At 36.6% G+C, this 72,089-nt stretch overlaps 2 protein-coding genes across 7 annotated transcripts; one reads left to right on the forward strand and one right to left on the reverse strand.

Moving 5' to 3' along the window:
• Positions 1-15,446: 15,446 nt before the first annotated feature.
• LOC134844049 (fatty acyl-CoA reductase 1-like) lies at positions 15,447-47,371 on the reverse strand. Of its 4 annotated transcripts, none has more exons than XM_063860511.1 (11): positions 46,805-47,371; positions 38,229-38,394; positions 36,904-37,046; positions 25,524-25,696; positions 25,012-25,191; positions 24,155-24,383; positions 23,083-23,201; positions 20,088-20,345; positions 18,753-18,842; positions 17,931-18,221; positions 15,447-15,712 (listed from the first exon to the last, which is right to left on the reverse strand). In XM_063860511.1, the coding sequence occupies exons 2-11, from the start codon at positions 38,365-38,367 to the stop codon at positions 15,535-15,537; spliced, it is 1,800 nt and encodes a 599-aa protein (XP_063716581.1). In that variant the 5' UTR covers positions 38,368-38,394; positions 46,805-47,371; the 3' UTR covers positions 15,447-15,534. The 4 variants fall into 4 exon arrangements, with proteins under 4 accessions (XP_063716581.1, XP_063716580.1, XP_063716579.1 ...); XM_063860510.1 differs by having other exon boundaries at positions 38,229-38,421; XM_063860509.1 differs by lacking the exon at positions 46,805-47,371 and adding an exon at positions 38,879-39,206 and having other exon boundaries at positions 38,229-38,421.
• Positions 47,372-50,841: 3,470 nt separating this feature from the next.
• On the forward strand, positions 50,842-58,297 carry LOC134844679 (uncharacterized). Of its 3 annotated transcripts, none has more exons than XM_063861489.1 (4): positions 50,842-50,952; positions 51,578-51,830; positions 56,568-56,692; positions 57,726-58,297. In XM_063861489.1, the coding sequence occupies exons 2-4, from the start codon at positions 51,670-51,672 to the stop codon at positions 57,785-57,787; spliced, it is 348 nt and encodes a 115-aa protein (XP_063717559.1). In that variant the 5' UTR covers positions 50,842-50,952; positions 51,578-51,669; the 3' UTR covers positions 57,788-58,297. The 3 variants fall into 3 exon arrangements, with proteins under 3 accessions (XP_063717559.1, XP_063717558.1, XP_063717560.1); XM_063861488.1 differs by having other exon boundaries at positions 50,868-51,075; XM_063861490.1 differs by having other exon boundaries at positions 50,868-51,075; positions 56,631-56,692.
• The last annotated feature ends 13,792 nt before the right edge of the window (positions 58,298-72,089 follow it).

Below are 72,089 nucleotides of genomic sequence, written 5' to 3' on the forward strand. Positions count from 1 at the left end.
GAGAGGAAGACTGTCATACGTTTCCTTGTCCATGAAGGAGAAGCCATCTTTGATTTCAGGTCTATCTGCCTCCCTCTGTTCTTGTCTCTCGTAGAACTCCGTCTTCTTGCTCAAGCTGTCAGCATTTTGATGTTTGTCTCGTGTTCTGTGCTCAATTATCATATTGTATCCGTCCAGGCGAACTATCCACCTCCCAATGTAACTTTGGTCCACTGAGTACGTTTTCAGCTAGCTTAGTGCCCGGTTGTCGACTCGCAACTTGAATGGCTCGCTGCCTAGGTATGCCCTATACTTCTCGACAAAGGTAACCACCGCAAACATCTCTGCTGTCGGTGCTCCGTACTTCATTTCCGTGTCACTTAGGACTTTGCTCCCGTACGCTATCGGTCTGGAGACTGTCTTCCCGTTCCACTCTTGTTCTTGGTGGAGGATTCCAGATATCGCTACTACCGACGCGTCCGTATCCAGTACGTACATCCCCTTCTCTGTTGGCATCCCTAGTACTGGTGCCTCGCACAACTCATTCTTTATTCTCTGGAATGACTCTTCTGCTGCGTTATTCCACGTGAACTTCTTGCCCTTGTGCCTCATTAACTGTTGCATCGGATAAACCTTGTCTGCGTAGCCTTTGACAAATTCCCTATAGTAGTTTGCAAAACCCAGAAAGCTCATCAATTGGTGTTCCGTTTTCGGCGATTTCCAAGTTAGGACTGCCTCTACCGCGTCCGGATCTGGTCTGATGCCGTGTTTGTCCACCATCCTGCCCAAGTATTTTATCGAGTCCTTGAGTATCTCACACTTTGATGGTTTGCACTTCAGTCCCGACCTCCTCATACACGCAAAAACTTCGTCGAGTCTCTCAATGTGGTCCTCTAGTGTGGATGTCGCTATTACCACGTCATCCACATAGCACATTACCAGATTGCCGTACTTCTTCGTCACGCCTATCAGCGCGTGTGCCATCAACCGCTGAAACGTGGCTGTGGCATTGCAAAGTCCAAACGGCATCCGTTTCCATTGAAACAGACCCAACTCGCAGGCAAACCCTGTCTTGTCCCTGTCCTGCTTCCTCAGCGGTACCTGCCAAAAAGCCGAGCCTAAATCAAGAGTCGTAAAAAATTTTGCATCGCCTAACTTCGAGAGGCTCTCATCGATCCTAGGTATGGGTTAGGCATCCTTCACCGTGACGGAGTTCAGGTATCGAAAGTCACAACAAAACCTTAACTGGTCGCCTTTCTTTTTGGCCATCACTACTCCACACGCCCACGGTGATTTGGATAGTTCTATCATGTCATACTCTAGTAGCGTTTCAATCTCCTTTCTACACGCATCCGATTTGTGTGGGGTCATGCGCCTCGCCCCCCTCCCTGTGCGGTATTGCGTTTTCCTTAAGTTCTATTTCATGCTCAACAAAATTGCAGCACCCGATGTCTGCCTTATGTCTTGAAAAAACTTCTTCGTTCCGCTCTAGTACGTCCTTGATGGCTTTGAGCTGTTCGTCCGTGAACTTGCCCCTTAAGTGTTCAATATCCGGTAGGACCGGTTTATCACCCTGTATTTTGTCTAATGTGGGCCGTTCCGGGAAATTCGAACAGCTCGATAGTCCATCGTCCGTCTCTGACTTAAGTGACTTCACAAGACCTGACGAATCTTTTATTTTATTCAATCGTCTCAAGATACAAATCTTGTCCCTATGATTGGGACAATCAACAACTTCATTTTGTTTATGGTTTTCAGTCATTTCATATCGAGTTTTAACAGGTAAAGCGTATCCCAGATTCCTCCCCCTCTGTATCGTGATTGGAATGTCAAGGGTATTCAACAAGACACTCACGCAGAGGCCGCTCTTCGTAATCGAGAAGGATCTTCCTAAAACAGCAGCACTTTGACTATTTGGGTTTGGGACTACACATACCTGCTTGTTGTCACTTAGTTCATTGTAATTTTTCATTCGTAAGCTTACAATCGCCGCCTCGTTCGCCTTTAGTCTCACCCTCCTACTCAAGAATACCGGTGCTTTGGTTTCATTTGCCATTATTAAATTTACCGGTTTGATTGCGTACCTCCTATCCGGGTTCCGTATCCTGAACATTGCGTTGTTTAGATCAATTGCTACATCATAGTTCCTGATGAAGTCTCTGCCTAAAATAAATTGGTCAGACTCATCTAGGTTTTCTACCACAAGAAAGCTCATCCACAGGTTACTTTCCCCCAGATTGAGGGCTATTATCGGCGTTCTGCCCAACACCCGCAGGGCCCCTTTGTTTGCAGCTGACAACCGTATTCTCGAATCTATCAAATCATCTTTGTTGAAGCCCATTCGTTCCCAAGTTTCGATTGGTATGACACTCAAGACTGCTCCCGTATCGAGTAACCCACGTAACTGAGTCTTTTTGCCACTTATGTCTAACACGTGTCCTGTCACATCTGCCTCTGTCCCGATGTGCATCGCATCTTCTTCAAGCATGGCGCAGTATCCGATCGATCTCACTTTCAACTCTTCTCTTCCCACGTAGATTTGCCCAATTAGGTCTTCATCACCTGTTATCATTGTTTTGGTATAGATGTTGATTCCATCTATATTTAGCATCACTTCATGTGGACCATAAGCTTCTGTGTACCTGTTATCAACACGTACCGACTTGCTACCCCATCTCGTGAGTAGTGCTCTCAACGCTCTAGAAGTCGTTTGTGGGCTTATACAACTCAAGTAATATGCGTAAACATCAATGTGCATTATTGTCTGGTCACTTGGTTCGCTTAAGTTTCTCGTTACTTCGTGGCCGCCCACAGTGATTATTGACATTATTCTTGCCCCAATCTTTGTTATGCCAAATGGCTTTCCCGTAACCATTTTTACAGTGTTGCAGTTTCCATTTTTTGTCGACCCCTCAGCAGCTTCTGGTATTGTCTGTGAGCAACTTAATGCTTCGTTCATCTTCTGTCTTTGGATTTCTTGCTTCAGTCGTTGTTCTATTTCTTTCGCTGCTAGGTCTTGTTTTACTTTGTTGATGGCCTCCGCTGCCGCCTTCTCATAATCTATTTCTTGTGCGTTCTTCGCCGTGGCCTCTACTGCACTATTACATTGTGTTACAGCTTTCACTGTTTTCGTCGGTAGCTCCGCATTCGGTCTTTCTAGGTCTTTCGTCTCAAATTCACCTTGTCTGTTTCTTTGGTTTTGCACTGTTGCTAGCGCCAACTTGTGTTTTGGATGACTCTGGTTCTTGACCGCTTCCCAAAACAACAGACAGTCCATCCTGAAGTGCCCCTCTTGGTTACAGAAGAAGCATCTCGCGCCTATCTTGATGATTAAGCCACTATAGTACTCGTGTTCCTCCATCTGGCTCATGTCCTCCTCATCCGGTGCGTATCCTAGACTCTTCATGCCTTGTTTGTATGTTGTGCAGTCAGCCACATGGTGATCCGCCGACCCGCAGTTCGCGCATGATCTGCGCTTGTCCATGTCATCTCTAGGATTGTACCATGACGACCTCTGAGGTTGGCTTCCCCCTTGCGTGTTCCTGTTTTCTGAATATGAGTATTTCTTGGGCTTCATCAGCATGTATTCCCTTGATTTCTGTCTAATTTCTTCTGGGGTCAGTGCGCTGTCTTTCGACAATGTGTAGTATGTTGCTAACATTGTTCTTAAGTCATCACTCTTCACCCCATCAATGAACTTTGAGGCGATACTGAAGTTCCTTCGATTGGTAGATTCTTCCGGGTCACTCCTTCTTCTCAAGCTCTCAAGATCATCTAGGAACCTGTCAATCGATTCATCGTCCCTTTGTCTCCTCTTCTCAAATCGCATCATCGCTTGATGACCCTTCATGCCTGAGCCGAATCTATTTAACAATATTTCAAAGATTTTGTCCGCTGTGTCGCGTTCCTCTTCTTTCTTCGCAACCACGCATTTCAATGCCGTGCCTTCCAGATTGCTCAGTATCGGTGTGCATGCTGGCCTCTCATTGTTCAAGTTGTCTTGTTCTAAGTGCAACCTCATGACTTCTACCCAAGTGTCAATGCATCCATCTGAATCATCTTTGAACTCCTTCGGTTTCTTGAAGGTTTTCCTGGATTTGTTGCCTCCTCGGTCACTCGAGTCGGTGTTCCTCGTGGCGAAGGCTTTTAGCGTCCTGTTCATCATTTCCCAGGTGCTTGCCCAAGTCATGGCATCCGGTCCCACGTTGTTGTGAGTCGTGGAGTCCCCTGGACCACTAGTTGTGTTCACCCCACCGGTGCCGTAATAGCGGCCTCCCTGGTTGCTGGTAACGGTGTTGACTGTCGTTTGTTCCTTTGAAGCTCCACGAAGTCCACTCTATTACCTTGTGTCCTCTCTGCAGCTGGCCTGTCTTGTTCTGTTGAATTCCTAAGAATAGCGTCTAGCTTCGTCTGTATTGTACTTGAGCTCTCAGCCTGTTCCCTACTCATCGTATCCATTCTCGTTTCCAAACTCCCTAACTGGCCATTCACTGCGTCATATCGCTGCTTCATTTCCTGCATGTCCTTTCTGATGTTCTTCTCTCGCTCTTCATCAGTGGTTTCTACTTTGTCAGACATCTTCTGAAGCTTCTCCTCCGTCGCTCTCGCTAGGTGGAAATAGTTGTCCAAGTACTCATGTTTGTTGTGTCTCATTTCTTTCTTTATCACATTTCTATGCTCTTCGTTGTGCTTCAGTTTCTCATCTATCCGATCTAGTTTCGCCATCAAGTCGCTTAACTCAAGAGTTGTCGTTCCATGGTCCGTTGTTGTCCTGTAGTTGATCGCTGGTCCCGATTTTCTCTGACCCTCGTTCTGATCGGTCTCTGTCGTTCTCGTGGATACTGTTCCGAATGTTTTGCTGTTCTCAGCCTTCGTCTCCTCCACTGCTGCGTCCTTTGATCTCATTCCGACAATCATTGCTAATTTTTCAGTAAAAGACGTTCTCTTTTGAGACTCATCCTTCACTGTTTCTTGCGTGTTGCCTGTTGTGTCTTCCGCGTTGTCTATCGGTGAGAACTCTATGGGATTCGGGTTAGGTTCTTCCGCATTAGGCATTGGAGTTGACTCTGTCGTCTTCTTTCCTGCTTCATTCACACTTTGATCAGGTGTCTCTAGATCAATCTCGATGGTGGGTTCTACTCGTTCCCCTTCTATGCCCTCTTTTGCTTCGTTCTCCGTGGTACTCCTCGTGCTGACCATACTAACTGAAAAGTTCTTCTTTGTTATCTTCGGACCCATTGATGTTGTTTTACGTAGCGACGAGTTATACTTTGTCTTCGCTTCGGTAGATCTCTTCTCAGCTACCGGTACCCTGCTCCGCCTCATTATTTACAATTGTTACTATTTACAGTATTACTACCTACAAGATTCTACTCTAAAGTTAAAACCTCTATCACAAAAACTGTCTATGTCCGTTCCCCCCTACCAATCCGACCAGGGTACCTACCTTAACCTGATTCTAATTTTGGATATCAGCTTCCTGTAACCAACGCGTGTAAATATCTAATGTAACTAAGTCGACGATGCCGAGCAATTAGTTACTCTAATGTCCCCCCTTTTTACAATTTATAACCGCTAACCTCTAACTTAACCAGCCCCCGTCTAACCTCCCCCCTCTTTAGCCCCCTCTTAAGCCAAAAAATCTCTTAAGCGCCGAGTGCTAAACCTCTCGAGAGAAAACCGTAGACCTGTTTCCAGGCCTGCTTGTGCAAAAACTTCCTCAAAACAATGGGACTCCGCTTATCCAATTTTACACGTATCTCCTATAATGTAATGTGGATTCTAACAATACACGTTGCCTAACTTGAGAACACCCCTGTGCGTCCTATTGTGGTGATCCTGTGCTGGTTGTCTCTGTTCTGCACTTGACAGCAGCACACTTTCCCACTTGGCTGGTCGCCTCTTCCAGTCAAGTCTCCTAGTGGTCCGTTTCGATCCTTGTGAACCACTTTCCCACTCGACTGGTCACCCTTTCCAGTCAAGTCTCCCAGTGGTCCGGTTCGATCTTTGTGAACCACTTTCCCACTCGACTGGTCACCTCTTCCAGTCAAGTCTCCTAGTGGTCCGGCTAGGTTGCAATCTGTCTGAAAACCCTTAACAACGCCCCCACTCGGGCACCTTTTCAGAGTCACTGGTTTAAATTGCTAGATTGATCGAAACGATCGGTCTTATAAAACAGTATGGGTATACTATTTAATTAATATAAAGGTTTGATCCAAATGATCTGGTATCAAAGTCACTGTCTTTTCGTTTTATGGTTTTTGTTCCTTTTTCTATACTTTTTTTTCTTGTTTTTGTTTCCCTAGTTGCCCCCCTTTACTCGGTTAGCTAGGCCTCGTTTGGAGAGCGTACCAGGAAGTTTTCTTAAAAAGCTATCACGGTACAACCGGAAGGTTTACACGTTTCCGCTGAACCGTACCACCGGTACTCTAGAATGGGCATGCAGCCCGGAGCTGTGTCAAGTGGGTTCGACTCCGTAGTCATGATGTCGTGAAAACACCCAGGAGCGCCATAAAAACACTACGTAACAGTCGCCTACTGCAGTCACATATGAGGCTTAAGAAAAATAGGCCCTTTAACCATTGGCTCAAGAGTCAGGGACACTATCTCTTGTGTTTTTCTACCTCAAGAACGGTCGGAGCCAATTCGGTTCGCTTGCGACATGAGACTAGAACTCGCTACAGCTTGAAGGCTACTACCAAAATATCCCCCCACTCTAGAAAATAAGAACGTTCCCATACTTAGGTCTCAAAATACCCAAAATACATGAACGCCGTTAAAATTAGGGTCGGAACAATCCGTTAAATTACTTTTTATTGGACAGTGGAACTTTGAACCATTTCAGATGGATCAACCTAAAACTCACCTTATCTCAACATAACAATCATAAAACACACTCGAGAAATTTAAATTGGGAACTCACATGTTGATGTACTCGAGTACAGGGAGTAATTAAATTGGTAAGCACTTCAAGAACTAGGTAATATAACTAAATAAATTTGATACTGGTCAGTTTTGGTAACAGAAGTAAGTTCTGGCTCTAGAATTTGAGTCTTTGTATGAACCATTGGGACACTCAAGCTGTCCACCTTTCCATTGAAGGTTCACTCTAGTTTGTTCCGAATAGTTGTTCTCTCTTCTTTTTATTATCTCTCCTCCTATTTCGGGATAAGACAGCTCTACTCGTGTCCTAATTTATATCTGGAAATTGCGAATAGCCATTTCCCGCTGTTCTATTCAAGCACTTTCCCGCGATTGTAAATCTGTCGTTCTGATTTTTCACTTTTTATTTTCAGTTGATACGAGAAAACTGAGCATGACAGGCTCCATTCGAAATTTTGAAAATTAAAATTTCACTCCAAAATTACGTATTTTCGTGTCTCTCAAGGTCAACTTCCAGACATGACCGACTGGCACATTGTTTTGTTGTGAAAGGTTTCGCCTTCCAACGATTGAAGTTTCGGCTCTAGTTCAACATCATGGCACACTTCTTCCAGGAGTGTCGCAAAGGTATCGCGAATTTCATATTGGTTTAGGTGAGTGTATCTACCTTTGGGACAGTGTAGAGAGTAGTTCAGTGTGAACGGTTGTCCACATGGGCAGGTATGTGGGGTGTTTGGTGGTTTCCATCCATATCTCAGATGTAATCCATCTTCAAACTCTGATTTGTGGTGGGAAAAATTTAATTTTTGAAGATTTGCACGCTGAGCCAATTCGATGCTCCTTTCTGTGACGCTAGATTTATGTCAGTTTTTTTTCTGATGAGTAATTTTCCAAAATTTTTGCCTTTTTTGAGAGCGTGATGTTCTGTCTCTCAGTTATGATGGTTCTTTTTGTGAGAGTTTGTTCCGTTTCAGCTATTTCTGAATCACTGTTTTCTAACGGATCCAAAATTGCTTGACCCCACTCATAAATTCTGGAAAAGTCCGTGTTACTGAGGAAGTCTAATCCTCACATTTTTAACGGTAGTGCAAAAAGGTTGCGATCTTTGTCGGTTATGTGGTTTTTACCAGTAACACTAGGAAGTATTGCGAATTTCATATTTTGTGGTGATGTTTTAGCTAATTTGGAAAGATTTTCAGTTTAGCTGTCTTTTCAATTTCGCTTTCCATCTATTTATCGCATAATTATGGGGTTCCTATAACCGATCCAAAAACACTAAAACCGTCTACCATTGTAATATTTGTGCCTACGAATATTTTTATAGCGCTGTCACGACAGTTTTCTTTTTCTATGAGTTGACCCTTGCAAGGCTTCAAATTGTATCCGAAAGCCTTTCCAAGCCATCCAGGTTGTCCTTTATTGCGCGGATACTCTTAAAATCACCTGCAGCGCTTCCATCATCCGTTTTTGGGTGACATTTGGTTTTTGCAGGAGCTCAATCAGTGGGATTATCCCAATTCCGTACAAAGCCATTGCGAGAGGATCACTTTGCATTGTGCCTTCGGTAGATGTTAAAACAGTGTTATTGACATTTGGATTTAAGGGATGTTTGTCTGGTTTGGCCAGCGCATGATGTAGTGCCGGACAAAGGATTTCTATATTTTCTAGAGCAAGTTCTACATTTTCTACGTTTCTGCATCAATAAATAGTATGGCGTCCGTTTCCGGTTTTTCAAACTCGTACCTCAAGCTGTGGATAGCATATTCGATTCCACACTTCTGGCCTGAGCAGAGTTGGTAAATGTTTCCGAGATTTTTAATGCTGCCAATTATTTTTCTCAGAACTTCGCCTATACCAATGGGCCGTCCCCCTGGATTTTTGTCCAGAGGTATCAAGCGACACAAGTTCTACGCCGTTAAGTTTTCATGGGGGAGAACTTTACTTGCTATTGTATAGGATAGTTTAGCAATTGTTTTGCAAAGCTCAATGGATGTCTGGTTGAAGTGAGTTAATATCCTTCTCCGTTCGCAGGCATCTAGACCTGAGGGACCGTGGCTTCCGTGCGTTTTTAGGATTGATTTTCGAACTGTCTTGGCGTTTTTTTATTCGAATATAGAGGGTCGGTATGGCATTGTGTCTTCACTTACTTCAGTTATATAGTTAGTGTTCGCTGTTTTGGCTTGAGGGTGTTTTTGTTTCAGGATACCAAGGACTATGTTTCCTTCAAAGACTTCGTTTAGGAGAAGTACTCCTTTTGTTTTCCTGTCTGAAAGGCAGCCAATGGCTGCAGATTTTTTCCCGGTACTCATTAGTTTTTTTGAATTGCTTAATTTCCTCGTTTACTTTGGACTTCTTCTGTTTTGGATGTCTAATTTGGAGAGCTTTCGCATCAGTGAAAAGTTCGTCTAATAGGCCTTGCTTCCATAAAATTATGCGGCAGCCTAGTGTTTTAGAATTTGATCCGTTTGTTTCTGATATTGTTTTGGGGAGCAGCAGATGTGGGAAAATCATTGCTGCTTTCATTGCAACGATAGAATTTGGTTTTTCTTCTACTAATGACAACAGCTGCTGGTTCAGTCATTCTATGAATTGGAAACCGCGCTTGTTCTTGCTTAGAATAATGAAGCGCGGTTTCCAGTTAACGAAATTTTTATACATGTCCTTTATTTTAATGTCAAGTTCTTGGTCGATAAGTTTCCAGGGGTCGGAGGGGGCTATAGTGATTGCTGGGGCGATGGATAAGATTGTGTTGCGTTGAGCAGTACGTTTGTTTCAGTTGTTACCGGTGATGTTTCTTTTTGAGTTGTGATGGGGGCTGTGCTTGTTGCTCTGTTGGTGGAGTTGGGCTCTTTTGCAAAGTTCTCGGGGTTGCATTGTATGCAGGAGGACCCATCGTAATAAAATTTGCTGCTCTGTAGCCCGTTACATGAGACTTGGATGTAAGCTTTGCAAATGACACACCATATGCCTCCTTTTTGGAGGTGACGTTTGCAAATATGGCAGTGCATTTGATCGGCCATAGTTTGGGAGCAAAGAGGGTAAATTTATGGTGAATATATACAAGTTAGCTGAGCGAGCAATAAACTGAAAATTTTATTACCATAAAAGAAAAAAGAATATCATCTTTACAAAACATATTAGCACTAAAATTAACGTTTAGATTGAGGGAAATAATTCGGATTCTTGACAGGTAAAATGTATTAATAGGGCGAAACAAAGAGTTATTTAGAGCACCAAGTTTTCTGTTTATGAAGTGATTATTTGCAGAGAGGATGGTTTTGGGGATAATTACCATATTTGGGTCAAACTTAAAAACTATCAAGTTTATTGAAAATCTCCAATCATTAGCAAAGTCTGAAACCGTAGATGATTTATCATAAAATCCGGCTACTATAGTAACACAGTTCACTTTCTGTGTGGGGTAACGCAAGACAGTAGCGGCAAGGTCGGCTAGCTTTGCACCTCTGTACGAGTGAACCGTGGCTCCGACATCTTTGGAGCTGCAGTATTTGGTCCTTGAGGTTCCTATTACCAGTTTCCTGCTCCACTTGGGTAGCCACTTCGGCCTGTACTTCGGCACGGACATTCACTAAACAGGGTACAAAAGAGGCAAAACCAGAGAAGGAACAGATTGTAAAATGGATTGTAGGAAAATGGTTTTAAAAAACAAATAACAAAAAAGAAATGAAAGCGATTACAACCTGGTTTTTTACGAGTGGAGGTTCCGGCGGGGATGTCCGGGTAGAGGGGAGTATCTCGGCTTGACGAGCTTATCTCTAAAATCCCATACCGAGCCTTCTTCTTACAAGCGTACCATCATGAGCCTATACCAACGGCTCAAACTACAAAAAATCAGGTTGGTACTTTTATCTCTTGGTTTTGATACCATCCACAGCTCACTCTCCTGATCTTGTCGACATTAAGTGTTTTATCTGGAAAATCAATCTATTCCGATGCATCTTGAGTTTCAAAAAAGTGCTGTAAGTGACGATGACGTCTCTTGCCAGCTGGAAGTACTTTCTTTTTGTCAACTTTGGTTCTTCTCACTGTACGTTTAAAAAATCGTATAGTTTTATGTATCTGGCTATTTTAGTTAAATTTCCTTTCTCGCAAATCACCTTTTACGCTACCAGACCATTGAACTACAGTTCATTACTCCGCGTTTGACATATCCCAGCATTCAACGCATTACCAATTCAAGCATCTCTCACCATCCTCATCTTTTGAGCTATAGATACTTTTTTTCATTGCGCTCGGGACACATATTTTTACAATTGTGTAATTTTTACGTGTACTTCATTCTCGGTGTAAAAAGTATCAGTCAAAACTACTGAAAGTTTTTTGCATGAGGACGTACGATTTTCCTGAAAAGTGGGTGTTTATTTGTAACAAAAAGAAAAAATTGTCCAGTCTGTTTGAAAAAAAAATCAATCGCGTTAAAACTGCCAGATAAAAAATAGAAAAAACAGAAAAAAAATAGAAAAAATAAATTGACCATCAAAAATAAAGACGAGATCAGCTTTTTTACTTGGTAGCCCATTTGACCATTTGAAAACAAAACAATTGATTAGCTAAGAAATTCTTTGAGAAAACAAAAGTTGATGCAATGAGAGCATATTCTCTCATAACGTAAAAACTTTTAACACCAATGTCGCACTCAAAGAAGCTAGTGAAATGGCTATAAGTTTTAGTATGATCGAGCTAAATCTCCTGAATTTTCTCGCCAAGTATGTGAAAAATTAAAACTTTTGATTGTGAGTAAGATACAGTTAATATGCATTGGTTTGTAGAGTGGACAGAAAACGGTTTAGCAACGGGCGCTTCCCATGCAGTAACCAACGTAGAAGAAAATTGTTAAAATAAAACCTGCCCTGAATCTCAAAAAACGTAACAGAGCGAAGTTAGGGGATAAAAGGCGAACCTGTATGAATTTTTACCAAACATTTCTGAAACAATCTGGTGTTGCAGGTTAAGGATGAAACAAATTGAAACGGATCAAGGCCAGCCAAATGGTTGGTGAAGTTTTTCTAAATTATATGGCAAATATAGTTATAACGAGGAGGTAGCGATCCTGGGGTAGGCCTCGCGGCGGCTAAAAAAAATTGAATCAAAACTTGAATATTTAAGAAACGGAGGATAACAGTCATTTGGTGCTCATTTTAGTTGCTGCGTCTTTTTGCAGTAAGAACGACGAAACGTTATTGAGAAAATCGGAAACAAAGGACAGAAACTCAAAGTTCGAAAAAATGGTTGTATATGAAAGTATCTGAAATTTTAACAAAATCATTGAAAATAAGTAAAATTCAGTTTTTCCGCCATCAAACGAAAGAAACGAGAAAAGTTCAAAAGACTCAGCTCCCCTTGTAAAAAAGCATTTTAGGGCAGTCTATCGCGTGCACTAATTAAGAAAATCCCCTGCACAAATAGTTTTTTTTACTAGATTAAAAAAAAGAAGCTTGCCATCCCTCATAACTTTTTAGCACGTGAATTTAAGACCAGACTTGTTTAATTTTTATGTAGTTAAAGTAACTCCACATATGTTAGCAGAGCGATCAACGTGCCTTATTTAGCCGAGAGGACTGATGAAAATTGCAAAAATTACTCTCCATTAAGTCTGCTTTGCAAAAACTGATACGGAGGTTGGCGGAACTGCTGAGCTGAAGTCAGAGACTAAAGAACAAACGGGCAACACATTTAAGCTACTTAAACTAAGGCCATGCTTTGTTGGAGAAATGAAGAGAGTCAACACGCGTGAAGAGTCAACACGCGTGGAGAAAGTAGATAAGTAACCATTAAATGGTAGTCCAAGTACTTACTTAAATAATTGTCATTTCTGAATCAAAAATAAAATCGAAACCAAAAACCTTAACAGAAAAAAAAATAAAAGTATCTCAAAATACTGAAAGGAATTAATTTTAAACTAATTTCATTTGCAATTACAGTTGTATGATTTTGATTGGTAAAAACATTTAAGTATGTTTTATACCAGGTTTTTCACTTTTTCTTTGATCATTTTTTTGGAAACATCTTTGAAAAAAAATCTGATCCTGATGATGCACAAAAATTGCACAAATGTAACACCAGCAATATAATTTTCTTATCAAAAACATTTAATTGGCAGTAGACTTCCTAACGGACTTTTTTATGAACAGTGATTCAATTTATTCAACCATTGGCTACAATTCAAACAATCAAAAATTGAGTTGAATACTTCGCTCACAATTCAATCAATAATCACTCCAATTTAATAATTTTGCTCAAAAAAGTGGCCAGTTTTTTATTTTATTACATTTGGGTCATGGTACAAAAGAGACTTCATTTTATAAAATAACGTTAAACTCTACTTGAGTGAATAAAAAAATGGAAGGGTGAAGAAAATTGGAGCTTTATTTTTATAAAAGTACAACTACAGGTAAAAATAATTCGTTTTCGCGTCAACTGAATTTTTTGAGAAAAAAACTTTCTATTTAAAAAAGCAGAACTTAGCAATGAAACTGCAACAGAAAAACTTTGGAATTATCGAGCTACATATCGAAGGAATTGGTGGGAAAACTCAAAAAGTATTCGTGAAAATAATAGTTATTCAGACACAAACGTTACTTTGTCCTATTCAGCAAGTCAGGAAGGCTGGGATATTGTCGAGTAATAATTCGCGCTAGTGAAAAAAAAAGGTTTGTCAACGAAAATCTAGAATCAGAAAAATTCAGTCGTTGGGCTGTGCTTACATCATATTAAGTTTCAGCTCTCTAAACATGCCCAAAAATTAATTTAACGACTATTAATTTTGTTTTCAGTATCATTATGATTCTCATCATCAAACTTTGCATTTGGTCTACAACGTACCAGTATATAGATAAATGAACGATAAACGAACACACAAAAAAGTAAACTCGTTGCTATCGTAAGCCACTGAGTAAGAACTTGTTATCGTAAGAGCACACTAATAGTTTACTTTTTGAGAATATAAACAAATTGCATGTTTTCAGCACTTTTGAAAACGTGTTTTTCTTTTTTAGATCATATCCGCCAAGGAAAGTCTCTTTCAACCGTCCTCACTATATCATCACCTATCGTAGGAAACCTTTCACATTTTGCGGTTTGCCTCTTTTTCCTTCCTCGCACTGCATTTTTCACGATACCACAACGTTCAAGTTCAGCTATAATTCTGCGTCTAGCGTCTGACTTATTCTAGCATGTTTCATGATACCACTTCAAACATCCCACACAATCCTCCTTTTGACCTGTAGGTCGCTATGTATATCTCGCTTTTGACTCTAGGTCCTTTTTTGCGTTCAAGGCACATTTTCATACAATTATTACAAAAAAATCACGAAACAAGCTGTAACTAGAATCCTGAATTTTGTAGTCGCCGGTGAACTCAAGACGGGCAAGGAAACTTAAAAGTAGTTGAATGTATATAATACAACGGAGGCATTATACTCAAAATAACAGAAGCAGCGTCTTTAAGCGTATAAAACGGCGATAGTTTTAACAAAATTCCACAAAAGATGATCCCAAACAACTAACATTTTTTCAAACCAAATAATAGCAAGAAAACAAGCTTTATGTTTAACATGTTGTTCAAGTAAGCGTTTACTGATAAGAGCACAAACTACTTTGTGTGACTAAGGCTTTCTTGAAAGTGTTTCTATCAATTTCAGAACTTTAGGCAAAGTTGTACAACATTTTTTTAAATGAACTTATTATCAATCCAAAAACCAAGAATTTTGTGTTTTCAGCGATCTTATAGTTAGCGACACAATCTTCACAGCCAAAAAAAATCTGCTGTTTTATCTTGGTTAAGAACAAATCGCCATTTGTAGCAAAATTAGTCCGGCGAGTCATCATGGCAGATAAAATGAGTCGGCGATATTAACGAAAAACTGCCATCGGCATGATCTATATTTGCTGTCGAAACTTTTAAATGTACTTTAAAATCTGATTTGGTTCGGGAGGCATAAACCGACTCGGGTGTTTTGGTTGTGGTTTTTAAGAAACGCCGGTAGTGGTTGAACGATAATCCCAAAACATTTTTGTTTATGGAGTCTTCTGCGCCAATATATACTCGAGGTATCGCGACCTAAAAATGCCGTTTTTTGATAAAACTTTTCGAAAAAATCTCAAAAACATTATTTTTGGCCTGTTTCTTTCAAAAATTTTCCTGCGGCTGAAAATTTGGTTGAATTAAGCTCTTCATAGTGTACGGCAGACTTGAGAAATATTAAATTTGTTTGGCCTAAAAACGTGGTCGACAAAATTTATGCTTTTTTTTCAAAATCCAAAACCCTACGTTCAAGAAAACATTGGTATCATCTTTTCTTGATTCTAACTATGTCTGGAAACAAAAGCGTTAGAGCGGTTTCAAAAAATCCACACATTTTTGTGCAATTCGGCCAACGCCCAAGTTGCGCGCAATTTTGCTTATTTTGAAATTTATTTCTTAATTTGGTTGATTGAAGCTCAATCGTGATGTTGTCGATACTGTTTGTTAAATCTGCATGAATTTCTCAAACTTTATTAACAGATCATCAAATTCAGGGGTGGAAAAAGAGTAAAAAAAACAAATAATTATAGTTATGGCTTGTTTTCAATTGGCTGAAAATTACTTAAATATGAATATTAAATCAAACTTAATCCGAAATAATTTAGCTTATTTGGTTTTGTTGGTTGTGATTACAAAATCTTCGATTTGGAATATTGAATCATCTTCTCAACTCGTTTCAGAGCGGCGCCGATGTCACTGGACTGAATGTATCTGGCTACTCTGATGAATAGTTTTACAATCAAGTGGGTTAATTTGGCAGCTACCAGACCAGCAAATGATCCCAACAGGTAGTTAATTAGCTTCAACCTAAACAGAACAGGAGTGGAATTCAACCGCACTCGGAATTTGAAATGGCTGCTTCATCTGTAAACCCAGTGGCGCAAGCAGGCTTTTTTAGATGGGCGAGACTATTCTCCGAGGTCTTCCAAAAAACTGCAAACACCGTTTTCGGGCACTTTTGGATTGTTTTGATTTAAGAAAAGCATTTAGAGAAATGTCCCCTTAACTCCGCTACTGACTTCAACACCACAAAGAAACCTGAATTGTGGGGTGACAACTTGTAAAAATGAAAAATATGATGCGAATAGAGTACTTTGAGTGTAGCCAAGATTCATTCTAAATTAATCATATTACCAAAGAAAAAATGAATTGAAACTTTAATTTGTGTAACTAACAGCATACAATTGCAATCCCGCTTAACAAACGTACCCGCATTGGAGTTCCATGAAAAAAAATCAATTATAATTGAGTGTCCTTGTCAGTGTCAACAAAAGTGAAAACAAATCGATTATAATGAATTCAAAATGGATTATAATATTACTATTTTTCGAGGCAACAAAATCCTTTTTCATACATTATATTCAATTTTTTTTTCAATTTTATGGACACTGACAATGAAACCAAAATATAATCGATTTTTTTTCTCTTTACTGAGATAACGAATTTCAACACACAGAAAGTCTTTTCTACGTTTTAAACTAAAGTTGGTTACGTTGGTTACTTGTTGTTCAATTTATTTTTTTTCTGACTAACTTTAACATTTTTGTTACTTTTTATGTTACTCAAAAACTGAATTTTGTTCCTCTCAACAATTTTGTTAAATTATTAGAAATATTGGTGGGGGGGGGGGGGGGTAAAGTTGGAGGTGGAATAATCCGCCTTCCGTTACCACCCCCCCCCCCTCTTTCCCAGCGTTTGCCCATTTACATCAACGCCACCCCCCCCCCCCCCCCAGGGAGTTGGCCTCAGTGAGCGGTGGGTTCAGGTGGGGTGTTGATCTGGTGGGGGAGGGGGTTCAGGTGGGTAAGGGGGGTTCAGTGGGGGGGGGGGGGAGACGGGTTCAGGTGGGGGAGCAAAGGGGCAAACGTTAGGGTAGGGGGGACTTAACGGAATCTTTTTGCAAATTGAGTTTAGGTTTAGAAATGGGTTAGGCCGTACAATCGCTTTGCAAAGTTTCCGCATAACTCACTTGATAATTGCAGAAATTCAAAATTTTACACGACGCGCGAAACAAAAATAAAGTTGAAAAAAAACCATTTAAATATGTTTTCCTACTTATTATAAAATCCATTATAATGGATTCCAAATGAATTATAATGCATTTTATTTTAGCGAAAAAATGGATTTAAATCCATTTTTAGTCCAATTTTGTTGTCTGAGCGTACCATGGGAAACGATTATATTTACAACTTTATAGACCACGAAAATGCATTATAATTGATTCGTTTTCACTTTTCTTAAATGCGGGTAAGAACAATTTTACTTGCGCGTTTGTAAGAAATGCATAGTTTATACACAATTGTTTTTCAGAACTATTACACGGCTGGGGAGGGCATTCTACGGTAGGTCACTCAGGGGGGAGATCGCACGGTTGATTCAGTATTTTTTCGAAAACTTTTTTTGCCAAATTAGCGCTAAATGAAATATTCAAAATTAGTTTTCTTTATCATTTAATCAAGTTTCTTATCTTAAAAGTCTTTAAGCAAAAAAAAAAATTTGACGAGAAATTTTTGACGAGAAACCCATACTGAACAGTTTCTTCAACTCTGACGAGAAACACTTAATTCTACTCAAAATATCTGGCCAGTTTTTGTTGGGAACGTGTACTCGCTTGATATTAGATTAAATCTTTAAAAATTCAAACCAGTTTTTCTGAACACTGGGACGTTTTGAAAATTTTTTAATGTCGTTTGAATCAAGACTAAAAGGGCTTTAAGGTTATATATTACTCGAACCATTCTGATGATCGATTGATTTGGGAACCTGATTTTGCGGGGAAAACAAAAAAAAACTAAAACACACTCGAATACAAAGTTCCTCCCCATTTTTCATCAACTCCCCACAAAAACCTTTACATCTAGTTGATCAAAAATGGCGGTGGTAAAAAAGCGCCAAGGGAAGGAAAACTTTTGAGGGGGTTAGATGATTAAAATCTATTAAACTGGAGATCTGTGGGATAGGGGGGGGGGTGTAAAAAGCATCTCACTGGATATGAAGTAATTTGTTCTTGTTACGTGTTCCTTACTTCTGCATTCTGCTCCTCGCTTGCTGCATCTTACTCATGTCATCTTTCATCACGAACTTCTTGGTTCCGATGCAGTACAACTCCACGTATTTTTCCCAGTCCAGACCCTGCATCGAAATGTTCCACTGATGCGCCCAGTTCTGCTTCGAGACATCTCCTCTGGATCTCCGGAACTTCTCCAGCATCAAGTCCAGGTCGTGGAGGTTCTTGACCTCCCAGGTCCAGTAGTGAGAAGTGAAGAATTCGAGCGACTCAAGAGACCGATGCAGCTTCACGTACATTGCACATACCCTGATTTAATTAATCAGCCGGTTACCATAATATTTATCCTTTTTTTTTCTTCATTTTTTTTGTTTTCTTTCATTTTTCAGGTCTTTTCTGATATGCGGACCAAAATTACTAAAAAGTTGACAGAGCTAATGAGTTTGGCTTCAGATTTCCTTTTATATTAATTTATATCATCCAATCAGATTCGAGAACAAGCATTAGGATAATGATCAATTAAGCAATATAGCAAAAAAAAATAATTTTTGGCCGTATAACAGAAAAGACCCTATTTTTCAAAATTCACGTAAAAACTTCCACGGGCCGATTTTGGGATTTCGCAAAGACAAAATTTCATGCAAATTTTCTCGACCGTTTTTTAGAGTTTGACCAAATTGATTTCCTGAGCTATTATCAAAAAGTTTAAAGACTTTGTTTAGCTGAACTTTTATGGTTCGTCGGCAGGAACTTCGCTTGAAAAAGCGTCCGCCACGCCACGCACGTTTGAAAAATGACATAGAGGTTTTCAAATCGTCTACAATTTAATTTCCTGCTTACTTTGGTTTCTGTCCCGTGCATCTCAGAAGGAGGTCGAGAAGGACTGCCACAGAGTTGTGACACAGAGCAGTTTGAATCCGGTTCTTCAGTCTGAAAAACAAGATGACTCTTAATTATAATCTGCGGCAGAAGTTAATTGAGCAAAATTGCCTATAAACCATCATTGCTTGTTTTCTAAGCAATTTTGTGATTCTAAGCATCAAAAATCGAAGCATTTTTTAAATTCTAGGCAAAAAAATCTAGGCATGTTTTGTATTCCAAGCATTGAAAATCCATTTTGGAGTTCTGCTTAGTCCTATCACATTAATGGGGACATCGGTTCGAATTTGGATGCAGATATTGAATAGAGGATATAGGGAAGGGGTCGGGTTACGGACGCTTTTTCCCTCTTCTTACGGTCCCCCTTTTTACTGGGGACATCGGTTCGAATTTGGATGCAGATATTGAATAGAGGATATAGGGAAGGGGTCGGGTTACGGACGCTTTTTCCCTCTTCTTACGGTCCCCCTTTTCTGGTATCTTTTTTTCTGGCAGATACCCTGAAAAATTTATAGATGCGCCTTTAGCGCCAATATGTACTCTTTCTGACTAAATCGAGGAAACAATTTTGACTAACTCGAGGAAACTTTGTAGAGGTCATGAGTGTAAATAAAGTCCTGTTATTCCTGATTTGAACTTTTAAAAAAAATCAAAAAGTTGTCTCTGTATCAAGAAAAACGTGTTTGAATATTTTCGATTTTCAGACAATTTAAACGAAATTTATTCAGAGCCTGGAATCCACAAAAATTATTCTACTAACGTTTTTTTAACTATAGTTATTTTTCTTTTCTAGAAGAAAAAAGCAATTGCCGGAAAAGAGCCAATGAGCGCAGGCAAACAGAAAAAGTATTGACTAAATCTTTTTTCGAAAAAATCTCAACTTTCAAATTTCAAAAAACAAAAGAGATATTCCTTAGAGTTCTTTGAATTTCGAGAACAGTTTTTGGTTGACAATTTTGTAGCTAAAATTAACTCACAACAATTTGAAAAAAAATCTAACAAAGGAAATGAACTGAATTTGAAATGAAATCAAAAAATCGAAAAAAACATTTGAGCCTGAACAAACTGAGAATTTTTTTGAAAAAACAAAAAAAATCGCATATCGTACTACGTTCATCGATTCTTAAAAGCATTTAAAAAATTTAGACAAAAATTTTTTTATTCAAAACAACAAATTTTTTCTTTTTCAAAAAAAATGAAAAATTGTGTAGTTGAATGCTTTTCATGAATCAATTTGGTTGGATCATTCTTCACTACCTGAACGGCAACCGGTTATCCTTGTTATTAATAACTAACTGGTTGTCTGTGACTCGCATCCTCGGGTACCTCACAGCCTTCGCATATGGATGAGCACAGTAGTACTTCTCAATGAGTCTGGGAACTCTGTCCCACACCAGTGGCTTGTCAATGTGCCCCGACTCACAGTTGATCACGAAGTTTTCATCTGCTGTAGTTTTATCTGTCGTTGTTTCGGTGGCATAGTTTGGGTCGCTAGGATATGATGAGTCGTCGGCAGTTTTTCTAGGGCTCGTTTTGCTCGCAGAAGACTCAAGGCTAAAATTGTAAAAAGCAATGAATCTGTATACATTTGCTTTCGCAGCAAAAAATTGAATTTTTTTATGCAGATGCCTAGAGTGTAGTAATAAGTGCTTTCAAGTGCATAAGTAATACATAATTAATTTGCATTCGAGACGTATCTAGAATTTTATGAAGGAGGGGGTAGCTGATGTTTTAAAACAGAACATTTGTCGCTTTTTTTTATCGACCAAATATTTTTTCAAAGCTCTCCTGAAGCGTCAAAAAACTCAAGCGGTACTAATTTTTTTCTACGCCAAATGCGATGTAAAATTGAGTAAAAACAATCATAATAGTAACAAATAATCAAACTAATCACAATAATTTTTGAGTGACGCGCAAAATTTTATCGCTTTTTTTAAATTGACTTAATAATTTTTCTGAGCGCCAAAAAATGGATGAAGACTAATTTTTCTGGTCCACATGCCACTTAAGATTGAGTAAAAATAAGCATATATGCAAACAGATACACCTGGGAGAACTTCAAATGCATTTAGCCTATCTAGTGACGCCTCGAGATCAACGACATATAAAAATCAAATTTTGCACGCTTCACACAGCTTATCATTGAACTAAGTTTCATCAACGTGTTAAAAAAAATTTCTTCAGAAAAAAAAACACAAACACGTGTTTGTTCTACTGTTTTTATAAAGGCACAAAAGCCGTGAAACCCTTTTTCTAAAAACCGAATTCAAAGAAGAAAGGCATATACCATTTTGCTTCTCATTTTCAGTGTTTTTACAATAAAGACTCTCAGATATTTTCTTAAAAAATGAAAGGGTTATGTTAGTGTGAAGACTTAATTGGCCGATGCTAGGGCTCTGAATTTTTCTCTTGGCTGGTGTTCTGTTTGGCTCTTCTCTTGATCTCTAGTTAATTCAGCAGATCGTGGGAACAGAATGTTAATACTTCTTCAATGGATACAAAAAGGATACAAAAAAATTACAGAGCCCTTAATGAGCTAATTACTTTTAAACTACTCCTTTAACCAAGCTCACATTTAGCACCGTTAGGCCACCGCCGCGTTTAGTCGCTCGTCAATCACTCATCAACTTCAACGAACCAATTCGCTCAAGTAACAAATTCAAATCATTTCTAAATTTGGGTTCGAATCATTTAACATTTAGCCTTGCTTCAAGCGATAGTGTCATCCACGGACCGACTATCTTTCTCGGCTTGCTTAATTGTTTACTTTAACTAAGAACCAACTATCCACTTATTTCGCAATAAGTGTTCTGACTAAGAGCAGGCTCTCCGGTACGCCAAGTTCTTAAGTTCTTACACCTAATTTTGGTTAAAGCCACGTCATTCCCTATCAGACCTATCATCTGCTCAACTCACTTCTCCGAATATCATCTACAATTCCATCCCTCCCCGTTTCGGTCGACCATTTCAGTTTCTTTTATATATTTCGTCAAATTGATTACATACAGGTAAGCGGTATATGTCGCAATTTGACCCGAACAAACAAATGTCATACGATCCTAATTCCTGACCTCCGTGAATTGTAGCCCCGGATTTCAACTCAACCTCCAGACCTAAGTTTAATCAGTGAGCCTCCCAAGGTCTTTTTTAAATTAACACGTAAAGATTTCCGTCCTTCCGGAGTGGGGGAAGACCTTCCGCATCGGATTAGTTTGGCAAAATTGTAGGTTCATTCCTGATGAATCTATAAATATCTAATTGAGCTGACAGAAATTATCAAATCTCTAAACAGCTAGCAAAAATGTCTTGTGTTTCGCATAAATCACTTATCAAACTCATGTTAAATCTCAGTTAAAACCAAAAACAAAAACCCAAAAAAGTCTGATAACCTTATTTTCATAGACTTTTCTTCCAATTTTTCTTTAAAATTTTTGAAAAAATTTTAATGAAATAGCTTTAATGAAAAAAGTTGCAAGTTATATTTCACAAAACGCATTTGTAATTGAAATTGAAGCGCAGAAAAGGTAAACATTTTTTTTTATATATAGAAAACTAAATACTTTTTTCCTAAAGCTTATGCAACGGGATCTTAAGATGCAATTTTAATACTTAAAAGACTGTTTGACAAAAAAACCACTTTTCTCATTTTGTGTTTTTTGAAAAAAAACTTAAGCAAAAAAATTTTTTTTTGATCGACCCCAATTTTGGCTTAATTTAAGGTTCATTCTTATTTAAACTCGAATAACGTAAGACTAAAAATTACAAAAGACCTAAAATTTCTTGATTATTATCTTTAGATCCACTTCATTATCTTCTACCTGTAGACCCTCTTCATCATTGAATTATCGAGTTTTTATTTTTGCCCACTATCCACCCGCCGTGGATCAAAACCCGAGTTAATGATACCAAATTGTTAATTTTATGTTGATTTTTTCGACCCAATAGTCATGATGTTTGAAAAAGTCCATAAAAACACAAAAAAAAACGAGAGCAACTATCTCGTGTTTGTTAAATCTTGCTCTCGTGTGTTTAGTTGAGCTCAGATACTCTCGTGTTTTATTATGTTTTCACTTGAAATACGAAACACAGGAGCATTGTTACTGTGAAAACACGTGAACATTTTTGAGAGTGTAATTTGGACTGGACTACTGTACTACGATTAACTGACTGACTAATTAATATTAGGCTCTAGTTTCAAGGCATGTAAAACAGTAGAGTCGCCATTTCTACAAATTGTCAAGTGTTCGAAAAAGTTCAAAAAACACTGTTTTCAAAAGTGATCACGTCTCACATTCTCATGGCTCTGAACCATGGCGCTGCAATGATGACGTCAGAGACTATGTCCACTGGCACTAAGTTCGCTATTGCATCTGGATTGGCCATCATCGTCCGCAGCAGACCCATGCCGCACTAAATAAAAGGGTGGTTTAAAAACCAGCCGAAGAATAAACCAGCTACCATATAAACCCACCGAAAATACGTAATTGCAATTAAATAAATATGAAAAAATCATGTAACTCATTGAAACGTCATAAATATGACGTAAATTTTTGGCTGGGTTATATAGTTTTTGGGTAGATATACTTTTTGGGTTGGATCATTTTGCGTTGATGTTTACTTTATTTACACTCGAAAAAGAGTCTGAGGCTAGTTTTTCTGTTCGAAATTTGAGCAAAAGTTAGATCAAATGCTGTCAACACAAGTTCATATAATTATTGTGAAAGTTCACTGCTAGTAAAAACACCATTTTAGAAAAAAAAAATGTCTTCATTGGATGTATGACATAATTTTCATAAAAGATTTCAGGATTTTTCGACGTATGGGTGGTTTTTAGAAGCGTTTTGCTGACATCCATTTAGGTCTGTCAACTTAATTTTTTTGAGATCTCTCGAAGTTCTCTTGATGCTGCAGCCATGTGTTAGCGAAAAAAAAGCCATTTTAGAACATTTCGATGATAAAGCTTGTCAGCATAACCTTCGTAACAGAAGGGTAAATAGCACTAAGAATAAATTTGAGAACAGTTCATCGAAACATCGTTGAAAAAAACTGGTAACAGGTTCAGGGGAGGGAAAACTGTCGTCGATAAATATTTTTGCTCCGGATGGAAGCATGAGTTGAATCTCAAGAGAATCTAAAACTGACAAGGCTCCCCCCTCCCCCCCAACACCCCATACGTCATATAATCACCAGTTATATGGTGTAACGACTGGTTTTATAATGTTCATTATGAAGACCAAATATATTTGTTATGACATGGGTAGTCGGCATGCCAATTTTTGTAACAATCTGACAATGAGATCAGAAAGATTACTTTTTAAAATTTGCAGGTGGGAGGAGGGGGGTTAGGAAAAAGAGCCACTGACCGCAACGAACAAGCCCGAAGCACCACTGTAGTTGTCAATCCAGCCCTTGAAAGGTTCCTTCCACGTCGCGCCCACAATCGTCGGCCGGACTATGACGTAAGGCAGTTCGCGCATTTTGTTCTCTTCCACGAGTAAGTTTTCGGCCAGCTGTTTTGTGAATGTGTACGTGTTCGGCTTATTTCCCATCAGCACTGGCGTCATCAACTCTAAAGCTTTGTCTGGAACCCAGCTGAAACGTAAACGCTCCCATATTACTATGAAGACCCTATTTTGACTAAAAAATTTGCGTCGCAAGAAAAAAAATCAAAGTCCGTTTTCGGGCAATTTAGGAAATTTTTGGACAAAAAATTTTTTAAAAAAATTGGGTTTTTTTGGCTCGCGCTCCCCTTCAAAATTAGTATATACTGGTGCCCAAGGCGCACGTAACTGATCAGTTTCGTTAGCGTCTATCTGGCAAGAATTTTTTTTTGTCAGTATGGTTTGTGTGCAGTTAGTTAAAAGGTTATCATCCAAGTCCCCATACTGACCAAGTGAAGATTCGCCACCATACTAACTATTTTATGACGAAGTTAGTTAACGCTGCGTGTATCATATTCGAATCTGATCAGTTGAAAGTTCCAATTCAGAACCAAACTAACATCCACCCCTGCATCGCTTTGAAGTGATGGATGTTAACTTGATGCCAGATTGCCATAATGGCCTTACTATGGCCTTGGTATGGCCTTACTATGAACTATGGCCTTGATATGGCCTTGGTATGGCCTTAATATGGACTATAGCCTTGCTATGGCCTTGATATGGCCTCACTATGGTCTTGCTATGGCCTTACTATGACCTTGGTATGGCCTACTACTAACTCGACTGCCTCGATGACCTTGTGAGGGTTGAACTGGGACTGGTACACATATTCCCTGATGTAGCTGAGGTCACAGTTGGAATAAGCAGTGGACACGTGAACAAGTGTCTTCAGATTGGGAAACTTCCGACTCAGTCTGATGACCTTCAGGGTGCCAAGAGTGTTCACGGTCAGCGCTGTTCTGGACAAAAAATGATTTCCGGCTGTGATTAAAAACACGATTGTCAAAAACTGGTTATGTTCTAGAAAAAGTTGAGGTCAGTCTTCCATGAAAAGTAAATCTGAGATTCAACAATTTATCACAGAAACAAAAAATTGTAGGTTGGCCTTCGTGTTATTGGCCGCAAACTAGGTTTACGCAAAGCTTTCGGCTTGAAGAACCTAAATTTTGTTGGATAGTGTTTAGATATAGCAATGAAAAAAAAATTGTTTTCATTTTCTTATTTTGTCAGCTCTTGAAAGGGCATATTTTATATTCTACATATCTGGGATTTTCAAATGCTAGTAATATACCTGAGCGCCTCGTTGAACTTGATTGTGGCTGCAGAGTGAATGACGACACTGATGTTAGACTGAGACAAGAGGTACTCGTTCTCGGATGAGATGCCCAGATTGGGTTCTGCCATGTCCCCACAGATAGGAAACACCTTCTCAAGACACACCTCAGTGCCCAACTCCTTCTTCACCTGAAGTTGTATGCTTTGATTGAAGTTGTATGAAGTTGGATCAAGTAAACAATACCCCCTCCCCTCCATCCCCCCTTCCCCCTTCCCCTCCCACCAAAGTAAACCAAGTTAGGAATTTCCTCGTATCCACTTTTCTCGCAATGAGATTTCATTTTGTTGTAATTAATCTGAATTTACAGTGAATGGAATCTAAAACGCAAATGATTTATTATGAATCTTATTATTTAATTTGCAAAAAAACTGCTTAGCTCTGCATGTAAAACAATCAATTTGGAGACCGAATGTAAAAATTTGCCAACGACGAGAACTTAGACACTTTGGAAAGCAACAAGGTCTGGCATGCAGGTGGGACACTTAAGGCATGTCCATGTTATTTTATCAAAACTTAACTCTTCATGCTGTTGTTAACGATCAAACTGCTCTTTTATTTTTTTTATTTTTCAAAACAAATGTGAAGAGCAACACATCCGGGACTTCAGACAATTGAAAGAAATGAACCAAGGATTTGAGCCCTAACAGATTGTGGTAAATTTTGAGAAGGCTTCAATTACCGCTTTTCCGAAGGTATCCAATGGAGTACCTATAACAGGTTGCTTTTTCCATTTCGCTCAGGCCAATTGGCGCAAAATTCAAGAGAACGGATTAGCACCAGTGTATCGAGAAGATAAAGAACACTGCTGCTTTGATAGAAATACCTGAGCTCGACTTTGAAATCGGCATGACTGCTTTATGCTCTGAAACTTCCGAAAAAAGTGCACATTATTGGATTACGTCCGTTATTTCAAATCAACTTGGATTGGAACTTTCCTCCGAGGACGCAGAGGGGTCGGGCAATTCCCTATTTCACTCTGGAATTAGTTCGAAAACGCAAAAAATGGAAGACATAAAACCAACTATTTGTTTTAGGGATGGCATAGGGCCTTCCAGATGGGGATGGGGTGTGCTCACCCTACCATTCACAAATTTATCCAATTCCTGAGAAAAAAGCAAAGTCTGAGAAGAAGTTGGCAAGAATAACTGCCGGAGAAAGTGCCGCCAAGGTGGCTATATGCGGAAAAAACCCAGCAAGAATAGTTGAAATCCTTAAACAATATAGCAACACTAAATTTCCTCAAGCAACTTGAGGGCTGTGACGCGCCAATCTCCACACTTCGTAATAAAATCGGTTTTCAAACACTTGAATTATAACGAGTACTTTATCGGGAAAATAACGATATTTTTAACAAGCTTTTTTATTGTTATCGGTAACATCGGTAACATCGGACCACAATAAAACTGCATAACTCAAAGCAAGCTGCAAAAATGGCCAGTATTTGTCCTTGAGACAAATTGCTCTTTTTAAAGGTCAGCCTTAACCAAGGCTGAACCAAATTAGAGCGAAAATACGGTTAAAATGGGTTTTGGGGGACCGAACCTGGTTACGGAGCATCCCATCAAGTTCGGTGCACATTCGAGTTCTAGAAAGGAAATGACCTAGTCGGGATTCGAACCGGTGCCGAATCCGCCGGGACGCACCATGTATACGCTTGGCTACTGTCCCTGTATGCATTTACTTTTATATGCATTTATACTATTGTTTTATATTTGCGCTGCAACATCCTCCACCCCTAAACAAGGAAGAACGGGAGCGAGCTTTACGGTCGGGCGAGTCAGTTCGCTTGTAACGGTCTTTATGTCGGCGGATCGGGAGCATCCGTCTTTGCCGTAGTGTAGTTTAGCAATACGGGCGAGTGGGTAATGCCCACGTGGGCTGTCGGGTTCGACTACCCAAACCAAGTGGCCGGTTTTCAGTGTGACATCCGAATCATTATGCCACTATGCTCTCTTGTTGAGAGATGGTACATATTCACGCAGCCAGCGTGACCAAACTGCGTTAGCGTACGATTGTGCTCTGGCGTAACGCTTTTTATAATCAAAGTTATCTTCGAAACTTAACGACGGGAAGCTAGCTGCGCTGTGACCGAGAATGAAGTGATTCGGGGTGAGTGCCTCTAGGTCGTGCGGATCGGAACTGACCGGAGTGATCGGTCTTGCGTTAAGTAATTGTTCAACTAGGCAGAGCGTTGTTCCTAGAACTTCCTCAGTTAATCTCCTGCTGCCTAATATGTCGTACAACACTCGCTTAACACTTCTCACTAGCCGCTCCCAGGCGCCACCGTGATGAGGGGCACTGGGCGGGTTAAACTTCCACTTAATGCCTTTGTGGACGAAAACGGCCGGGGCGACTTTGTTCCAATTTTGGACACAGGATAGGAGCTCCTTTTGAGCACCAACAAAATCCGTGCCATTGTCAGAAAGAATGGTTTTGGGGGTACCTCGCCTTGCAATAAATCGCTCTACGCCCATGACGCAGGAACTAGTATCGAGAGATGGAACCAACTCGATGTGAACTGCTCGAGTCGTGAGGCAGGTAAATAGGAAACCCCATCTCTTTTCGGTACTTCGGCGTATCGGCACTTGAAACGGGCCAAAGTAATCAACACCTGTGTTGGAGAAGGGAGGCTGCTTGTAACCCAGTCTTTCAATCGGTAGGTCAGACATAATGGGCACAACTGTTTTTGCTTTGCGCTTACGGCATTTTATGCAAGTATTTTCGATGTTCCCAAGTAACCAGCGCAACTTCAGAACAATGTATTTCAACTGAACTACAGCACGCATGTAATCCAACCCCTGATGTGCATGTTGAAAGTGCGTATGCCTAATCAACATATGAGCAACTCGGTGTCGACCATCCAGTATTATTGGATGTTTGCTATCAAAGTCGGTATCAACAAGACGGCTGATACGTCCAGTTGAACGCAGGATGCCAGCTGGGCCGATGAACGGAGAATATTTAGCAATCCGACTTTTCTTTGTTATCAGTTTATCGGACTGAAGTATTTTCCCTTCGGCAGGAAATGATTCGGACTGAGCGAGATAAATGAGCTTCTGCTCGGCAATATCTAACTCGGACGGGTCGGTTATTTCAAGCGTTTTTGTACGGAAGTGTTTATGCGATGGTAGCACACGAAGCATAAATGCTAAAACACGTTTGTACTTTACAATTGAGCTGAATTTATCCCAATTTTTAAACAGACGGATCGACGGCGCTTTCTCAGATGAAGCATCAACAACAAACGTAGATGCAGTCTCAAGGCATGTATCAATGTCACAGAGTGGGCCTTTTAATTGGATCTTTTTGATGACATCAGTGTTCGGCTTGAATGGCCAATCACATGTCCTCAATATACTAGGGCCTCTAACCCAGCTTCTATCCTTGAGGGCTTCCGAAGAAATCCCTCGTGTGCCGGTATCAGCTGGGTTATCACCACTGAGTACATGATTCCATTGATCAATGGTGGTTGACTCCAAGATTTCACCAGTGCGGTTTCCAACAAACACAGGAAGTTTGTTGCACGAGTTAAGCCACTGGAGAACGGTGGTAGAATCAGTCCACATGAATACATTGCTTACTTTGAAAGTAAGCGCTTTCAAAATCTCTTCTTTGAGTCGAGTCGCAAGCAGAGCAGCCTGAAGCTCTAACTTGGGAATGGAGAGCATCTTCATAGGCGCTACACGGGCTTTCCCAAATACAAAAGCTAACTCGGTCTTTTGCGATTTAGCAAGTCGGGCTCGGAGAAACGATACGGCGCAAAAAACGTCCTGCGAACTATCACCGAACGTGTGAAGTTCACAGCGGTCGAACGGTTCGGTAAAGTAGCTACGAGGTATCGTCAGAGTACCTAATAGTGGAAGTCCTGAGTGCCAATCTAGAAATTGTTGTTTAATTTCCTCTGGGAGATCATCATCCCACTTTTGACCACTGATTCTCCATATGTCTTTTAGTAAAAGGAGCGCTTTCACAGTATATGGAGCTACCAGTCCTATTGGATCAAAAACTGAGGAAACAAAACTCAACACGGAACGTTGAGTAATTGCTTTATCTAGTGGTCGATCAACACCTCTACTTACTACTAGGGTATCTTTTACATGATCCCACCTGAGACCAAGAACATGCGACGATTGGTCTGGACTCTTACAAATATCCTTAACTGACGGGTTGGACTCACGGTTGTCCGGATTAAGAGCGGTTGTAACTTCGGGTACATTGCTAACAAACTTTGTCAGGTTAAACCCACCTAATTTGAGCATTGCGACTAAGTCTTTACTTAGGCTAAGAGCGTCAGCGGTATTTTCGAACGAGTCAAGATAGTCGTCCATGTAAAACTTCTGGACAACGGCTGAAGCGGCTTCGGGGTATTCAGCTTGATTATCAGAAGCAGTTTTTTGTAGCGCGAAATTCGCACAAGTTGGCGAATCACGAGCGCCAAAAATATGACGGGTGTATTGGTGAACCACCACACTTGAAGTGGGGTCCTCCCGCCACAAAAAACGGAGAGACGGTTGATCTCGCGCAAGTACTCCAACTTGTAAGAACATACCTTCTATGTCCGCTGAGACGGCGTACTTGTGTTGACGGAACCTCAACAGTACAAAAATAAGATTTTGAAGGAGATCCGGGCCAACCAAGAGAGATCTATTTAAGGAAGTGCCATGAAATTTGGATGCTCCATTGAGGACACGGCGCACCTTGCCGGGTTTGTTCGGGTTCAAAACCGGATGGTGTGGAAGATACCACTCACGTTCGGCTCGTGAGCTGGGATCGTGCGGGTTGACGGTTATGACATATCCTTTACTTATATCTTCTCTGATTGTTTCGGTATACTTCTCGCGAAGTAACGGATCTTTATCTAATCTTTTCTCTAACGACTTTAATTGGGCTAATGAAGAATAATAAATGTTAGGTAAGCTAACATCATTATCACTCCACAGCATCGGTACAGTGTAACGCTCACCATCGTGAATGGTTTCAGTTTTTAGGATCGACAAAGCACGCTTGTCTGCGGCGGAACGGGCATCTACTTGCTTGAACGCACCATACGACTCTAACTCATACCAAGTTTTGATTTGGTCGGTCAGAGAAATATCGTCCGTAACGCAGTTAAAGGAAGAAGAATTTAAGGACGAACGATCAGGAGACGGACCACTAATGACCCAACCTATCGGAAGTCGGACGGCGCACGGTGAGTCAAGTTCATCTCCGAAGACATGTTCGAGGGGTCTTATCGCATGATAGAAGTCCTGTCCTATAACTATCTCAATCTCTTTGTAATTATACGCAGTCGTTTTTAACGGGGCTAGTTGCGGGTATTTGACCTGCAATTCGGAAACGTTTATAACATCGGGTCCTATATACATGTTGTGCTTAACGAAAGCGACAAACGAAAACGAAAATTCACTTTCATTGGGCTTTGCGGAAACTTTCAAGTGAACTCGTTGAGTTTTAGATACCTTGGCTGAGTTAAAACCATCGGTCGAAACATTTACGGGCGTGCCAACTAATTTCAGACGTTCAACGAGTGCCGCGGAAACCCAAGAATGAGTGGAACCGGTGTCACAAAGTGCTAGTGCATTCGATTTTTCCGAACCAGAGGACACATCTACCAACGCAACGGGAAGAATACCTTTTGCAGTTCCCTCACAAGGTTTAACACAATCTGCGTTATTTGCAGAAGTAGTGTTTGTATTAGTTTGAGTCGATGGTGATCGGTCGGCCTCTTTGGGCGGGAAAACTTTCTCGGCTCCATGAAGAAGCACATTGTGAGTGCTCTCACAGTCCTGTTTTGGGCATTTTCTTGCCTTTTGGCACTTTCGGAAGGTATGGTTGCCTTGTAAACAAGAAAAACAGAGTTTTTGTTCTTCTACATATTTAGCCCTTTGTGTTGCGTTTTTCTCTTTGAACACGGAACAGTTCCAGAGTGCATGCTGCCCTTTGCATAGCGAGCATGGAGGAAACCTCGTCTTTTCTCTACTTTTCTCATCCTTAGAACTTACCTTAGTGTTACCTGCAAGCACTTTTGTAACTACTTATTGTTTAACTGGCTGCTCGACTTTGACTAAAGATTTCAATCGCTCATGGCCTTCTGCCTTATTCTTAAGCCAATCGTTGAAGTCTAGCAATGTTAATCGCTGCCAATGTTGTCTAACAGTATGCATGGACCATGCCTCTTTTAGATTTGGAGGAAGCTTACTGACGGCTTGATTTAATAGGTTTACACTTTTCAAGTCGTCATTGAACGACAAAGACCTAAAAACAGCTACGAGCCCAGAAATCACCGCAGAAAAACTTATAACATGGTCAGAGTTGTGCATCTTCAATGCGGGAAAATTCTTCAATTTATCCAAATGTGCACCAACTACAACATGAGGTTGCCCAAACTTTCTCTGGAGAGTTGCTAGAGCATCCTTATACAACACTCCACTGTAGCCGTATTCCGCAATTGCACTCTTGGCTTTGTCTTTAACGTGTGTTTTCAGATATTTGAGTTTTTCATCATCAGTTAGCATAGCCGAATCAACTGTTGCTTGGAACTGCCCGAACCATTCATACCAGTTAAGTGGTTCTCCATCAAACACTTCCAAGTTCAACTCCGGTAGACGGTCTTTGCGGCTATGCAGAATGATATCTGCTAACTCTCCCGCCGAGATGGGTTGTTCGCTATTAGGCACGTAAGACGGGCCCGTAGTGAGCGCAGGATATGTAGGTGGATAACCTTGATGCGCTGTTTCAACAACTGGATGAGTTTGCGGCTGGGTGTAATACACAGTCCCAAAACTTGTATAAGGAACTACGGTGTTTGGTGGAACAACAGGAGTTGTCACTGAGAAAACGTTTGAGGGCGGTGCGCAGTATTGAGGAACTGGCATCGTTTGCGCAGTCGCGGCAGGTCTCCACAAACTGCTATACGGGTTATAGTGTTCACTTGAGAAACTTGTTGGGTTGCTTGGAACATTTATAGGTTGATGGGATGGCGCTGCAGGCGCCTGATATCCAGTTGAAACGGGGCCGGAATGTGGCTGACTGACCGGAAGCAAAGAGGGAATAGGAACGGTTGACGGGACAAATGGTTGAATAATCGGAAGCGAAATGGGAATCGGAACGGTTAATGGAGGAACAAAAGGTTGACTCGCCGGAAGCGAAACTAGATTAGTAACGGTCGACACAGAAGGCGGTGCCACATTAATGGTGGGATTACCAAAGGGCATTGAAGCGGGAATGCTACCACTTGCTTGTGGTATCAGATTGTGATTTTGCGAAACTTCAGCATGAGGTGTTGAAGCTAAGTGTGGAGTAACAAAGTTTGAGCTGGAGGCAACGAACTGTGGTAAACTAGATGGGTTCTCGATTGAGTGCAATGACAGACGCGATTGGACCAAACTTGATCTCTGAGCCTGAATTCGATTCCTATTGTGGCCTCCCGGTTCACTGTATGTGGTTTGACCAGCGTTGACGACGGCACCCCCGCTGACGACGGCACCAACCCCTTGCAAAACATCAGTAGCAATCAAAGTGGAACTCTCGACTACTGGATGACTTTGCTCTGAGCTTGCAACAACTTCGGCCTGCTCTTGCTCAGTGACAACGTTTTCTACCCATTGTTCAGTACGTTGTGGGTCAACATGTGTTACGCTAGCATTTCCTATCTTCTCACTTGCTGCAGAAAGCTCTTCTTCCAACTCGAATTCCTTTAACTCAATTTCAGCCAGTTTCTTGCGGTGTACCTCAGCTAGTTCTTCCAACTCTAAATTACCTTGCTGTTCTTTTATTTTATTTTGCTGCGCTTTCAACTTCAATGACACCTTTGCTTGTCTCTCAAGTTCCTCCTGCTGCTTCTTCAAAACCAACAAATCTCGCCTCTTCTCAGTTGATGTTTTTGACTGCGCGACGGTATAGCGACTGGATTTATGCGAACTTGATTTATGATGTCGACTACTGTACCGCGACACCTTAGAGCGCGCATCTGCTTCATGTGAATCTTGTGGTTGTGTTGTTACGATCGTACTTAACGATTCTGCAACATTGTCAAGCTCTGTTTCCTCAGGTTCAACGTTTAAGCCAGCTTTACATGATGCAGCCTTCTGTAAAACTGTATCGTTTCTTGATGTAACCGTATGAAGCCACATATCCTGCGCTGGTATCAATTTATCAGGATCAACACTTTTAGAAGCTAACTTAATCAATTCCTCATTTATTTCAACTGCAGTCTCTATCAGGCTCTTGCAATTCTGAATCTGAGTGTCAATCTTTGATGAGCGACTCTGACTTTCAATGTTCTCAATTATAATTTCATGGCACTTGTACAGTTCATTTTCAAGCTTGGTTCGCTTCGCAAATAACCTTTGAACCCTCTTCTGAAAGTTCTCATCCATGGCTCTAGGGTCTATACTTAACTCAAACTATACTTAACGGTTATCGGGCGTTTGCGGGGCGATTCGGAACGATTTTCGGTGAGTAAAGTTACCAATGGGGCTGGGGATTAAGTAAGTCGGTTGATATCAAACAACACACATGGAGTAAACCTGAGGATGAATAAAACCAACTTAACTTACTTAATATCACCTCCCTGACCACTTAGGATGATGTTACGGCGTACGAAATTTGTTGAACGGTCGTACGACGGTGCGTCACTACTAATCGGCTAGTAGCTCGACGAATTACCAAGAGGTTTGGGAATTAAGCAAGTCGGTTGAAAACCAACAACACACGCGGAGCAAACCTGAGGATGAAAGACAACAACTTAACTTGCTTAATTTTACCGTCCCGGACCACTTAGTCAGTCGTTGCGAAACGAATGTTTTGAAAAACGAACGGATGCAAACAGGTATCAAGTCGTTGTAAACCTTAAGTTTACCAATGGGGTTGGAGAATCAGGCAAATCGGTTAAGTTCCAACAACACACGCGGAAAAAACCTGAGGATGAAAAAACTCAACTTAATTTGCCTGATATTTTGCTACCAGACCACTTACCATAAGGTTGGTGTCATGTTACAGCACAGTTTCGCAGAATTATGGGGACGTTTTGACGATTTTTTGGAATTTTTTTTCTTTCCCAAAATTTTTCGGAAAATTTTGGTCGACAGGTTCGAGTCGCAAACCAATCCAAAAAACTAGTCCAGTACCTTTTGTCTATGTTCCGTTTTTCTGGACTTTCAATCCGTTCACAATTACTCAAAAATTTGTGGTATCGGGAAAAAATACCACTTGTAGCTTGCTTTGAGTTGAGATACACAATAAGACACCGTATGTAATTTTATTGCACAAAAAAGTTTATAAAGATTAGACTAGTCTTACAGTTTTTGACGGTTTTGGAGATTGGGCGGTCACCGGGAAAAATCCAAAAACTTCGGGTGTCGAGAAAAACACAGCTCCACTTTGACCACAAGTCAACAATCAGGACACCTGAACAGGCCTCTCTTCCGCTAGTCAGTCTGCTCTTTCGTCAGTCTGCTATGTCTTCTGTCGGCTTACAGGCTCCTCGCTGTCGGCTTACAGGTCCTCGTCTGTCGTCTGTCGGCTTACAGTCCGACTGCACACTTCCAATTTGGTCAACACACTGATGTCTGGCCAATGAGAATTCGGCCAAACGGGTGAGGCGGTATTCGGTGGTATTTCGGCCAATCGCGTCCCTTGTGTCGATCGAATTTGTGTCGTCGTCGGTCCCTCACGACAGCATATAGCACGGAAGGGGGGTGCTCTTCCTTTCAGAATATATATCGAGTGAAGAGGATAGAAGACAACTCAGTGGCGTCTAACTTTACATTCTTGTCACCAGGAGAACAGCTCATTTCAATTATTGGTAGGCATTTATTTATCCTATTCTGAGGTTCAATTATCCTTTGTTCGACCTGAAGGTTGCGAGAAAAATAAACTCGGGTCCCTGTCAATAAAACACCTCGTGCCCCACGTTGGGCGCCAAAATGTGACGCGCCAATCTCCACACTTCGTAATAAAATCGGTTTTCAAACACTTGAATTATAACGAGTACTTTATCGGGAAAATAACGATATTTTTAACAAGCTTTTTTATTGTTATCGGTAACATCGGTAACATCGGACCACAATAAAACTGCATAACTCAAAGCAAGCTGCAAAAATGGCCAGTATTTGTCCTTGAGACAAATTGCTCTTTTTAAAGGTCAGCCTTAACCAAGGCTGAACCAAATTAGAGCGAAAATACGGTTAAAATGGGTTTTGGGGGGACCGAACCTGGTTACGGAGCATCCCATCAAGTTCGGTGCACATTCGAGTTCTAGAAAGGAAATGACCTAGTCGGGATTCGAACCGGCGCCGAACCCGCCGGGACGCACCATGTATACGCTTGGCTACTGTCCCTGTATGCATTTACTTTGCGCTGCAACAAGGGCCTCTCATTGAAGTTAATTTTTTAGTTTCTTTGTTCTTTATTTTGGCTTTTTCATCTTATTTCTTTTGATCTGGTCAAAGCTTTTACCGCTACTAATTGACGCTTGCTGCGATTCGTCGCGTGCTGCAAATAGTTGCTTTTTACAAATGCCATGACTGGTCGCTTGCGACGAATTGTCGCCAAGCCGCAATTTCTTATTTCATGAACCAAACTAATAATTAACATCTTACCCTAAAAGGATTAAGAGGGGATGGTTAGTTGGTTGGCGAGTAGGGGAATGTTTACGTGGTCCGATTGAGCCGAAGTTAAAAAAAAATGAAATTGATTTAATACAAATTTCATCATACAGCAGCTTCAGTTGTTGCAAGCACTCTTAGAAAAAAATGCAGCAAAAATTTTGTGAACAAAGGTCACTAGTCGATGAAGGATGGTGCTATCCTGCGATGTCCAGCAAAAATTTTCAAATAGTTGATGTTTTTTCACAATATCTGGTAAGTTGGTGGGTTATCTTGTACGCTTGATGAAAGACAAAAGTTGTTTTGCAATATTTTGCAAGTTTCATGCAAGATCTTTTCAATTTATATATAATCTTGAGTAGGTTCTTGCAAAATTTTTTTCAAGATGTTTTTATGATAATCATATCAGTAAATTGTACAAATCGGTTATAAAATCATTAAAAACTTCATTAAAAAATAAGATATTTTGTAGAAAATCATTCATGATACATGCAACTATTTCAAATCCAGAAAACTGAAAAATTACACCGAAAAAAAAAACGAAAAGTTGCCACACAATTTTAAGCCTTTTCAGTTCCGGATTTTCATTTACTTTAATTTTTGATCAGCTCCCAATGATTTACTCCCACTTTTTGCCCTCACACAAGTTTCGCATAAAATGTGAACGAAGAAAAGCTTTCACACCGATGTCAGAAGACTGTTCAAAAACTGTTAGGTTTCAATGGTACCTTTTCGAATAACTTGCTCTCGAATAGTTCTTTGATTCTGTCAGACGGATTCACCCCCCTCTTGCTCCGAATAAGCACAAATATCTTGTCGACCCCACTGCATGCTCTCAGAAGCTTCTCCAACACCGACTTCCCAATGAATCCTTTAAAAAAACGGATTATAAATCGAATCATAGTTATCCGTCTCTTCCTTTAGTGAAGTAAAAGGGAAAAAAATGTTTTTTTTTAGGATTCTTCTAAATGGGAAAACTGATTTTTATATTTAGAAATATTGCACTTTTTCAAATGAAATACAATTTTTTTTTAGTTTAGAGATAACAATTACAAACACGTATACTAAAAGTTGTTTCGCTATCGTTTTTAATAAATTTAGAAAATTGTTTTTCATGTAAAACTGCAAATTTTCTTCCATATGAAAATTAGTTTTCTATTTCTGATGAATCCTAAAAAAAGACTAACCAGTGTCTCGTCAACTGTTTTTGTTCTGATTACTTTAAGAAGAGAACGGAAGGAACTAAGGATAAGCCTGTAGTTTTTTTTTCGCCCAGTTTTGACTACCTCTGTGATTCAGATTCCAAAAATGTTTTTAAAAAGATTTTCTTTCGGTTCCCGGTTCGAGAAAAGCTGGTTTAATTTTCCTTTCTACAGAATAAATGACACGAAGTTTACAAATGGAACTCTCAATTAATGCAACATTTAAATGTTAAGTTTGCTATTAGTTTCTTTGTTTAAATCTAATTCAGTTGCCTCTAATGAAGAAAAAAGAGCACAAAATTTAGAAAAATGAAAACGATTTTTTTTCTTTTTTTCAACAAAATTTTATGATTTTTCAAATTAATTGTTTTGATTATTGTATTCGGAATATTCTGTGCTTTTTGCACGGTTTTTTGACAATACGCCATCCTTGTTAGATTTCATTAAATTAATTTTATATTAAAAATTGCAGTTCTTAAATCTTGAGTTCAATTTTTTTAAATAGCTGATCAATTTCGAATGGGACAAATATTTTAAGGTCGAAAACAGTTAAAAGCTTAAACTCGTCAGCAAACAGAGTCAACAAGTTCAAAAAATTTATCACGCAAAAAGAAGTTCGTTGTTTTACAAAAAATATTTGCCATTTATAATGAGCTTTTTGTGATTGCTGTCTGAGTTTTATGGATTTCTTGTGATTTTATCAAAAAAGAATTTGGTACATCTCAAATTGCGGGCAAAAAACTAACGTAATTGTTACTAATTTTATTTCTTTTTTGAAGAGTTTTTTTCACGTTTTATTGTTATCTTTCTCTAGTTGCGTTACTTATTTTCTCCAGTATAAATTATTTTACCTGTGACACCAGTCATGAAAACGGAAGTTCCATCATAAAACTCAGGAATAGAACACATTCCCTCTATCAAATCTTGACCAGATGAACCCTCTGTGACCTTCTGTTGACCTCTTGACCCCTGACCTTCACCGGTTGACATGTCTGAACTCACGGAGACCTCGGAGTTCTGGAGCAAGTTGAAGTAACGCGTATTCTGATTCAAATAATCTGTAACTTTATCGGACATCGCGTGAAAGTCAAAGATTCGCAAAAAATAGCGATTTTCTAATCTCTTGCTTTCGAAAACGATTTTTGACTTCTGTCTACATTTCCGATCAAAATTGTTATAGCAAATCAAAATAGAACATGTTTTTTTTGCGTTAAGCAACAATGCTGTGATGAACATGACTATTGGTGACGTGTTAATTTGAACTTTTGAAAAAAAAATTGAACAGCAAAAGCTTTTGTAGATGAAAAAAAAACAGCTTTTTTAGATGAAAAAGACTAACAGCTTTTTTAGATGAAAAAGAGTAAAAGCTTTATTAGATGAAAAAGAGTAACAGCTTTTTTAGATGATAATTCAAGCCACGGTAGTGAATGCAGACCTGGCTATACCTTCTGAAACAGTTTAATTTATTGGTATTTGTTGAATAAATCATTAAACTAATCACCTGGAATATGCATCGCTTTAAATATTTAAACATAAAACTACGCTGATAAAAATGCAATTACATAGACTTATAGATTTGCGTAAAAATTAGAGTGAATTGCGATTCGAATGAATTAATATTGACTCAGAGGCGAAACTGAGCTTCGCACCATTTGCGATACAAAAACTACACTGCTGAAAACTACAACCGGACAAAACGAACCACATAGGAAAATTTAAACGCGCTTTTCACCAATTAGGGAAACATTAGACAAAAGCCGAAGAAAAATCAAGTTGATTAGAGAATCACTAGAATTAGTATGGGGCAATTTGTTTTAAGGAGTTCGGAATCAAATTTTTACCCTAGAAAAGAATCAGCTGGAATTTTTTTTAGTTAATCAAGAATTCCGGTGGAACTACCAATTTAATTGATGAGACACTCATATCAAAAGGAACCAAATACACAGCTCACCAATTTTTTTGCAGGGTAAAACCTTTTAAATTTGTTTATCAGCTGAAATTTTGTGACCTGTTTTAGCAAAAAATGTTCCCCTAAACACAATTTTTGAAATATTAATTTGTTGGGATGAGTCAGAGACTTATTTTGATATAAGTGTCACACCAATTATTGAGTGTTTTCAGCGTAACTCTTGATTTCAAAAAAGTCAAAACGACCCTTTTATGGGCCAAAAATGTTCATTCCGAATTTCGCAAAACAAATGGCACAATACTTTTGGTGAAGTTCTGAGTAATTTTTGCTCCGTTGTTGTTTTGTAATCTTAAACTAATTTGAGAAAAACAAGTTTGAATTATGAAATTATACTCAATTTTTCATAATAATTTAAATCAATTCAGCACTGTATAGGATTAAGACAGCAAGACGCTCAAAAATTATCGAATTTCGAGAAATTCGAACAATACTACTATTAAAAAAGAACTAGAAAAACAAAAAAGTCTAAAATTTTTTTTGTTCTCATCATGAAATGAGCGAGCGGGGCTTTATAATTGGGTGTGTTTTATTGTGAATATTGTGACTGCTCTTTAGCGCACGATGAAAATCGCTTTCATTTAAAAGTTGATGACCTGGTATGAGCAGTCTTGGGCTTCACGCTGATACATGCCGTCTTGATTTCAAATAAATGTCAAATAAATTAAGACGGCATTTATCAGCGTGAAGCCCAAGACTGCTCATACCAAGTCATTATGTCCAGTTTGTACAAGCTATGATGATTAAGAAAAAAATACATTTTGCGCCGGGTAACGTTTTATTAAGGAAAAATTGTGCGCTCAGTAATAGCATTTAAAACCAATTAATTTTCTAGTTACATTTTAATAGTGCAAAATAATTTGAGCGATTTTTATCTGAATTTGAACTAGAGTAGTCGATGTAGTCGCAAAATCAAATCCTTATAATTTTACAATTATAATTTCAGGTGAAAACGTTTTTAAATTTGATCTCAGGATGTCATTATATTCCAGGTGATATAAGAAGCACATTCAAAAGAGATTGGTAAAAAAGTCAAAAGTTGTCTGCTGAAGAAACCCACGCCAAAGAACAAAACTATCGGAACGATAAACAAAAAGTTTTGATTTTTTTAAGCTCTTTTCCACTCCATTTGCATTTTTGTTTCGAAAAAAAAAGAAAAATTTTACGTGGTCAAAATGTAATGAAGTTTTGCATGTTGATGTAATTAATTATTCTGAACACATTTAGCATTTAGTCTTTATAAGTCACATCGTTAATTCACGCCTTCAGTCATAGTAACACGTACCACAATCGAGAAAAGGAAAAATTTAAAATGTGGATGGAAACTGAAAAAGATCCATTTTTTCTAGTTTTTTTTTCTCACATCCACACGCTATGTAAAGTATTACGCGACGTTTTTTTTGGTTTTGGTAGCTTAGCACTGATGCCAATTTACTTGCTTCAATCGAATTTTGATTCATACAATTTGCCGCTTACAGGTTTAAGTTTTAAAACTTAGAAAAATTAAATAAAATCAAAAATTAAACGAGTTCAACGGGTTTAGAAATCAATCCCCACATGTTTTTAAAAGATTGTACTGATAAAATTAGAATGCTTTTTGACCAACCAACATGCTTCTTCTGTACTTGAACCAATTTAAATAGCAGCTCGCATAAGAATAAAGCACAAAATTCTTCGACCGTTAGTTATCCCAGTTGTTAGCGGTTTTGGCATTTTTCAAACCCTCATAATTGTGAGAAAATTGCTCGAAGTTAAATTTTTTTCTTCCAAAATTCATTTGAAATCATTAATAGATTTCGGATTTTAAAGAAAACTATCAAATTACTAGTTAGAAGTCAAAACATGCTTTGAGAAGAACCTAACCGGGCACAAATTTTGTGTCATTTTCCGGTGAACGGCCGGAGAAAGTCGATGAACGGCCTTTTTCCGATCAATGTCAAAAACTCTGCGAAAAAAAACTAAAACAGGTTGAGTAATTTGTCTATGTGAAACGTATCTATTTGTAATTTTTCACTATACAAGCAATTGTAAATTTAAAGTTTTGTTATGTAGGTGGAAAGCAAAATAAGTATTTGAGATGTATACCAATTTCTTAGTGTGATTGTCTCTCGGATTGTTTTTGATTAAAATGACAAAACTAAGGAAATTAAAAACATTTTTTAAAATTATTGTCTGTTTTTGTTTTCTTCAAGTATCATCGAGTTCATTTGCTTTATTTACTTAAAGAGCCAAATTTAGTCCACATTTTTATTTTTGAACTTAATGCCGTTCAAGAAAGCAAACGGGATGCGCAAAAAAACTTGTTCTACGCTGCGCTTTTTCTCCTGTCAGTTTCAAGCGTATTGTGTTTTTTTTTCTTTCGATTTCAGAGATTTTTTTCGTATTTTTTGTCATGTGGTCTTAATTTGCCATATGCTGATTAACCCTCCAGCTCAACTTACAGGCCCGAAATTTTTGTCTTGCTTGTACATTTTTAAAAATCTAAAGCTCGTTCGATCTTCAACTAAAATTTATGTCCCTTTATCGTGCTCCAAATTTCATGATCTAAGCTTCATGTGCAATTTTTATTGTTCAATTTTGAATTTTTTCCTACTTCATGATTATATTCTTAACTTGCCATAAACAGATTTTTTCTTAAAAGTCAGATTACCAGTCCCAAAACTTCTGTCCCGTCTACTTTCAAAATTTTTCAAATCTACATTGTTAAAATAAAATTCTTCAAAAACGTTTTTTTAAGTCAATTTTTCTTGCGTTTTGACGTTTAACTCATTAAAATGAGCTCAAAAGTTTAACCAATCAAAATGATTTGAGTTTAAAGCAGTACATTTCTTTTGTAATTCAGTTTTTTCAGACGGTTGCATTTCACGGCATGATATTTTTTGAGCAAGGTAATGTTTGTGTTTTACATGGATTTACACAGAACCCAGTTACACAAAAGTATTTTTACTGATGGGTTATTCGGCAATTACAATAAAAAGTTAATACAGAACTATTGCATTTGAAAAAATGAAAAGTGAAAATTGAAAAATGAAAAATAATATCTTGGCCGTTGAAATAGTATCAAGCATTTACTACTTCGAATCTTCAGCAGGCAGATTCTAATCCAAAAACTTAATATATGGTACATAATATGTGGTATGATAAATCAGAAATTTTGCAAAAAAAATGTAAAACAAACAAATTTTTTAAAATGTTTAATGCTATTAAATGCTTAGCACTCGACAGATATATTCTATTGGCCAATTTAAACTAGTTTGTTTTTTAAATGCATTATCGCCCAATGAAAAAAAAAGATCCCATAAAAGACAACAAGGCTGCTCGTATCAGGGCAAGGCCTGAAATTTTCAATTGTCCTGTAGCTGGTTTGTCTCAAATAGTTTTCAGTTATAAAATAATGACAAATTAAGAATGTTAAACTGATAATATCAATGTTCAAGTGCTGAAATGTGAGTCGTATAGGAAAATAATATGATTAATCAGCCTGTCTCAAATCAACTTGAAACGATATTGTAGTGCGGGATAATTTGTCACGCGTAAGTTATTTGCCTTACTTTTCGATCCACTTTGACTTCAATCATTAAATATTTAGATTTTTTTATAGTTTTTATTCTACTATATGTAAAATAAACGTGAAATAAACATCGGAATGTATAAAGAGCACATGAATTTCAAAAACAGTTGAACAGAAATTTTAAGTTTCAAAAAATGGTTTGTGTATTTATCCTGAAGTTTTTTTTACCACTAACTAATCTGAATATGATTAAGTATTGTGAGAACAGCAAAAAAACTTCATCTGTTTGTTGTAAATGCATATGTTATAATTTAATTTTACAGAGATTTTCTCAGAAAAAAATTGAGATCTGAACTTTTTCAAGGTTAAATTGGATCTGAAATTTTCTATTTCAGATAGAAAATAAAGATCTGAACTTTTAAAAACCTTATCAAAGATCAGAAATCATGTATTTCAGATCTGAGAATCAACCTATTTAAGAAATCCAGAATTTCATTTTAAAAATACCGTTAGGCGCGGGAACACTGGGTCTCTTAATGACCGATTTTTGATAATGCTAGCATACGGGCTTCTAAAATTGTTTGGAGGTTGTCTTCACATTCCATAGTGGAAAATTACTGGCACTGTAAGTTTAAACAATCGTCTCATTTTCAGTGCTTTACAAAATTTATAAGCGTCAATTTGCAGGAAGCCTTAATTTAAATAGAAAACATTGGTTCTACTTTTGCCAATGTTAACCTTTCATATATTTGTTTGGGGCGAGGAGCGACTCTGTTATTCAGACCAATTTAGAAAAAAAATGCTTGCTCACATGGGGGCTCGACCTCTGGGCCTACTTGGTTCCCTCTGGGCTGTTGTCGCCACTAAATTCATTAGCCAGTCTGGTCATTTTGGATCGAACCGTCAAAAGAAAAATGCTTTGATGCTGAATGAAAAATTATTTAAAAAATTCTAAGTATCGATCAACGAGTAATTAATGATTGAAGTCAAGGTGGATCGAAAAGTAATGGCTCTCAATAAGTTTAGTAATCAATTGCTTTAGTAATCCATTGTGAATGTAACTTTTTTCAGCATATGCAAAATGGTGAGCACAACCCGGATCTGAAATAATAATTAGATAATTTTTAAGCAATTGTTTTGAAAACCTGACCTTGAGAAGAAAGCATAGATCTGCGCTAGCCTAGTATAACTTTTGTCCTAATGTTTCGTGCTAGCCCCGGGTACTAACCAAAAACTTCACTTTCCCAGCTTTGTAAAAAAAAAGCTCGAATTAAGGGTTGTCGCTATGATTCGGCGAAGTTTCCGATTGCTCTTTAATCGGACTCGAATAGTTTTTGGTAAAATAAACAATGGCAAAACTATGAGGTTTAGGCTGATAATGTCAGAATGAGTTGTTTTTTTAATTAGTAAGACCAATTTGCGTATGGCCTCGTTTCTTTTGGAACAATTTCTTAGTTTCGCGATATACATTTTAGACGAGCATTTTAGACTGATTTGTCACAGGACACTAATGTGATGTGCACACTCAGCGGCGACCATGCAAATCAATTGATTAATCCCCTGAATGAGCAAAAAGGTATGTGAAATTGGTCTGAATAATAATACAAGCCAACCCGAATATATATATTCTTCACTTTTTTCAAAAGTCGGAATAAAAACCTTATCAGCACTCGAGTATTAAAGAATTTTTATCTAAAAATGATTTATTAATGTTAGGCAAAATCACCATGTGCAACAAAGCTCATTTGATTCTTGCCTGGCGAAACAAAAAATGGATTGATTTTTTTTGCGATTTGAGCAAGTTTTTTTTCTGCTATTTTTGCATCATCTTCTCCTGGCATCAGTAGCAGACTTAGCGAGGGATGACTGACGTTTTTATAGAATTTTTACTCTTAACAACCCAATAAGTCTCGCCGCTTGTTACTTTTTACGACATCCCACTTTGACTGACGGAATCCAAATTTTTCTAAAAGCGCTTTGGGTGTCAATATACACTAAATTTGAGGCAGAAGCGCGCAAAATAACAACCTTGTTTCAAAACACACGTTCCAAATTTGCCTAAAAATGTCCTTTTTGGCCTGCGTTTTCATAAATTGCCTGTAGCGCAGACAGTTATTGCAAAATAAGTCGTTCATGGTTTTTTGTGAGAGCTAGAAAACCTGACCTCGAGAAAATTTAGATCTGCGCTAGCCCAGTATATTTTTATTCTATTTGTTGTTGTAATTTTTTCGAATTTTGATGAATTTGTCGAAACATTTGTACTCGGGGTGGTATTTTTTATCTCCAGTCAAATTTCGACTTGAAACTTGCAAGTTTTAAAGGTAATTGTTATATAACTCAAAAATTTTTGTACTCTAGAGCTCAAAAGAAAAAATTTTTTTTATGCGAGACCCATTTTGTAAATTTAGCAAGTTTGGGATCATTAAAGCGCAATATATTTCGTACTATCAACACGAAAGCAGAGATTTAATCTGCTTTAAAGATTGTTCCAAACGAAATTGAGCATGCTATTTAGTTTAAATAATACTTGGCTTATTCCGAATTATATCACTCTTACTTAACATAGAGGGTGAAAGATAATGTTTAAAAGAGTCTCAAAAAATGTGAAGTTTTTTCTTTTTTAAAAAAATATATTCATCCATTCTCCGTAGATTTTTTAAAGGCGGTCGGATCATTAAGGTTTCCCTGATGCCAGCAGCAGTCTTGTTGTTTTGAATTCGAATAAAGTAGGGAAAATATATACTATTCTAATCCATCAAACGTGGGCAGTAGAACTAGGCTAATTTCAACCTGCTTTTTAAAAATTTGATGGTGAAATTGTAAAGCGTAATATTTAGGCGTGGCGAACTTTCCAGCACTACAAAATTATTCCAAATTCAATTGAGGCACGCTAATTTTGTCTGTTTATACCATACAAGGCGCGACGCAATTTTCAATACTTAAAAATTGAGATGATCACCCTATAAGTTATAGTTTTCTCAATGTTTTGTTTTACTCAAAAACTATTCGAGACCAGTTAAAGGGCAATCGGAACATTCAGGGCTGTGCCCTGGTACGAACAGTCTTGTTCTTGTGTATACTAGATTTTATGGGAGCTCTGAACTAACAAATCAAGATAAAAGATTCTGATCATCATCAAAGTTCAAAATAATTGAAGCCAATCCGAACCAGAAAAAAATAGTCTAGTTACCAAAACCTACATAGCCCAGTCCTAAGAACATTTTGTAATTAATTGAAAACAAAAATTCAAAAAAAAACTTAAATTAAATGAACAATTGTCCTACCTAGGAAAAAATGTTGGACGCGAAAACTATTTTTCAGACATAATTCATGACATTGAAAATTAATTGATGACACTTAAATAGCATGCAAAGTTCAGTCAAAAAATCAAAAAATTGCTCTTTTTAATTGGTTCTGTTTTTTCGGTAATTTGGTAAACAGAAAACAGCAGTACTTATACGCTGTTTAACAAAGATAAAGTTTCCTTGTTTCTGCAGTTGGAAATCCAAATAAAAAATTAGATGTTTTGCTAACAATCAGTCTTTTTGTTTAAAAACCCCTCAGCGATAAAAAATAAAATGGAAAATTTTACTAAAAAATTGTACTGATTTTACTTGAATTGCAGGGCAGATATCGCGAACGTTAAATCAAGCCAGAAAAATGCAAAATAAAAAACGAATTCAACAATTAAATTGCATTTGGCATCCTTTTTATAAAATTTAAGCGCAAAAATTGGTGAAAGTTGGAGCGAAAAGGATTAAACGTCAGTTTGAGGATCAATTAATTAGAAATGCTTCGTTTTTAACTTCCCATAAAAATATAGTGCAATTTCTATTAACAGTTTCCCAATTTTGTGATAAAAATGTTAATTTCAAATTTTATCGCTTTTGGGGTATAGCTGAAAAGACCCAGAAAAGAAAATGATAATAGAAAAACATTAAAATAGTAACCTTAGAGAAGATTTTCAAATTCTTCAGAAGTTAATATCTCAATTTGGTCAGGCAGGAAAAGAAATAAAGAACTACGAAGAGGCTGATTAAAATAAATGATAACGTTCGATGAAAAAATAATAAAATAAATGAAAAAGTTCCGACAAAAAAATAATAAAATAAATGATTAAGTTCCAATAAAAAATAAACAAAAGAAGGAGATAACCAAATATAGTTCACATCGAAAAATTAAATGAATCATTACAAATCGAGAAAGCAAACTGTTATCAGTTCTTCACAAAGCTCAATTTAGGGTCGAATTTGGTCTGATAATAAACATCACTACTTAAGGGTTAGACTCGATCAAACTTTAATTCAACCTAAATGAGATAGACTTAGCTATGCATAGAAACAGTGTCTCTATGCATAGAAATGAAACTAGGTCTCTTACACCACTGAGTAACGCAAGTAAATGGTCAGACGCTTTAGTGAGGTTACAAAAGTTTTTATATCCAAAGCATGTGTGTTAGTCTGATATACTATACAAAGTTTGGTTTAGCAAATCTGAAACCAAAAATCAATACAGTTGAAATTAAATGGCTAATCAATGCATCAAGTTCGGCAAAAAAATAACTAAGATTGAATTAAATAAGACCAAAATGCAAAATGCCTTTTTAGACGTTTTTCGTAGTTCTTGATTTCAAATGTTTCCTTACAAAATGAAAATAATAAATTCTTAAAAAGAAAACTTACGTTCGTCAAAACATGGGTTTTCATTAAGTTCAAAATTCCCAATGATATAGCTTTCTTTTAAATTATTTTTGACAAAAATCAGCTCTCTGTATTCGTGCGTTCTGCATAGAAACCAAGCCGGAATTCATTACTACAATCTGAACTTTGTGGGAAACGGCAATTTGAAAGACGTTTGCCGTCATATTTTTTCTTTGATTTTGAGTTCCAGGCATTACATCCTTGAACTTGGTTTTAAAATTATGCCACAAACAAAAAAATTAATCGCCAAAAAAGGTCCGAATAAAAACAAACCCCAAACATATTCAACTCTTTTGGATCTGCGTAACTAATTCGGGATCTGTTTGATTATTTTTTTCTCAACGCAAAAGGAGGAACTTCTTTACTGAAAAAAATTCGTATTTGCTTATCGTTAAATCAATCCTTGATATGGATGGATATTTTTGATACGTACTATAAAGGGGGTACCCCTAACTGTCTTCCAATTTATAAGAAACGTAACTAATCGTATATCAGGGCGAAGCCCTGCATGTTCCAACTGAGCTTTCAGGTCAATTTAAAAACTTTTGGTTGAAAAGCTGACAAATTGCCGAAAAATGACCAATTTTTCCAATTTTTTCCAATTTATCCCACCAGAAGCTTATGTAACAATGCCCCCCACACGTTTTATGAGGACGTAGTAAATGCGCGTTAATTATCGTTAAATATCCCAAGTTGGCCAAAGTAGCAACTTTGAAACCCCGTAACACTACAAAAATTTTCACAGCTAAATTAACTTGACTGAATAAAAAACATCTCAAGCATAAATTTTCCACACTTGCTTTGAAAGTCGGAGGAACAACTCGTCATCGGCGCAATTTATCGAAAACTGACTCGTCATCGCGAAGTATTGACTAATCAACCAACTTACGTACAACTTCTATAACTCAGGGAACATAATGTGAGTTTCAAAATGAAATGTCATTTCTAGATGAAATATCCTGCGAAATTCATGTTTGGGCCAATTTTTTATTGAATCAATTTTCGAATTTCAATTCAGGAATTTTGATGGAAAGTTGATAACATCTGAAAGATATTGTTTTCCAGGGGTTTGAAAATTTCGAATTGGGCCAAAATGGGATAATCAACGCGCAAAATATCGCATTCTTAAACCACGCGTAAGCAGCAAGCTTACGCATTCCAAAATGAATCGAGGCAAGATATTTGGTTTGGTGAGTCACTATTTTATTAGACGCTAAATGCATTCTTTTGTAGTTTAGATTAGAGTGTGAGAGACAAACTGCAGAAAAATGGAATTTAAAAAAAAATTATTTCGTCAATTTAGCAACCAAAAAACTTTGTAAATGGTCTGAAAGCGCAATCAGAATATTCAATGCTTTGCCTTGTTATACAAGCAATCTAGTTATTTTCTAAGCTTTTTTGAAGATTACCAAGTACTTAGTATAGTGCATAGCCCAAAGTTACCAGCAATAAGAAATTCTGAAAAAATGCATTATTACTCATAAGCAGCAATTATCATCGGAGTGAGTATAGTGATATATAATAAGATCTTTCAGGCGAAATTCAAAATTCAAATGACTATGAAAAATTCCCGAAAAGTTATCACATTGTAGAGAAAACCGGTACAAAATTTTTGGTTTTTATTCTAATTTTAAGCAAGCAAAGCGAGCAATTATGTCTTATATAAAGAAAAAAAGCTTTTACTTCAAGAGATGAAATTTAATTTGCCTAGTTATTGAAACTTCACCCAGCGCGTCCTTTGTAAAAAAAAATTTCTAAAAAATTTCAAAAAATTCAACGCATATATTGAAAATATTTTTGATATTTGATATTTGATTCGACTACTTTCGAACAAAGTCGCAGTATATTTGTGCTCGGTTTGTTTTTTCTCCGGATCAATTTCGATTTCTTAGCTAGTCATTTTTGGCGGAACATTGTATACCATCTGAAAGGTATTGTTGTAATGAGCTCAAATTTAACAAGCTATTTCACCTGTGATCATTTGTCGACAATTAACGCGCGATCCTTTTTGTGCTGTTCACGCGTTAGCGGCTATTTAATATGCTCAGAAAACATTCCAAATTGAATTGAAGCAGGATCTTTGGTGTCATTTATATCTTACTATATTTTAAAAAGACTTCTCGCTTATCAGGGCAAAGCCCCGAATGTTTTGACTGCCCCTTAAATGGTTAGGAATAGTTGTCGTACAAACTTTTTTAATAAACGACAACTTTTGTACTGCCAATACCAAATGCAAGTGCTGGCCTTTAAATAGAACATTTCAATTATAATTGGAATTATTTCAGTTTAGAACGATTAAGAATGAGGATAATTTACTACTCATCAAAAACTAGCGTATTGAAACAATCAAATGCTATTCGAGCAGCGAAGCCGTCCACATTCTAGTCTAGTGCAAGCCGACTTGCATAGCAACCCACAAATTTCTGGATCAATACGCATACGCTGTCAACTTTTGTAATATGGGTCTGAACAAAGGGTCTCAAAAGTAATATGGGTCTCAAAAGTCGGAACAAAAATATCACTTTTTACTTTAAATTGAAATTGTACTTGTAATGAAAATTGAACACAAATCATTAAAAGTTAAAGGGCAGTCAAACTATTTGCCCCAATACAAGTGTTTTTATTTGTTTGTTATTTGTTGCTCCGAACATTGAAAATGGGAAGGAAATTTGTATACGGGTGTGTTTTAGTTTTTTCTCTTTTTTGTTTTGTTTTGTTTTCGACGCAAAATTAGGTACCACAAATAATCATTGCCAGTATGGGACGCGGGAATTATCTTGTTAAAACATTTTCACTCATGATTCAAACAACATTTATAACTTTTCTCATTTTTGGGAAAAAGCCGTTTGAATTTTTTGATTTTTGGTCTAACTTCGAGCGAATAAGGTGAGTGAACAGGCTCTTTTTATAGAACGATAAATCATAAAATTTAAGTTAAACTAGTTTTTGAAGTTCCTCCAGCGCCATTTTTGGAACAAAAAACTTCAAAAATTCAAAATAACTTCTGCAAAAAAAGAAGGATTTTCGGAGCACTTTCTCTGAAACCGGCTATCCTTGATCAATTTTTTTAGAGTTTTTTCCAAGATAAACTCAATGACTCATGTTTTTGGAAATTGAAGTTTGAACATTTTGCAATTATTTGTATTGTTCATTTTAAAAATGCTTTCCGCTGTCGCGCCAATTATTTTTTCATCTCTATGTTTAAAATGGGTAATAGTCCCGAAGGGAATTCATCTGGTTGTTGATGCAAATTTAAATGCTTTGTTGTGAGATTAATCACCGGTGCCCAAATACACAATTAGTCGAAGACGAATAGGAGGCTATTTTAATGTCTTTTTCTGCTGCTGAAAAACAAGATTAATATCCTTTCTCATCAGGAAACGCGACTGGGCAACAAGGTACAACTTATTTCCACAGAGCATAAAGGACGCCAAAAACATTAAACTACCTTTTCCAATCATTTTCTTATTTCTGTCAAACTCAAGTACCAAAACCATTGAAACTCTCAATCAATTTGAAAGGTAAGTTTTCATTCTTTTATTTGACTTTTTTTCTTCTTTATTTTAAAAAAATAATCTACAACTTAAACACTAAAAAATTTCGAGTGTTTTTTGAGGCATTTTTTGCGGTATTTCAGACCAGCTATTGCAAACTCTCAAGTATGCGCAATTTGACAATTTTACTATCATCTTCGAATTTTTTTTAAAAGAAAAGCCCCTTTTTATAACATATTCTTTAAGAGCTTTATTTTGTAAGAAGTTGTAAGGTTGGCAAAATAAAATTCTAAGAAAAAGTGTTTTGGCAACCCCGGGTAGCCGAAATTTGGGAAAAACTAAATTATGTCAGTATAATTTGTCATCTATAATTACAATTTGTGATAAAGTTTTGGTAGTTACTTGACCTTAAATCAATTTTTGTCACGTATCGTCTAATTCGAAAACTTATCGCAAGATAAAAGTCATTTGGGAAGTGTTTATCTGTTTATCTTAATCTAAGTTCCTTCACAAGCTTTTGACTTTTCAGTCTCCGCAGATTTAATTATCTTAAAGTTCAATCATCAGTTTCAAACCTGAACTACATTTGCCAACATTTGACAACTAAAAAAAAACAACAAAATGGGCGCAGATGAGGCACATCGCAAAAAAAACAACAAAAACAACAGCAACCGAATTCTTCTGTGTGCAATTGGAATTCTAAGTGTTGTGCTTGCGGTATCAGTGGCAGGTCAAATATTTCACTGGGTCACATTCATGTCGGCCGCAGCAGAAATCAAAGAGTAAGTTTCTTCAATTTTCAAGTTTTCATGGTTAAGTTTTCAATGTTACGCCCCCCCCCTCAGGAACTAGACCCCTTCACCAACCAAAGGGTCCCCATTTTGGTATTATTTTATGACATCCATTTTAGGCCGACTAACCCCAAATTTTTTTAAGGTCGCCTTTGGCACCAATTTATACTAATTTTGGAGGGGAGAGCGCACGGAAAAACGCAATTTTTGGTCAAAAATTTCTAAAAAGTGCCCAAACTCGACTTTTTTGTCCTGTTTTTTTTCAAAACTTACCTGCGGCGCAAATTTTTACGTCGAAATAGAGTCTTAATAGTGTTCTTGGAGTGCTCGGAAAATCATTTTAGTCGATCTACAAAAAAGGTAGACTAATTTTAATTTAATTTTAATTTAATTTTAATTTAACGAAAAATTGATTAAAAATGTATGACTAGGATCTTTCCGTAAATGGAATTGTATGACCAGTATTTTTCAATGATTTAAAATTCTTGATTTTTTTCTTGCATAAAATTTTGTGTTATTTCTAGGATAAGAATCAAGAGTGTGTTTAAGCAAAAATACCGATAAAATAAGCGACAAAAATCTCAGAAATTTGATTAAAGCGCACAGGAGATTTGCTATCAAAAATCATTTATTGAGTTTAAACTTGATTGTAACAATACAAAAATATTTTTGTATTTGGCTAAAAAGTTTGATTTTTTAAAAATTTCAGTGAAAGAAAACTGTCTTTATTTTACACATGTGGAGTTATATTATTGAATAGAATAAAAATGAATCGAAGGAAAAAATCTTAGAAACCGAATTTGATTTAAGATCACAGGAGATTCGCTATCAGAAATCATTTATTGAGTTCATACATGATTGTAAAGAAACAAAAATATTTTTGTATTTTGCTAAAAAATTTCAATTTTACGAAATTCAGTGAAAGAAAACTGTTTATTTACAGTCTTGGAGTTATGTCATTGAATAAAATAAAAATGAATCGATAGAGTTAAAAAAATCTCAGAAACCAATTTTGATTAAAGCACACAAGAGATTTGCTATCAAAACTTGCCAGTTTTACCCGACTTTGAAGATGTTATAATCAGTTATGCTTCCATTGAAAAGACGACACGTTCTTTCCAGGGCAGTTCGGGAGCTTCGGGAACAGATTTTGAGCATTAGCCGACGGTTTTATTACGTCATGGGGCTCAAAGTTCACACTTGAGAGACGAAGTTGCAACACTCGCCACAAAAATGTGCAATCAAATCCTACCATGGTCGAAAGTGCGGGCACTGGTTTCTGGAAGATTGATTGCGCTTGATAAATGTCCTGGCGTGCGACCTTTTGGCATAGGCGAATGTCTACGGAGAATATTTTGCAAAAGTGTGGCTGAGTTCCACAAAAATTGACCTTGAAGAAACATGTTCGACTGATCAATTACCTTGTGGGCTGAAAGCTGGCATTGAAGGTGCAATTCATGCGCTCTCTGATGTTTTTGATGACAACAAGGAAGATGGCTGTGGCATGCTGTTTATAGATGCATCAAATGCTTTCAACTCGCTCAATCGTGAAACAGCGTTGTGGTATGCTCGAATATTGTGGCCTATATGTTCTAGATTTCTCTTCAATACTTACAAAGGCTTCGCGTCGCTTTTCGTTGCTGGCGCCGATGAAGTGATATACAGTAGGGAAGGAACAACACAGGGAGACCCACTGGCAATGTTCTTCTATGGTGTTTCACTTCTTCCCCTGATTCGGAAGTTAAAGGATCCGAACAATGTGTTACAAAGTTGGTATGCTGATGATTCTGCGGCCATAGCAAAACTCAAAAAATTGGAGATATTGCTCAAAAATTTGATTGAGGAAGGTCCCGCCTTCGGTTACTTTCCAGAGCCTTCCAAAAAATTTCTGATTGTCGATAAACAATATGCTGAAGAAGCGCATCACATATTTGACAAGTACTCGATTACTATTGTGGAAGAGAAGAGGTTTTTGGGCTGTTTCATTGGAGACGGAAATGAGAAGGACATCTACCTGAAACAGAAAGATTTTGAATGGGTAGACAAAACTGAGAAACTTTCTTTTGTGGCAAAAACAGAACCACAATGTGCTTTATCAGGACTGACTAAGTCTCTACAAGCGGAATTGAATTTTTCCTATCGTGTTTTGGGTGGTTCTAGTCAGCTTTTTCAACCGCTAGAGAACCTTCTGATGGAGAAATTCTTACATGCGATACTTGGATATTCGTCGATTTCATCAATGGATAGAAGTATTTTTTGTTTGCCAGCAAGAAAGGGTGGTCTTGGAGTGTCTAACCCAACCAGTTTCGCTGATGAGTCTTACAACACGTCACGGGAAGCAGTTACTGTTCTGTATGATGCTATTGTTGATCAGCACGGTTTTTCCCATGAAGACCACAGAAAGCAAATGTCTCGATCGCGGAAAAAACATCATCAAATAATGGAAGAACAACATGAAGAGTTGTTGGGGGATTTATTGAATGAGCTACCAGCAGACCAAATTCGCGCAGTAAAAAGGATCAATGAAGGAAGCTTGTCTGCATGGCTGACAGCGTTACTGATTGCTGCAGAAAACTTTGATCTTTCGGAAGTGGAATTTTGAGATGCATTGAGTGTCCAGTTTAACAAAAACTTGAACTCTTCGCCAACTTTTTGTGATGGTTGTCAGTCATCATTCACCCTACGGCATGCGTTAGCGTGCGTGCAAAAAAGGTGGTCTCTTAACTTTACGGCACAATGAGATTAGGGATGCTGTAGGCGACTTAGCTTCTTTAGTGTGGAAAGATGTACAGAGAGAGCTGGTTATTAAAGAATACAACCCGCAAGATGAGACACCCGCATTAATTCCAGGTTTGTTTTGTCGTGGAGTTTTTGTTAGACAGGGAGGAGCGTCTTTTGATATTCGCGTCTCTGACACCGACGCCACTCCTATCAGAACAGAAGCCCCATGAGTGTTTTGCACTCAGCAGAGGTTGAGAAAAAGACAAAATATTCAGACGCGTGTCAGGAAAGACATATGTCTTTCACTCCTCTTGTCGTGTCTGTTGATGAGATGCTCGCTCCAGAATTTGCAAATTTCCTTCGGAGAATAGGAGAGGCTTTATCTACCAAGTGGGAGAAACCCTATAATAAAACTATGAACTGGGTGAAGTGCCGGCTGTCTTTTGCCGTGCTCCGTGCTTCCAGTGTGTGCTTCCGAGGCACAAGGACCAAGTGGAGGAGTCTTGGCTCAGACCATGATTTCTTACCCTAGAGAAATATTTATGGATGTTCTACGATGAAGAGAAATTGGCTAGCTATGTGCAAATTCTGCTAGTAATGTAAAACGTGGACCTAAACGAAACAAAAATGTTGAAAAAATGAACCAAATAAATAATTGACTGATTTAATTTAAAAAAAATTATGGAGTTCATACATGATTGTAAAGTAATAAAAAACTTTTTGTATTTGGCCAAAAAGTTTCTCGTTTAAGAATTTCAGTTAAGGGAAACTGTTTTTTTGACAGTCTTGAAGTTATGTTTTTGAATAAAATAAAATTGAATCGATGGAGGCTAAGCCGGACAAGTACTGTTGTTTTATCGTTTGTAAAAGACGCCTCCAAGACAACTCAGGTCATTTTCTATGCATTATGAATGCAAGGCCAGTCCAACCTTTGGTGCTTTGAGTGAGTAAACTAAGGTGTTTGTCACTTGAGTTCGGTTACAAACAAAACCAAAAACTTTGCAGAAATTAATTTTAGAAAAAAAAATCTAATTTTTTGTTTATGGAAAAATTTTTATCATATAATTTTCATATATGGAAAAAATGCTTGTCATAGAGATTTCATACAATTTTCTGTACGTATGGAATTGTATAAAAATTTATGGTTAAAGTTTTTCATACATGGAAATTGTATGATAAAAAGTTTTGGTCAACCCGGGAGTACAGTTCGGGGTATCAGAAAATTTAACTGCTTAATTCGGGAGAAAATCCTAGAGAAACAACTACATCAAACTCACTACGAACTGACGGATGGATGGAATTGGCATCATCATCAAAATATAATAAATTTATAAATTATAAATTTTACCCATTTCATATCTGGCATCCCTCTTCTGGTACTATTTTTTGGCATCAATTTTTGACCGATTATTTTGAATATTTTGCGAGGTAACCTTCTTTAAAAAAATACGCAACTTTTTAAATGAAAGATTCCAAAAAATCTTAATTACGTCGTTTTGGGCAGCGAACAGAAAATTTTGTCAAACAGAAATTTTTGTTAAACATTTTGAGAGAGCTTGGAAAATTAAACTATTTGACCTATAAAAAAGTCAATCATCACAAATTTATTTAAAAGCCAACTTTCCCGTCATCTATTGGTACCGTACAGGAGACTTAAATGAACAACGCCATATTAATCTCATTATCTCCTAAACTGACGGTTGGATCGTTTTGGCTTCATTTCATTTTTGCAGAGGTTGTTTTCATGCTTTTTTTTCAGTAATCTTCATGTATAATTTTTGTTTTTGCTAGTTGCTATATTCCAAATTAAAAAACTGATTGAATAAATGGTTCATTACAAATGAAAATGATGGTTGTAAAAATAATGATTATCTAATTGTTAACTTGAAGTTCAGTAGTGAATAGTTTTTTGGGATCTCTTTAACATTCCCCCCATTCGCAAAGGGGGGAATTTTTTACCAGGTACAAAATTTACATATATTTAACCCTTGAATTATTTCTTTTTAGGGGTGGCGATTCGTTACTGGATACCCTAGGAGGGATAGCAAAAGAGATCCTTTTTTGTTTCAGGGGTTTCAATGATGTCAAGGCAGCTTTCGTAACAGTTCACATGGCTTTGGCTCAGCTTGGATGTAAGTAATTAAATTCAAAATAATTTCCGGATAGTAGCGAGAAAAACTGAGAAAAATATCATGTTGTATGCTCAAAGATAAGTGAATGATTCAAAAATTGAAAATAGTTAAAATAAAACTTCGAAAAAAAATCGAGCTATGAACATTCCGTGCTTTTTTCAGAAAAAGGATGCGGATTTCAAAAAAAATTGACGGAATTTTTAAGCGCGGTTTGGTTTTTTATATCTAGCAACTTATGATGAATTTTTATATCCTATTGTTAACCTGAGCTAGAACTTGAAAAAATATATTTACATGTTTCCTGAGATTGTTTTTCGTAAAGTTATGGGGGTTGAAAATTTTCAATTTAGCTAAATTGGGACAAGTAAAGTGCGATATATTTCGAGCTTTCAACAGGGTAGCGGAGATTTAATCCGTCCTAGAAATGTTTCCAATTTCAATTGAGGCAAGCTACTTAATACAATAATATTTTGCTACATGCGAAAACTATCACTTTGTATTTTACAAAGCGTGTGGGGGATGGGGGATGGCTTAACAAAAAATCATCTCATTTTAGATCGAACTCCATTGATAGAGTTGAAAGGCAGTCTGAATATTTGGGGCTTTTTGCACACAACTATCTTTTTTCAATTTGACTTCAAGTACCGGAGCAATCATAGCAGCTGTGTGCGGAAATTTTGGTTTTGCCAGCAAAGCAAGGTTTTGGAGATTTAAAATTTGGTTTACGCGTTCAACATCATATATAAACTCTGAAAAACTCGCAAAAATTAGACTGACCATCAGTTCAAACTTACATTTTTTGAAAGCCCAGGAATTGGGTTGAAAAATTCAGGTGAATCAACTTAAAAAATTTGATCTCGTTGGAATATGGAAAAATGTCGAAAAAAAATAAACACGCCGAGCTAAAAAAAAAAACTATTCGATATGAATTAAGCGACAGTCGGAACATTCAGAGTTTCACCCTGATACGAGCAGTCTTGTTTTAGTTTGTATTCAATCAAAAGTCTGATTCACATTATGGCATCTGTTTTAGATAATGCATCTGCAGTGGCCGCCCCTGAGGCTGCTTCAACCAGTGTGCAACCACCTGAATAATCATACACAACACGAAGAACCATATATTCAGTTCTAGTGACAAAATTCAATTAGATATAGTGATAAAGATAGCTACTTTTCTATTACAAGGCCCAAAATGTTTTCCGCTAGAATCAATTTCCCACCAAACAGGTGCGAGCGAGCATTATGAATCAGTTTTTTTTAGTTTAAAAACAAGGTTCATTTTGGGCCGTGAAACAGAAAAGATCCGAAATTTTTGTCATAACAATCATGAGATTTGACACAATTTTCGAATCAATCAGATCTTCTACTCTAACAACCATACCCTCAACGGAAAACAGCATATGAAAATTGCTTCGTGAGCTTTTCATTAAGTACATGAACAAAAATATGGGTGGTTTTGAAAGACATTGAAGTAGCCACTAAAACATTCTTTCAATGAACTTTCGCGTCTAAAGGCAGATTACTTAGTAGTAAAAACAATTTATTAGAGATATGTTAGCATGTTCTTTCTTACCTGTATTGATAATGCCTGTATCAGATACAAAATAACCCTTCTTTTGTAAATTTATTCTTCGGAAAATAATTAAGTTAATTTTTATCACAATTTTTACGCAATTTTTTTAGTTAATGAGGGATCATCGCGGTTCTTTAAGAAATACAGCGCCGGCTTTTCGACTCGAATAAAGCTCGACTCGACTAGTATAAGAATTTCAAAATAAAAAAACCTGTAACCTATAGAAACTATAGAAAAGTCATGTAAGCTTTGGATATCATCATACTGGGCTTGCTTTGTGAAAGTTCTTGCAATTTTGAATAACTGATAAAAGCTTATTACCAGCAATTTTTTTCATTTTTTATTTCGAATATGTTTTTACGAGAAAATCCTAGATCCGTCTCTGGGTGTTATTATGACAAAAATTATTATTTTTTGAATTTTTTTATTACTGTGATTGTTTTTTATCATTATCTTGATTCTTAATATTATGATTTTTATGGTTGTTTTCAATTTATTTTTTAAACTTTTTAAATATAATTTTTGGGGACTTTTCAAAAAAAAGCAGCAATACAATGTAAGCTAGCTGATAGTTTTTAGAACTGTCACAATTTTATGCGGCTCAAGCTTAACTCTAGCTAGCGGTCGTCAATAGCATCTACGACTTTTTTGTATCACCGCTTAAGATGACGCTCAAAAACCGCGTTTTTCTCTTTGCAATTAGATTCAAACCGTGTAAACAGATCAAAAAGGGTTCAATCAATATCTTTTTTTGAAATATATACTTGAGTGCCGTGCTTTTTGTACGCCATTTAAAACCAACCCTAAAAATAAGTTAACTTCGAATCTACCCGCAGCAAATTATGAAAATAACGCAAGAGTGAAACACTAAATTATCTAGACTGTAAATTGCGATTGTTAAAAAGGAATACGTTTCTGTAAAAATTCAAAACTAATAAAAATGTTTGAAAAAGTCGATCAAAAACTTGTTCAAACGCTCATTTTTAAGCAAATGTATGAGTTTGATCCGGTTTAAAAAACCCTCAAATTGTTCAATGTTTGCTTGAAATTGGAGAAAAAACTCCAATCGGAAATTTATAGAATGATTTGGCGAGACGGCCGTGTGTTAACTACCCGCATCCAGTTTCAAACGTTAATAATCGATGTTATTATGATTTTAGCACCAGTCTAATTAAAATTGAAAAAAAAATTTTTAAATTATTATATAATTGATTATAATCTCTTTTTAAAATCAAATTATTATCAATTACAATATATTTTAATCAAAACTAACCGCTTATTTCTCCGTCTGTTTTCCGAGTCAATTATAATCGATGATTTTTATCCGTATTTCTAATTCGTTTGTTTTGCAGACAAATCCATTATAATTCATTATGGTCGATTATAATCTTTTTTTCTTTTTTGTCTTCAACCTTACATCTGCGTTGCTTCAAATTTATGCTTTTCGTACACGTTGCTTTATGGGAAAAATGGGAAAAAAATGTTTTAACCGTTTTCAAATCAATTCAAAATTATAGCGTTTTTAATTTGTCATTCCTTCACGTCTTCAGTTGTTTCAAGATGCATATTTAAAGTTTTGTACCACCAAAAAATCAACACATTGCTTTAGTTTCATAATTTTTTGGAAGAGTTATTTTTACCTACCGCGGAAATTTTCAACTAACATCAATTGATCTCTATGAAACTTTTTTTCGTGGTAAAACTTTGTGTTCAGATGGATGAACCAAAGTGTGACTAGACATCTCACTTTCAGAGATTTTTGACAGAAAAAGGGATTATAATCGATTTTAATAGATTATAATAGATTAAAAGAGATTGTAGATTACAAGAGATTTTCAGAAAAATTGAAATCACTTATAATTGATTATATTTTATTATTTTGTCATGAAAAATTTTATCCTTATAATGGATTATAAATTTGGCGCCCATAATAAATTATAATTTTGCTGAAAATACAATAATAATTATAATATAATCGATTATTTTCTCGTTTTACTGAGTGCGTGTACCTGGATTGAGGTCTGTGAAAAGTTGTCAGATTCTGATAGGCGCTTCGGTGGTATTTAGTCGCGATAAGCTGGAAACTAGTCGCAATAATCTGAATCTGGTCATAGGTTGCGGACTAAGAAGCTTACTTTGAGTCGAACAAGTTCTCAGAGGGGATATTTTGGTGATGTATTACAATAGGTGGTAGATAATTTTCAATAGCTGGATCGCTTTTTGTTTTCGCACATTATTTCTAATTTTTTCAGAAGCCAAACATTTAGGCAAAAGTAGTAGAAAATTTGAATTTTGGTATATCATTTCATTTGGCAGAGTAATCTATTTGGAAAACTTATCTTAGAAGCTGTAAAAATGATTGAAAATGAAACGACTATATAATGCACTATAGTTCTGAAACTTGATTCTTGCACTATAATCAAAAATGCCACCTATTGTAACAATTGATGTCCAGATTACAATCTGTTGTTTATTTGGTACCAGTTGAAAAAAGTTCAAATTTCAAGAAGGGACACATTTGTTATACTCAATTACGTTTTGATCTATTCTCGCACCCAACGGATTTTCTATACACGATCTGAAATTCTTTATTGTTCCGACTTTCGATACGAAAGTAACGGAATATTTGTGCTCGGGGTGGGTTTTTTTTCTTCAGACAAATTTTGACTTTTTAACTAGCCATTTTTGACGGAATTTTTTTATATCATTCAAAAGGTATTGTTGTCCCGAGCTTAAATTTGAAAAGATATTTTACCTGTGATCATTTTTCGTAAAGTTACGGGGGTTTAAAGATTGCCATTTTGGCCAATTTGAGACAATTAACTCGCGATATATTTCGCGCTATTAGCGCGTAAGCGGAGAGTTAATCCGTCTTAGAGATCGTTCCAAATTGGTTAAAATAAGCTTATTCGCCATAATGGTTTGTTACTAGGAGTGACATCTATCCTTTTGTACTTTTAATGGCGTATGGGGTGATGATTTTCATAAAAAATTTCAAATTTCAGAAATTTTTTTTTATTTTGTTTTATTTCTTTGAATTTTTAAATGTTATTACTGCTCCATAAACCTTAAAAGGCAGTCGGAACATTCAGGGCTTCGCCCTGATACGAGCAGTCTTGTTTCTTTTATAGACAGATTCTCAGATCTGAAGTTCGTTATTCCAAATCTTGATAAGAATTTGAAGTTTTTGAACAGTGTTTTTTTTTCAAACTAAACTTCTTGTTCAACTGTTATAAAAAGTTTTCAATACTTATGAGAAGACCTATCAACTTTTCATTTTCATGCGCTACTTATGCATTTCCGATGTTAATTTCAAAATTTGGGAACCATATTTCAGCAGTCTCTGATTGGAAACTTTGCTGAGTACCTGCTAGCAGCTAGCAAAAGCTATAAAATACAGAAGAATAGCAAAATTTAAGTCAGAATCATTGGACCAAGTAGAACAGCAGACCAAGGAAAACAACATTTTTGAAATCTGTTTTTTTTTCAAATCTGAAATAACCAAAGAATAAATTAAAAAATCAGATCTTTTTTGGATAAAAAAACCCATTTTTAAAGTATCCAAGCGTTATTTCTACGTTTCACAACCTATTTTAGAACTAAAATCCAGATCTGAAACAGATTATTTAAGCCCTTAATTAGAAATACTGGGTGCGTGTTGTGTAGTAAATCTCAATGAATCACTACCGTACATTGATTCCATAAGGTCAAAAAAGTTGCACGGGTCGTGGTTGTCGTTTTTCAACGGCTTCGATTGCACACGCATCTCTTCAGTTATCAAAATCTTAAAAGACGAACTTCGGTCGCGACACTTTGAAGACACCTAAATTTCGTCGCAACAAAGTTCATCTCTATGGAATGATCATAAAACCGCAACTAATGCTCAAGTATATTTTGACATAAGATTCTAATATTTTATTTCTAGTGTCACGAAAAAAACATCCCAATTTGAAAGCGAAAAAACCTTTTTAAATTTTGTTTTCATTTTTTTGTTATTCATTTTTTGAAAAATTTTTCGTGGTCGATTAACTCTATTTCGCAAACTTCCCGTGCCTTTCCCTAGTTTTCTCAAAACCACGCATAAAACCGATACTAGTTAAAAGAAAAAAAAAACGTTTGCTTTAGGTCGGAAACTTCTGTGCTTACTGCACAGAAACCGTTTATCCCTGTTACATTTATACGAATTCCTAAGAACAAATTTTATGCTTTGACAGCAAAAATGGCAAATATGTGGCCAAAAACATCCAAAAAAAATTTGCTTCTGTTGTATCCCGAGTATTGTTAATAAATTACCTCAAGCAATCATAGATGATTTTATTTGCAAATTTAAAAAAGCAAATTCCCGTCAAAAAACAACATGTTGGAAACTCAATGCTCACTTATCTTTCATATCCTAAAAAAATTTGAACGTATCCTTTTCTAATTCTTTTTACAGAGCAACATTCTTTTCTTTTTAAATACGTGTTTTTGCCTGACGATGTACAAACCTTTGCAGAAACTGTAAAATGAAAAGTCAAAAAAATTTTGCTAATCAAGAAAAGGATCGCATACAGGTGAACCAATTCATATATTTTCTAAAATCTTCATAATAACTCGTCGACGTTAAATGAGTTTTTTTCCAATAATTATCGCGCCAATTAATAAAAACCAATTTTTTAGCTCATCAAAAAGATAGAAATGCGAAATTTACTACACTGACAAATTTATTTACAAAATGCTTTTCCAGATTTTCCTAAGCTAGCCATAGAAATGACAATTCACAAAAGTGGTACAAAAAGAGAACCAGATAGCTGTAGAATAATATCTCGTTTTACCTTTTTTCAAAAAAACATTTGAAAAACTACTCCACAAAAACATTATTGATTTCTTTGATTCGCACTTAAATTTTCTGGAAAAGATGTTTTGGTAAACTTCATGAAAAAAATCCTAAAAATTGAGATTTGGACCCATCACTGTAATCCATGATCTTCGTAGATCTTTCGTGGATCTCAAAAAAGCATATGAAACTAATTAAGGTGAAATACTTCAACATAAAGCTGAAAACTGCGGACTTCCAGGTTCCATTCGAGCTATGTTGAAACTATATTTGACAAAAAAATCACCAGTAGTCAAAACAAACTCTTAAATGTCAAAATCGAAACTATTCACTGTTGAGTTCCACAGGAATCAGTCTTTGTCCCACTATTAACTTAATTGATCAAAGATTTACCAACAACTGCAAACTCAGTAACTTATTTTTTACGCTGATGATACAGCAGTGAAGCAGAAAGATCAAAATTTAAACCAATACAATGAGTAATTATCAAAAATAGCCATATAAATTGGAAAAAACCAAACACCGTGAAAATTTCTCAGAAAACGAAGATTTCACTCAAAAACTTAATTTTAAAGATTCATAAGTAAAATAACTGCCCATATACGAGCTAATCAAAAATTATTTAAGATTTCAGAGTAAAAATAAGACAACTGAATTCCTAAAATTTTAACTCAGAGTTTAAAATATTGCAAGTAAAAGAATTATAAAATCAAACAAGTGAATAATTTCACTGGCAAAACATCTGAAAGGATAGGTGTACGGATTAGAAAACAAGTCATTTTCATTCAAAATTATTTTGTAAAATGTTTTGCTGATCGAATCTGCAATCTCAATGAAAATGTTGAAGATTATTGCATGATTTTTGCAATCTATGAATCCTTAATAATAAAAAATTGATACATATTTTTTCTAAAAGAGTGTTGAAGGGTTTGTTTTTCACTGGCAAAACACATGAAAATATAGGTGTACGGATTAGAAAACAAGTCATTTCTACTCAAAATTGTTTTGTAAAATGTTTGCCTATGGAATCAGCAATCCCAAAGAAAATATTAAAGATTATTGCATGCTTTTCGCGATTTATGAATCTTTAATAAAAAAACTGATAGATCTTTTTTCTAGAAGAGTGTTGTAGGGTTTGTTCAACTTATAGTACTTCTCAGCTGAAATTTCTTTGTACTTAGGGGTTATGAAACTGTATTGCTTAATTGAGGCATCTCTTGCCTAGGCCAAAGCCTATCAGGCCTTTTGATTACCTTGTATATCAAAACAAGACTGCTCGAATCAGTGCAAGGACCTGAATATGTTAACTGCTTTTTAAGGTCAATGAAGCAGAAATAACATGAAAAGAATTAAACGAAATTAAATTAAACAAAGTTTTTTTAAATTGAGATTTTTGTGAAAATCATCCCCCACACGCCATATCAAGTACAAAGTGTTAGATGAAGAAATCAAATATGGCAAACAAGCTTCCTTCAACCAATTTGGAACGATTTGTAGGAAGGATTGAATCTCCGCTTACGCGGTGATAGCACGAAATATGATATAATAATTTATTAAGATTATTATCAATATTTGAATATTTTCAAAATTTGCCGTTTTTCATTTAAAACTAGAAATAACAATAATTTTGGTGCGACAAACACATTGATCGAAGAAAGCATTCACAGTTCATGGAATATCATATTTGCGTCTTTCCGCTGTATACTGGTCTCTCTTTCTTGTTTCAGATATTTTTTCTCTGAACCAAAACCCGAAGCCTTTTTTGACAAAATAATCCACTTGGACAAATTTCAGTGCTAATTTACTTAAACCAATTGCGTTTCCAAGATATAATCATACGTTAGGCTATTTATCACTCGGAGTTTTTTTCCGCTTTCCTTCTGATTTTATTTCTAAAAAAACACGAGCAGCCTTAATTGTCTCATTTTGCAAGTACATGAAATTTAAAGAACAGGAGATTTATTTTTGCCTTTTTCGACTTTAAAAGTGCACCAGAGTTGTTTCAATCCCCTTTAAGGCTTTCATGCGGGAATTTCATTTTAAGCAGCCAATTATCTTGTTAGTTTATGCAAAAAAATGACAGCCAAATAGCAGTGATGCCTAATCACTTTTTAGTGCTTCTAAACAACACAAAGAAAAACTTTAAATGAGAGAAATTTGTTAGAAAAAATTCATAACAAGGCTGCTCGTATCTCAGCGCAAAGATTTGATTGCTCCGACTGCCTTTTAATTGTCTCCAAATCCTGGTGGTGGAAATGTTTCTGATCAGTTAGGACTGTCAATGTCAAAAACTAAGTATTAAATTTTGAGCATGATTGGGAAATAAATTGAAAAACCAGCTTGCCTGATTTCCTTTCAAAAAACATTGTATTTTGGGTGTATTAATTTATGTTACCCATTCAGCATCACAGAGAAATTGGTTTTAGCAATAAACGAGTTCTTAAAGCATGCATTAGGCACACACTAAGGATGCTTTTGGTTAGAATTTTTTGAAGAAAGTGATGGAATATTTGTGCTCGGGGTGGCTTTTTCTCCAGACAAATTTCGACTTTTTAACTAGCCATTTTTGACAAAAATATTTTAATCAGACGAAAAATATTGTTGTCCTGAGCTCAAGTTTAAAGAGATATTTTACCTGCGATTTATTTTCTTTTGTAAAAATAAAAGGGTTTAAAAAATGCCAATTTGGACAATAACGCGTGATGTATTTCGCGCTATTGAGTGAAGATATAATCCGTCGTAGAAGTCGTTCCAAATTGGTTGAACCAGGCTGTTTGTCATAGTTGCTACGTTACCAAGAGCGAAATTTATCACTTTTTGGCGTGCGGGTTTGATTAAAATCTCCAAAATTTATTTGAACTTTTTTTCATTTTCTTTGAAAAATTCATCAGTTTTCAGACGAACACTTATTCATAGGCCTAAAGAAGCAGTCAAACATTAAGGGCTTTGCCTTGATGCAAGAAGTTTTGTTCCATTTTAATCATGGCAAGCAAGAGCAAGGAATTTTTTTTGTAGTTCTTGCCACCGGTATAAATTTTTGCCTGAAAACTAAAGAACACAATGTTTTATCCTCTTTTGAAAACTACTGGAAAAACATGACTTGAGCTGTTCTCTTTCTATGATGTTTGGCTGCCAACAATCGAAAACACATGGAAAGGTTGAATGATCAAGGCTATAGCTAATTAGTTAACTGTTAACTGTTATAATCTTGAATTTACCTCACATTAAAGTCAATATTGAATTTAATTTTTCAATCAACTTTATTGTGTCTGGCGAAGAATTGAAAAAAATCTTTATCCTGAAAAAAACTTTGCTTTACTGACATTTTAAAAAAAACTACAGTAGTCTCTTTCAATCTCTTCGTTATTAACAAAATTATTTAGGATAGTGCGTAGCCTACCCGCTTGGAAAACCAGAGATTCAAGGTTCGGCGCTCAGCCTGGACTTTTGTTCAACAGATTTTTTGAATAATAAAACTCCACCTCTTCAGAAATTGGAACAAAAAAGAAGTATTTTTCATAACTACAATTATTGTTTTAACTTGTATAATTTTTTCAATTTACTTTTGCCTTTATTGAGATAAAGTTGAAATACAAAACACTCGGAAAACAGCGCAAACTTTGTGTTAAGTAATTTTTAGTTCTGTTATGCGGATGTGAATAAACCAGCCGAAAATAATGAGAGTTTATAATGCAGCCAAAAATTAAGTCATAGAGTTTGGAACCAGATGAAAGTGTTTTTAGATCCATTGAAGCAAATTCAACTCACAGATTCAACCAATTTTTGTTTTCTTACGTTCAAAATATATTCAAGTTCCCTGCAAAAAATCTAAGTATATCTTCATCTGCTTGATTGATAAACTATGATATTCAATAAAAAACAAACTAAGAAACAAACTTAATTTTGGCGCCCTATGTGAATTTACAGACTGAAATAATAAGTTGATAAATCAAATACCGGCATGAGGCGAAATAACAAAAACAATAATTATCATTAAAAAAATTATGAACACAAGAAGTCCCGTAATTTGGAACCAGTTCTTGACTAGTATTTATAAACCAATTATATTATTGATAAAACTATCCCTATAAAATATTACTAACTAACCAATCATGTTCCATCACTAACACTGACAATTATTTGAGTGCTGAAACTACTTGTAGTTTCAGCACCAGAACAATTTTAATAAATCTTAGACTACAGTTGTTCTCCTTTTGGACAAGCTCCGAGACTAACTCGCAAATACCAGTATACACTAGATCTATTGAGACTAGGAGATATAAGAGTAAGATTAAGATTGTTATTAGACTAAGAAGTTGCACGAATTTATCCGGCTGAAAATAAGATAGCGTGACGAACAGACGGTGTACCTGATCTGAAATTACTCTATGAGAAAGCTACCTCTGGCTTAAACTCAAACTTGACTATTATTCAGCAAAAATTCTTTTGTTCTAAATTTCGTGGAAAGTAAAAGAATATAGTGCTCGGTGTGGTCCTTTTCGAGATTCAAATGCTCAGGAATTAGTCCCGCATTTTGTATTAGGTAAAAATTTAGGCTACTCTTCTATCCAACAATTTAACCTTGTCATTATCCAAATTTTCGTCCGTTGCAAAAGTGTTCTGAAATCAACTGGCTTTAAGTTTTGTCTGAAATCAACTGGCTTTAAAAACCCATCGCAGGATTGAGGTCAAGGTATTGTCTAAGAAAACAAGTTATAGCCGTACTAACCGAAAAGTAGTGATTTTATGCGACAAGTAGTTGAATACAATTTTTCCGAACTATTTTTCAGATTATCAAGTCAAATTTAGGGCATAACGTTTTTTTTTTCAAAAACAATTTCTAAGTTATTTTAATATTTTCGTGAGAAAAGTTAGGCATTGTCAAAAACTTTTGATGAAAATCTTCAAAAATCAGTCAATATAAAAAAATTTAGCTCCAGCAGCTTAAACATCACCATCAGCCCCGTATTAGCATACTAAACCAACGAAATCTTGCACCAGGGTAATCCGTTAGCGAGTTTTCAAAGCTGATTGATTAATTGTAAAAAACAAGATACAAACCGGTTTAAAACACTTGCTAGACAAAAACAAAAATTTTGCAAAATACATGCCCACAAAAAAAAACAGGAACTTATTTTTAAATTCCTCTAAGTAACTAATAAATCTTTTTAAAAAAACCCAGCTCAAAAACAAAAAAATATATATATTAAAGAAATTGAATGGTCTTTTTGTTTCTTGATTGAAGCGTATCAGATCATTTTGAAAGCCTATTGCCTGAGCCAAGAGACGCATCAGGAAGGATAGTTTGAATCCTCTCATATTTTTCCTCTACTCGCTTTCAGTAACTATTTGCGAGACTAAAAAAAAGCTATTTCGAAGAACAATCTGATTATCCTTCAGTTCTTTTGTACTGAATTAACCCTTTTTCTTAAGTGGGGGTCGTTTAAATCTTTAAACATCGTGATTTTTGTTCCGACCGTTTGAAAAATGGAGAGGAACTTTGTATTCGGGTGTGTTTTAATTTTTGTTCCACTCAAAATCAGGTATCACAAACAATCATAGGACTGGGTTCAGTAATATATCTTATGAAAACCTTCTCACTCATGATTGGAACTACATCAAAAATGTCCTTAAAATTTTCCCAGTGACGAGAAAATTGGTTTGAATTTTTTTTTGTAATTTTTCGTTTTAATTCGAGCGAATAAAGGAAGCGAGCAGGCTAACAACAGCTGCTGAAGTATGCCTAATTTAAGACCTTAAAATCTAATTTTAATCAAGTAAAACTAGTTTTCGGAGTGTTTTAGCTTCATTTTGAGAATCAAAAACTTTTAAAAAAGATTTTTTCTTAAGTTTTTCTAGTCACTTTCTACAAAAATTTTTGTCCAATTTGCCTATGTTACTATGATTTTCTAATATGCCTAATTTATATTTTTCGTCAGATCCTTTGATTATAACAAACACAGATAACTGCACTAATTTGGAAAAAAAACTGATGACCGGGTGAAAAAAAACCCATAGAGGAGGGGCGTCAGCCATCTATCCTATCCATTACTTTAACTTAAAGTACTCCATATATAATTTGCCTTAGAGTTAGAAATCGGATCTAATTTCAACAAACAATTGAAAATATGAACTACAGCTAGAGGTTAAATATCATATTCATTGCATATTTTGCACTTTTTAGTATTCGTTTTTTTTTTAAATTCGAGTTTTGTGGATAATTACATCCTGTATGTTTTAGTCTGATAGAAGAAGGTCCACAGCAAACTTTTGACCATTAACATCCTGTCAATTTTTCTCAGTTAGAGCATTTTGCGGTTTTGTGTTATCAATTAAAATGAATTTATTTTGCAAATGAGCTTTTCAAAAAGAGCCCAATTGAATTGCCAATTGCGTTGTTTAGTTTCACTTTCAATAACTATAACCAAGTTATTGTTGAAATTAGACGTCTTTTAGTCTCAGTCAACATTGATTTCTTTAGAGAAGAGACACAAAAAGCGGACCACTTTAACTAACTGAAAAAGTTGACAAGTCAGAAACTAGACAATATTCTGAACAACAATTATACAAAAATAGATTATTTGCATTTCAAAACTAAACACAAGAAAACGGGGGGAAATTAGTTTTAAAAAACCTCACTTTCTTAAATTAGTTTTTTTGAAATTCCACACTTTCCTTTTTTATTTTACAACTTTCTGAAGAACTGCAAAAATCAGTTTTAAAAAACAGAAAATTTCAAGAGAGAAAAAACGGAAATAAAAATATCGAAAATGGGAGACCAGTCGGATAAATATGACCCCGAGACTTGGCGAAGGGGAGCAAAAATGGACCGGTATGCTTTGGTGTTGGTGAGTGTTCTGGTGATGGCTTGTGTCGCGGGGCAAACTGCCCAGTGGTTCATGGCGATGAAGTCGAAGGAAATACTGAAAGGGTAAGTCTCTAGAATGTTCTAGAATGTTCCAAAACAAAGTATTGGCACATTTAAACAATCTACCCCTTGAATGGCGGAATCCCTCATACGCGAAGGACCGAATGCGCGAAAATAAAAATCAGTCAATCAGATTTCAATAATCTAAAATTTGGAAAGAAAGTAAACATTTCCAGGGACTGAATATTGATATTGGCCGAAAATAAAAATGACAGAAATATGCAGTTTTCAAATTGTCACTGACCGCCGCCGAATTGGAACAAATTTTATATTTCAAGGGTTTCGTTATGAGAGAAGCAAAGTATTGCTTCATTTAATTCATTTGAATTGAATGGCAGTTGCTTCTGTTTAAAAATTGACTTTCGGCTAATTTTGTTTTCTTTCGGCCTTTCGCTCACGAGTTTTTTTTCGCTCATTCGGTCCTTCGCGCATGAGAATACAGCTTGCATGGAGGCGGAGCAATAAGCAGAATGTTCTTAGAGCAGAATGGGTCCAAGATCAGAAAAACAAAAATTTTGACTTAAGTTGGTTTATACGGGCTTGTATATTGACAAAACAATTATTATAATCGTCAAAAATATCAAGAAAATGAATAAGTTATGCATGAATTGAATAAATTCATTAAGTTTTTTGATTGATTTTTTCCATCGTTGTTCTCAAGTTGTTTGATTGGCCACCGGTTGTTCACTTGATCATGCATAGGCACAAATTATTCTAACCTCTTTATACAAAAAAAGATTTTGTATGTGGAATCTAAGTTGAAGTTTTCTTCAAAAAGGTAGCAAAAAGCAAAAACAATTGAATTTAAAAGGGCGTCTCCGAAATTCCTGTAAGCGCAAATCGTATCACGCCGAAAAAAAGACGCCTTGATTATATATCTATAAAATTATATTTGATACAACTTTTTAGTGACGAAATCATAAATTTGGTTGATTATATTCTTTATAGCCAAGTTTGTATTTTACAGGAATTTCATGAAAATCCAGGCTAAGATCATCCACATACATCAGGTTCTGGAACAGCTTGGATGTAAGTTTATAAATAGAACAAAAATTAATTTTTTTTACAATACTAATTCTCTTAATTTGATAATTCAATTCAGATAACGCAACTGCTGCTAGCTTAGACGATTCGAGTGATATTGTCAGTAGCAGCGCCTCGACATCACAACAATAACAACCCATCTACTGAGCCAATTTCAACTCATCTACTGAATGTTCAAAACATTTTACCCGAATTTGAAATCCTTGATTATTTTTCCTTTGAAGATTCTAAATTCAAAAAAAAAAACAAATTGTCTAAAATTTTTTGAGATTGAAGTACAAAGCATGCGCGTTCTCTTACTTGTTCTTTTTTCCTATTAACTTTGTATCAATGAACAAAGCTTCGTGAAAACTATTTGAAATGGCGGGCTTTTTTGCAAGTATTTCAGACATGCCCACTAAATCAGAAAAAAAAGCGTCAAATATTAAATACAAATTTGGTAAATTTTGATACTAAAGTCTTAGATTAAGACCGCTTTTAAATAAAAGAAGTTACAAAGAAGTTAATTACTGTGTTAAGGATAATCGATTGTAATATAATGGGACACATCATGTAAAAGAACATTCAATTGTGGTGCGAGCTGGTTTTTTAAAATATTTGAAAAATTTCCAACATCGAAAAAAAAAATTGATTTGAACTTTTCGTTTTGCCGACTGCAAATTGCCCAAACTGCCAATCCACCAAGTTCGTAAAACAGACCTGAAATAATTTTTCTAAATTATTACGGTTTTTCATTAATTGCAATGTGCACGGCGACATGCTAGTCTTGTTGAAAAAAATGCTTCTTTCAGAGAAATCTATAAAAATGATTTCAATTCGATGAAAATAGTTGATATTTTGGTTTTTGAATTAAAAACAAAATCAGTTCCACGCAATTTTTGTTGTCTTTTTTCTGGGCTGGGTAATTTTGCCTCACCCTAAATAAACGGGCCTAGAACATCTGACCTTTGGATTGACAGGCTTAGACGTATACATTTCACCGCCGTATCCACTCGTTTTTCAAAAAGAATAAATCGAATTACAACTTTTTAAAAAA

Source organism: Symsagittifera roscoffensis, chromosome 4 (assembly GCF_963678635.1).
Source record: "Symsagittifera roscoffensis chromosome 4, txSymRosc1.1, whole genome shotgun sequence".
Classification (NCBI taxonomy): Eukaryota; Metazoa; Xenacoelomorpha; order Acoela; family Convolutidae; genus Symsagittifera; species Symsagittifera roscoffensis.

Coding starts and splice junctions, on each gene's coding strand:
- LOC134844049 (XM_063860508.1), bottom strand. CDS start 38,613: ATGTTCATCACAGCATTGTTGCTTAACGCAAAAAAAACATGTTCTATT. Junction 18,222..18,752: donor TGCACGGGACAGAAACCAAA/GTAAGCAGGAAA, acceptor TAATTAAATCAG/GGTATGTGCAATGTACGTGA. Junction 15,713..17,930: donor GCGAGGAGCAGAATGCAGAA/GTAAGGAACACG, acceptor TGTTCTGTTTAG/GTTGAAGCTAATTAACTACC.
- LOC134844679 (XM_063861489.1), top strand. CDS start 51,670: ATGGGCGCAGATGAGGCACATCGCAAAAAAAACAACAAAAACAACAGC. Junction 51,831..56,567: donor GCCGCAGCAGAAATCAAAGA/GTAAGTTTCTTC, acceptor ATTTCTTTTTAG/GGGTGGCGATTCGTTACTGG. Junction 56,693..57,725: donor GGCTTTGGCTCAGCTTGGAT/GTAAGTAATTAA, acceptor CATCTGTTTTAG/ATAATGCATCTGCAGTGGCC.